At 35.2% G+C, this 72,089-nt stretch overlaps 3 protein-coding genes across 4 annotated transcripts in view; 1 reads left to right on the top strand and 2 right to left on the bottom strand.

Moving 5' to 3' along the window:
• Positions 1-13,879, bottom strand: part of LOC121419184 (L-asparaginase-like) — a 23,684-nt gene extending 9,805 nt beyond the window's left edge. The window contains exons 1-4 of the mRNA XM_041613535.1: positions 13,499-13,879; positions 4,513-4,633; positions 893-1,211; positions 297-423 (exon numbers count right to left, since the gene is read on the bottom strand). Of these exons, the coding sequence (XP_041469469.1) occupies positions 297-423; positions 893-1,211; positions 4,513-4,633; positions 13,499-13,679 (748 nt within the window). The 5' untranslated portion in view covers positions 13,680-13,879. The remainder of the gene's footprint in view (positions 1-296; positions 424-892; positions 1,212-4,512; positions 4,634-13,498) is intronic.
• Positions 13,880-30,603: 16,724 nt separating this feature from the next.
• Positions 30,604-62,368, top strand: LOC121419182 (bifunctional glutamate/proline--tRNA ligase-like). Of its 2 annotated transcripts, XM_041613532.1 has the most exons (33): positions 30,604-30,733; positions 35,348-35,426; positions 35,897-35,996; positions 36,684-36,840; positions 37,439-37,578; positions 38,606-38,617; positions 39,729-39,817; positions 41,604-41,730; positions 42,288-42,480; positions 43,066-43,237; positions 43,699-43,932; positions 44,383-44,467; positions 44,963-45,133; positions 45,574-45,710; positions 46,412-46,466; positions 47,000-47,152; positions 47,726-47,838; positions 48,167-48,269; positions 48,831-48,983; positions 49,427-49,624; positions 50,341-50,601; positions 51,009-51,290; positions 51,662-51,871; positions 52,162-52,234; positions 54,433-54,512; positions 55,364-55,621; positions 56,273-56,344; positions 56,931-57,056; positions 57,441-57,614; positions 58,115-58,275; positions 58,698-58,776; positions 60,106-60,170; positions 60,632-62,368. In XM_041613532.1, exons 1-33 carry the CDS (start codon positions 30,694-30,696, stop codon positions 60,786-60,788), a joined length of 4,509 nt encoding a protein of 1,502 aa, XP_041469466.1. In that variant the 5' UTR covers positions 30,604-30,693; the 3' UTR covers positions 60,789-62,368. The 2 variants fall into 2 exon arrangements, with proteins under 2 accessions (XP_041469466.1, XP_041469467.1); XM_041613533.1 differs by lacking the exon at positions 38,606-38,617.
• Positions 62,369-62,455: 87 nt separating this feature from the next.
• LOC121419183 (organic solute transporter subunit alpha-like) lies at positions 62,456-69,784 on the bottom strand. Its single transcript, XM_041613534.1, has 7 exons — positions 69,449-69,784; positions 68,627-68,790; positions 67,435-67,508; positions 66,042-66,200; positions 65,198-65,309; positions 64,515-64,767; positions 62,456-64,057 (listed from the first exon to the last, which is right to left on the bottom strand). The coding sequence occupies exons 1-7, from the start codon at positions 69,495-69,497 to the stop codon at positions 63,843-63,845; spliced, it is 1,026 nt and encodes a 341-aa protein (XP_041469468.1). The 5' UTR covers positions 69,498-69,784; the 3' UTR covers positions 62,456-63,842.
• Positions 69,785-72,089: the final 2,305 nt, after the last annotated feature.

Genomic DNA, 72,089 nt, shown 5'->3' with positions numbered 1-72,089 from the left:
TTTATGGTCTCATTGGCCCTCTCCTTGGCCAAGATTATATTTCTGTGCCCTTATTTTTTCTAAATGATCTTGTATGCCCTACAAAAAAGTGACCTTCCTCTAAATATTGAAAATTAAAGATTATGGTCTTTGTGTTCGATATAAAAAAAACATGGCAGCATTGCTCAATTACAGCCTGTCTAAAGCTGTTTTAAATGTTACATAATGTCAATTACATTTAATTTTTATCATTTATTTATCATCATCACCAACAATAGTGAAGTTGATCAATGCTAACCTGTACTGATAGGGCTCACCTGTGATATCAACAGCCATAGTAAGAAGGGGAGCTAGATTTGGAGAATCAAAAGCTTTAAAACTTTCACTCGATATCTTCACGCATCTGTTGCCTCGATACAGCTTATTATTGAAGTACAGCGCCACCTTGTGGTCAAAGAGAATCATATGAACCCTGATTACAATAATTAACACTCTAAATGAAATGACATGCTTGGTCGTTTTTGAAAAATCTTTGAACACAGAGAATGTGTGTCAGACCAGGGGCACGTTTCATAAAGAGTTACAACTGTTGTAACTTTGCCATTATGGCAACTACCATGGAAACAGGGCTCAGCAGCCAATCAAAATCAATGATACCATGGTAGTTGCCATAATGGCAAAGTTACAACAGTTTCCACTCTTTATGAAATGGGCCCCAGTTCTACTCCTCAACATGGTCATGATGAAATAGAAATTTTCAAATTAACTTTCATTCCAAGATTGAGTGTAGATCTTCCAGGATATTGGAATCCTCACGATACAATATTTTTTCCAACCTCGGCATTTCAACAAATAGCCGCATAATCATCTCTTGTGTTTTATTAATTTGAAGGTCCAAAACTTGTAATGATACCTCTGGTATGACGTAATGCCCAGCAACATATACAGCACCAAGAAAGTTATCCCTTCCATCACTTCGTAGTTCAGAGAGTGGTACTTGAGATCCTGTCAAAATGACTGGTTTGCCTAGATTCTCCAGCATAAAGGACAATGCTGATGCAGTATACGCCATGGTATCTGTACCATGGATGATCACAAAGCCATCATAGAGACGGTAATTCTCTCGGATGTTCTCCACCATGTCCAACCAATCATTGACAATGACATTGGCCGAGTCTTTTAAGTTTACATACTCCTTCAGATGGTAGAACACTCGGCGGCCTTTGGATACTCTACAGAGAACAGGAAAAAAAGACATGGTTAAAAGTTGACTTTCGACTTAAAGGGATGGTCCAAGCTGAAAATATTTATATCTTGATACATAGACTAGATTTCACTGAGCAAAATACAGAAAATTTCATCAAAATCAGATAGCAAATAATAAAGTTATTGAAATTTAAAGTTTAGCAATATTTTGTGAAAATAGTCATCATGAATATTCATTAGGTGAGCTGATGATGTCACATCCCCACTTTCCGTTTTCTTATGTTATTACATAAAATCATATTTTTTTCATTATTTCATACTTGTGTGAATAATATGTCTCCCTTATAATGAAATAAGTTGCAGCAATAAATATCTAATGCACTAAATCAGTTGTCAATCTAATTTTTGTAGTTCTTGAAGGAAAAATTTTTGAATTAACCTAATTTCATATAATAAAATACAAAAGAACAAGTGGAGATGTGACATCATCAGCCCACCTAATGAATATTCATGACGACTGTTTTGACAAAATATTGCTAAACGTTAAAATTTAATAACTTTGTTATTTGTTATCCAATTTTGATGGAATTTTAGGCATTTTTCTCAGTGAATTCTACCTTTTTTATCAAGCTATAAATGTTTTCAGACCGGACCTCCCTTTAATTTGATATTGTAAAATAGCTTTAATATTAAAGTAATTGTGTTTTCTACTAAGAAATTATGAAATATAGAGATTTATCTGGGCTTCATATAGTAGATGTCTTCTATTTTTTTCTCCCAAATAATGAAGATTGATATTGATAAGCAAACAGTATGAGAAATATATTTACTAGGGGATACATTTTTAAAATAAACAAAACACCAGAATACAATCCTACTCCTGAGTATACATTCCTTATGTACCATGTTGGCATAAAGCTGTATTACATTTTTAACAAATAATGCAGGTGGCTTATAATGCCAGTACCAGTAAAAACTCTGCAACATCTGTTATTTCCCCATAGTAATAGAATAAATAAAACAACTGTGTACATACATATCCACATCATTTTGCAATGTGGTACAGAGAAACACATCTTCTCTTCATTGCCATTAAAATCATACCTTTACTATCAATGTGTATTGAAACATGGAGACAGGATCTAAATCTCTAAATCCATAGGCTAAACCTAAACTACATATCATGTGAAAGCTTAGACACTCAATTTTCCAATTTCTTGACTTTCAAATAAGTATGATCAATGTCAAGGTCAACACAAGTTTATTGGGACATTCGTGTATACTTTATTTTTTTCTCTATAAATAGGTACATGTATGTATATCTGACAATTTTTTCTTTCTTTATGGTAAAAAGGATGTTATATCCAGCTCTAATAAATGTCATGATACCATTTTTGCTTTTAGTTTTAAAGATCCAGACCGGACCCAAAAATGAAACTGATAAATTATATACCAATCGAAAGCTTATAAGCTACTTAATACAGCAAGGTATGTTTTATGCATTTTCACCGCTTCCCAGCTGAGTATTTTGCTTAAGAATATTCCAATTATCGGGCTTCGAACCCTGTTTAGAAAATAGGCTTTATTGTGCTTTTCACCTGCCTCGAGACCGTGACGTCACGTTGTGTAAGAAGCGTCGTGATTCCATAGGTTTGTACACAGAAAAACTGGGTGATTTTTTTGTTTTCCAGATAACGCATTTCATTCTCTTCACTTCTATCACAGAGGGATATCGCATATATTTTTTCCCACAAGCTTGAATTTATGAAATCTACAGTTTTGAACTAGTTTTTGCCATATTTTATTTCCTGCTTATTTGGCGCAGATTTCAATTCTATCTGCATTTAGATTATGTATAACAACTTTTCCTGACATAGCAATTTAGGCCCAATAAGAGCCAAACAAAGAAATCACAAAAAAAGGTAGTGAATAGTTGTAGGTTTACAACAATTTGAACAGTGAATAATTTTGAGTGCCACTTTCATCTGAAAACGAAAAAAAATATGGATTCATAACATGGAAATGGAAGACAATACCCAATGCTTTTGTACACAAACCTATGGAATCACAACCCTCCAGACACAACGTGACGTCATCATTTCCAGGCGACGTGGGGGTGCTCAATCAAAGCGTAATTTGGAGGAGCAGTTTCTTTGATTTTCATTTAACATTTTTAACTATTGGAAGGAGATATATGTAATATTTTTGGTATATTTGTATTGTATGAATCATTACCTTTATTTTGATATATGATTGTTCTTACACCGGTCAGGGTCTTTAATAACTAATTGACTTGTTATTGCATAACATATTATATAGTCATGCACATCCATCACCAAAAAAAAATATTTAACAAATGTTACATCACTCCAAAATAAGCTATAGAGTCTCTATGCACTTGACTCACAATTTTATTTTCATTCCTCTCAATTAATTAACAAGCAGATGAACTTCTCCTGTACGTCCCGATTTCAACCGATTAATACCCCATCTTCTGCCAATATTGATTGGGATGGATCAGGTCTCAGATCATGGTAGTGGAACGGGCCCATATTAAAGACAATTTGATTGAAGGTTATCCAAATTTCTATCTACATGTAGGCATACAAAGAAGTTTGATATTGAAAAACAAGGAAATATAAAGATAAAATAACATAGGCTGATATGTATCTTTTAATCCAATGCCAGCTCATAGCGCTTTGTATCCTCAGGCAAAAACTGCTATATAAATCCAGCTATTATTATCATTTTATTGCAGAGTGTAATAATAAATATTGTAATTCTAGTGCTCAATTCCCGTTAATACATGTACGTCTGTCATGGACAAATTGTCCAATTGTGTACATCCATCATGATAAACCCTGATTTGGGTACTTATCTGCCATTGACATATCTCCTCCTTACACTCATACCTGAATTTGAAGAAATCACACGAATCTTCAATATAAAAAGTTGGAGAAACTTATTTCTTTGTGTACGTCCAACTGGAGGGTGTTATCCCACGGTCACAGGAAGGGTGTAGGCCCAAAATGATGTGAAAATATTTTCTTCTCACAGAAGTACATTGCTTGGTAAGAAACATCTGTGTTAATAATATTCCCTTTTTGGGTCAAATCTCATTAATTGCTGTGAAATGGACCTCAGTATTTGTGGAATTGTGAATATTGTATATTTCATATCATGTTCAAGTACATTTCTAAAACATGGTAATGCATAGACTTTTTTTTCTAGTATAACAAACTGTTTGAAGGACTTTGACCAAATACCTAATACTCGGAATCAGACACTCAAATATTCTAGTCCCAAATTCCAAGTAATTTAACTTACGGAAGGACAAAAGTATTTTTGTCTTCTTTATCGAGACCGACTTCCTTGGCATATTCAGCATCATAAAGCATGGGCATGCTTCGTATCACTTCTCCCATGTAATTCCTTACAGGTATGTATACTGCAAAGAGAGAAAGGAAAATTATAAACTCATGAACTATTTATTTATTTGAAGCCAAAAAAAAGATGAATAGATATAGCAAAAGGATATGGAATAAATCTTTGTTCAAAAAAGATCCATTCCAAGTAGTCAATGAATTTCATTTCAAATATAAAAAGAATTAAGCAACATCATAAACATGACTCACTACGCATTTGAGAACTAGGCCTACATCCACAAAAAAAAAAAATTTTAATGAAAATTTCCTTCATCAATAATACAAATCAACTGATTTGATTTGTTTAAATCTGTGTTTGGGATTTTGGGAAGTTTAAATTCTTCAATTTAGCAGCATAATCAAGCAGTATTATTGTTCTTTCACTGGTACACTATTGAGAATATGTCTTCCTCCTCGGGGGGTGTTTCACAAAGATTTAAGTATGACTTTAAATAGAGTCGCACTTAAAATCCTAAATGCCTAGTTGCACGCATTATAAAAGCCATAACCGCATTGGTCAGATCATGCAAAGAGGACGCACACTATTGCGTATTGATTAGAATGCATGTTGCATTTGAGATACACGTCAACACTTAGTGTGATTTAACATACTTAAATCATTGTGAAACACCCCCAGGTGTACTTTGCATGATATTTAAAAGCTCTGTATCAAAAGTTATTAGGCCAAACCATAAAATGTTGGTAGGATCGCAGAGAGGTCTATCTTTCCCTGTTGAGGCCCCCAACTCACTTCCATACTCTACATTTTTTTAATATCTGTGTTTCAATACTTCAGGGAATTATCTATTCAAAGACAAACAACAGAACATGTCATCTTAAACAAATATGAATCTCTCTCATGAAGAAATTGGCTACAAGCTGTACAGTGTGTTCCCTACTGTCATGCAGCGTCTCTGTGTTGAAACTGCACCCTATGTAAACTTTCATCAACGATAGGTCAATAGTCCTTCACATCATTATATTTCCCAACTCTACAGTATTAATATTAGGCTTGAGATTATTTACAGGTACCATATCAATATATTTCTTTCTGTTTTTTATAATACCTTGGTACATGTAGGACATTAAAATGTAAAATTGGACTTTTGGATATTTTCTTTATAATGTCGAGCTATCTAGAGGTCTCATAAAAAGATAAATGGCATGTAAATGTACATATACATTATGAAAAATCAATTTGTTTAATAGATGCTCTTATCTTATTCTTTTTGAAATGTTGATAATAAATGGTGAGATGCACACTTTATCAAAGAAATCTATCGCAAACATAGTAAATGATATTACGAATGCAGACATGCCAAGTTCAAAGACCAGCAATGCATGAGGTTTTCTGTGATTCGGCATGAGATCACAGTATGGGGATATATCATATTCATGAGAAAGAGATTAAGGGTAATGAGCAAGAGTCTCTAATGCAGGAGATCTCAAGCATTACACGAACGATCATTATTGCCACCACTCTCCTGTATAGAGTCATCTGCTATCATCACATTTAGTAAATGACCCAGAGGGTAGATTTTTAAAAGTAAATGTATATAAATAACAATAAAAGATTTTAAAGTGTATAGTAAAACCTACTTAGTTTACACCTGTATACATGTTTATAAGGACTACATGTACCTGTCTATAATGAACACAAATTTGGACTCCCTCAAATGATTTTCCCGATTCAAACATGTACATGTATGACAGGGACCAATCCACGATAAGAGGACATAAGACCATTTTTTTTCATAACCTTTTCTGGGAGGGGTCTTTCAATAGGTCGAGCTTGATTTTTTTTCACAAATCATTTTCATGATGAATAGTAAAATGCACCTCAAATCTTGTTTTCTCCTTATTCCCTACAACTCTTTCTGAATTTATTCTGCAGAAATCAAGTACTTCTGTGGGTTATGCTGATGAATTTTGACAAGATAAAGTGATAAATCATTTTAAAAAAGTGTTGGTTTGCTTTTCACCTTAATAATATGCATGTTGTATGGAATAGGAAGGAATGTATAGTTATATTGGTCACGGTGGCTCAGTGGTAGAGCACATGCCTCATGGGTTCATTGCTTGTGAGTCATACCAAAGACTACTAGACCAAAAGCTTAAGTCTATGACCTGTTCTGCTTGACTATGCTGGCTACAGTCTGGGATGGTAAAGTAAAATGTCAGACCCAGACTGAACCGAAAATTGAAATTGACAAAGCATATACTAATCAAAAGCTAATAAACTACATGTACCTACATGTAATACAGAAATGCAAGATTTATGCATTTTAACTGCTAATAGCTGAGTATTTTGCCTAGAAATTGCTTCAATAATCGAGCTTCGAAAATAGACTTTCTTGTAAATGCTTTCACCGGCCTCAAGATCGTGACGTCATGTTGTGTTAGAAGCGGTGTAATTCAATAGAGTTGTACACAGAAAAAGTGGATGATTTCCCCCCTTTCAGATTACGCATTCTATTTTCTTCACTTCTATCACACAGATATTCTCAAATTTTCATTATTTGCTGATGATACTGCTGTCATTTCATCTCACAAAGATATAAATATTTTAATTTGTAATATAAATATTGAATTAGAGAAACTAAGTGAATGGTATATTTGTAACAAACTCTTTTTAAATGCTGATAAAACACATTACATAATATTTCATTCCAAACAGAAAAAAGTTTCTTGTCAGGTTTCCCCTGTGTATATTAAAAATGATATTCTTAAGAAATGTAATATTGTAGAATTTTTAGGCATCAAACTTCATGAATCGCTTGATTGGTCTCACCACATTTCTCATGTTTGTTCTAAAATCTCAAGGGGAGTTGGTATTATATCACACTTTAGAAACACACTGCCAAAAAATATTTTATTAACTATTTATAACAGTATTATATTACCACATATCAATTATTGTAATATGATATGGGGCAACTCTTACAAGACACACCTATACAAAATTCATATTCTTCAAAAACGTGCTATCCGTATAATTACTCATTCTAACTACATGACACCAAGTACTCCTCTGTTTTGTGACCTAAAATGTTTGCCTGTTTTTGATCTTGTAACAGTAAACAATCAATAAAAACGCTTGTACAAAGTCCTTTTTTTTGTTCAAGGCATCCAACACCCTATTTATGAAATTTCTACTTTCCCTGTCAAAGATCAAGCATATAGAGTCTGCCGCCGTCTATAAGCATTTAATAGCTTAGCTACTAACAAAAAAAGCAAGATGGCTACATAAACATCTGCAAGTTTTTTCCCCATCTTCGAAAATTATATTTGTTTTTTAATATAAATTTTTAAAAAATGAAATCGATATTCTATAGATCTAAAAGTGTCGGAAATAAAGCTCTAGCCCATTTACACATTTTAGAGCTAGATCTAGATCTTTTACAGGCAAAGTAGATACCGGTATCTCACTCTCAGGGGCAAAAATTGCAATGTTGACCATGGTATACGCACATGAATGGGGCACAATCCCTGGCTCTGTGGAGAGTAAGCATACGTAAGTGAATGATTTTTACCCTCTAGGAGCCTCCTGGCTCTTTCAAGTTTTAAAATGAGACCATTTGAAATGGAGGTCTCTAGCCCCCTGTTATTCATGTTATGTGACTTTCCCATAGACGTTGTGTGTACCTCTTCCCCCCCCCTCGCCATTTTTTTTGTTCTTTCAATCGCGGTGTCAAAAATTTTCGTGCTATTGCACTCATTTTTTCATGATACATTTAGCTTTATAAATATGATACCACTTTCATGACAATATCTTAGGCATGGTGGCTCAGTGGTAGAGCATCCTCCTCATGAATGGAAGGTCGTGTGTACAATCCTCGGCCGAGTCATACCACAGACTTACAAAAATGGGACTTTCAGCCTTCTTGCTAGGAGCCTAGCATTTAGATTGGAGAAGGGTAATGTTATCATTTATTTTATCTCTCTATTCAACCAAGATATAGTAGATCTATGTTAAACCAAATGAAAATTGAAAAAGCATGACAAAACCACCTTTTTGTGGGGCAAGTTCAAGACGCATGGCCATACAGAGACTAAAGCTTTTGGTCTAATGAATCCCCAGCCCCCCCCCCCTCCGTGTTATTTAGGGTACATCTATGCTCGTTCCCTCCCTTTGAAAGCACCCCCCCCCCGGGGGCACCCCCCTATCTGCCAACATTTACGAACCCCCCTTTCACGGGCTTTTCCTGCCTTGGTAACCCCCCTAAATCTAAAGCACTGCTCAATGTACCCCCCCCCCCCTCTCTCAGGTGAGCTCTGACAACCCTTTATCTCAAGACAAAAAACCTCCCACCCCCTTCATCTCAGGTAAGCTGTCATTACAATAGAGGATTCCTGATATCATGAAGGAGGACAAAATAGTAAAACCATGAAAACAATGACTTTTCATAATCTGATGCACCTAGGTATTTATTGTTTGTCTTCCAGTATGGCTGCTTGTGGGGACCCTCTACAGGCCTACCTTAGGAAAGATTTTTTTATGTTAAAAATGAGATCTCAGAACTCAATGCAGTCATAAGTAACAACAAAAAAAATGAAAATCTCATGACATAAATGTTTGTTAATGGTAAGCAGTTTCAAATTTTGTTACTTTCCGTGACCACTTGTAAACAGAATCACGAAAAAGTACCGTTACCTGACATTTTGGGAACACGCCTCCCGTTGGGCCACTTACATTGATGAGTGGATACCATGCGTGACCAAAAAAACATGTTAAAAAGGATGTCTTTTTCAAGATAGGGCATGATATGTACGTAATGTAACAAGGGTGTCAAAAACACTAAAATAATTTTTAAAGGGTGTCTATTTCGCTAGGAAAGCTACATGTTTTAAGAGGGTCAGATTTGCGAGGGTTTCATTTTCATACTCAATCATCATCAATTTACTTTCAAAATTATCTTGAAAATAAAAAAACCTTCAGTTGGACCTGATAGTGGTAAGTTAATAGTTTCTTGATATTCACGAACGATACCACAACATGGTCAACATTAAAGGTAGGGCCCGGGGGGGGGGGGGCAATTTCATTCACGAGTGGATACCATGCGCGACCATGGGGTCTCGAAAAGCACCCTAAACACATAATTTCCATATTCTGAAAATGCACCCCTTAACAAGTATTTGCGTGTGAAACCCTACCCTTAACAAGTATGATGGGGTGTCCAAACTTCGCGCACTTTTCAAAAATATTCATCAGGCTTATTTTTTTTCACAAAATATTCATAATTTATACAAAGCCAATTCAAGAAATAGTTACCACATTGATGGCAAGATCGTATACTATAAAATCATGGACAAAAATGGTCATTTTCAAACAAAAGTGGACATGGGGGTGAAAATTAAAACTTGCTAGCAATCATTAGGCATCAATGTTTTTTGAAACTACACATCTTAAAGTATATTTTTCCATTTCATTTACATAAAAGTATTAATTATGTCTTGAGATACAGTGAATTTCATGCAAGGGAAATCAAATGTTACAAAATGTTGATTTTTGCATTAAAATTCACATATTGCCTATCACAATATAAAATTTGTAATAGAAGCACATTTGTTGGCAAGATACAAGCTGTGTATTGTATCTAACTCCTAAATAGCAAAAAAAAAATTCTGTGAAGTGTTTTTCTGAAAAAAATTGGGTTTCGAAGTTTTCAAAACTGGTTGTCGTGTCACTCACGTTTTAAATGCAAAAAGCTTTCTTGAGCTTTGTATTCTGAAAATTAATTTATCCCAGTACTGGAGCAAATACAGTTTATCTGTACCTTATTGTATATAAAGTAACTTGGTCCAATGTGTTAAGGTAAAGCTAAAATAAACTCTTAAATTTGTGTCGTGTCACTCACAATGTCGTGTCACTCACAAAATGTCGTGTCACTCACGGTATTATATTGTGTATAAAAAAGGACATCCAGTAATTTTTGAAGCGTTTTACCAGGGATACAGTCAAAATGTTGTTCCTGACATCATTTAGGCCTATTTTAGGCTAATAATTTCCTCAATCTTCCTAATTTTACTCCTTTTTATGGAAATATTGAATTTGACATTGAGTTCATCTATTTTCTCTCCTCTCCGTGGTTGCCTTGGTTTAAAAAATCCTGACAATTTTCCATTGGTGTGAAGACTCGGATCCTAATTCATATTTTGGTGAATGTACTGTGATTAAGAATATAACAACATAATCAATCAACACAAAATTATGAATGTATCAAGAGAAAAACCACTATACTTTAGCAATGGACATATTTACAATGCATAAAGGGTTGGTGATGGTGATGTTTCAAGTCATACCTAGGTATTACTCGAACATTCTCTGTATCCATTTACAGAAATGAGCAGAAAGTTCACCTTTCTTTTGAGCAATGTTATTTCTTTGTTATACTCATAGAGCTTTAGAAAAGTCAGGGATCCTTTTTTGAAATTTGCAGAAATTTAGTGGTAAAGTAGTGTACATGAGATATAAGAGATCACCATGAACACCAAACATTTTTTCAAATTCGGAAAAGAAAATATTTTTCTTTTCCTTCTGATTGATTAAATCAACCTTTTCATTTGCCATAAAGCTTGTATTCCAGGACATGAAATAAACAAATTTGCAAGAAAACATAAACATTTCAGGTGAGAATGTACTGAGATTTGATAGAACATTTTGGATATTGCTTGAAGCAGCTACATGCCAAGTTCAAAATCATTATTTGTTCGGCCACCATTCATACCGCTAGTGATTAACTACATGTAGGGTCTGAACAGCAAACTACCGTAAGCGGGCCGATGTGTGTTCAGAGCAGATTTGCATTTACACATATTCATTACAACAAAATGATGCATGTTCATGTAGGTCCCAACAAGTCCCAACCGAGACCGCATTTTGATTTTAGCAACTTTGGATGGGCTGCCATGTACTGGTCAGTAGATCAATTTTTTTTTTTTTTGGGGGGGGTACCCTGATAAGAACAGAGCAGGACCTTGAGGGGAAAAAGTTATTGAGGTATAAAGGGAGCCTGGTTGGGATGCTGAATTGGATTTTAGTGTAACATCCAAGGGCTTTGAAAAGGAAAGGCTAATGACTTGTAGTTGTTATGTAATAGTAGCAGACTGCAAGAATCAGGTACTGACTGCGTCTTTCACCTTGTGGCTTTCTCTGGATTCCCCTGGTATGGTATATGATCAAATAATTAGCAATGAAAAGGTGCTTACAAGATTCCAGCTAAAAGCATAGCTCTGAATTTTGGTACAGTGCCTACATGTACTGCCTTGGGAGGGTCCACATACAAGCAGTGTTCAGGAGAAAACCTATGCTTGTTGAGATGAATTCCCAAGTTTCTCAAGGATTTGCTGATAGTCCATCTGAAGTGTGCAGCAACTTGATTGGGGTTTGGTACCAAAAAAGACATTGAAACTGCCATGTCCTATTTGGACAATGCCTAAAATATTAAAGGAGGATAATATTGTAATCCAATATTTCAAGAAAAAGGAGTCATACTTGACATCATTGGCTACCAGACCATGCCAGATGATGTTAGTGACTATTGAGAATACCTTTCTTACAAGGAAAAATTATTCCATCCGTTGTGGATGCTGAATTGTACGAACCTGTAAACTTTCATATACAGTTAGGGAGACAGAGTTAAAATTTTGAATGATATCAGGCCACAAAAAGAATGTTTGAGTTGATGTCAATGCCAAGACCTCATAACACCTCCTTCAAGTGCCCCCTCCTCCTCTAAAGAGGAGAGTGGTAGAAGCCCTAGTGTGACAATGTGGTATGGTATAGGGAATGTGAGTTGATGGGCAAATATGACCATAAACCAAGAATAAAACGTCAGGATGACATATTATGAACTTTAAAGAAAGCAGTTATTATGTAATTAAGCTTGTTTTTTGGTTAATGGTATTTTACTCTTCTAGATCATGCAAAAAATACTTTCAATGTTGAGATAAATGTTGTATTTTTGCACTTGTCGTGTCACTCACATTTTGGATGTCGTGTCACTCACGGTATATAGGAGGGTACCATTTTCCATAGAGAAGGTTTGATTGATTTTGACTATATGTGTTAGATAGGTACACTATTTATGTCCATTTACTGGCACTCACAGTACTCCATGACAACTACTTGGGCACGAATCCAACCATATGTGTTAGTGGTCAGAAACCCATGTCCAAAATTTGTCGTGTCACTCACGCACCGTTTTTTAATCATATCTACTAAACGAATTGTTGAATTCAAATCAAACTCGCAGTGGCCCATGCCAGTCCTACATTGTAAATAATATAGTAGTCATGATTGATTCATAACCTTTAAGTTTGAAGATATGAGCCCTTAAACCTCTCCGATTGTCGTGTCACTCACGTTTGAAAATGACCAAATGTAAAGTAGGTCAAGGGGTTTCGCCGGTATCGCGATCTCAAAATTCTATTCCGATCGGCGAATGCGGGCTGTGCTGGAAAACCGTTCAGAAAAAGTGTGACCTAACTTCGCGCACCAAAATAAGCTTTTGTGGAGATTAAACAAAAACTCAAGCTCAAAAAGTGAAATATATTAGATTGATGGCAAAATGCTATGGAATCTGTTAGTACCACATTTTTAATGATTTCTGCTTGCAAAATGGTGATATCGTGATGCTTGTTGATTTCTTCAAAACGGGCGCTAGCGGTGACAAATTTGCCGATCTTTTGCCAATATTTTCATAAATACTGAACTCATCCTAAAGAAACTTGAAAAAGACATCCTTTTTACATGTTTTTTGGTCGCGCATGGTATCCACATGTCAATGTAAGTGGCCCCCCCGGGGTCGGGCCTAACGTACGTTAGAGGATTATTCCCGTTATTTATTTATTAACAATGTTTCATCATCATCTCGGCCCTAACTTACCTCCATCCACTTTCTTCATTCCAATTGTTCCACCGACATAAATGACAAGGACTATTGTCTCTGTCACATCTTGGGTTATTAGAGATGATGAACTTGACTTTTTCATTTGAACTAGACTACTAGCAGCTTTTGGTATGAATTTTCCATCTGGAGGAGGAGGAGGAGAAGGTTGAGGAGCCATTCTGTTTTCCACTCCAGTTAACACCACTTAATTAGTCGACCTAGCTCTCGTTGTCTCATCAACCATCATCAAGTCACACTGTCAGCATTGCATTGTTGATTGCACCGCTGTTAATGTTCTGGCATGACTTGTGTTCCATTCAGTACTATACTCCGGCCTACAATATTTACAGACAGATTTCAGCTGTCTATAAAACAGTCTAGCTGACTCGACTCAGCTCGCCCGTGCGCCGGGCCGGATCAGCTCTCAAATACACCCGCGCTAGCACGATCGCTCGGTCGGTCCCGCCAGCGGCTCCAGTATAGTAACATGCCTTTTCCACGTTCAGAAAAATGAAGCAACATCAGTATTGTGACGCGCGGGCTGCAGCTGCAGCTCGCTTTCTCTCGGTGGGGAGGGGAGGGGGGGGGCAGAATCCTTCTTGGAGGAGCTCGATCAGACGATCGCACCCCTTTCTTGGGGGTAAAAGGTTAAATTATTTGCAGTCTGTCAACAATTGTTATGTCCAACAATTTCCTTTGAGATACATAATGGTGCTCGAGCGCATCCCTTTCAAATTCAATGTTTTTTGGGTTTTTTTTTTGGGGGGGGGTTCAATTATTATAGATCTAGGCTAACCTCTAGTTCTATCCTATCTATTCAGTTAAATTCAAGGTAATGTCAAACATATTATATGTTTAAACCAGGGGCGGATCCAGGATCGGGGACGGTCATTTTTTAATTCTCAATTGAATAACAAGAGTAAACACCCGGAACCTACTCCATTTTATACTTTTCCTTTTCAATACCCCCCCCCCCACCTTGCTTTCGCCCATTTTTTAATGAACAACAGTTCAATTTTGTTCAATGGTTATGGGGTGGCTGAGTTTGGGCTGGGATGACAAAAAGATGATGCCTTAATAACAATAATAATATTAAAAAAATAATGTTAATATTATAAATGATAATGATATCGAGAACAATGATAAATGATAATAATAATTTTATATAGCGCTTTTTTATAATGATAATAAGAATTTAAAAATATCTAAAATTAATGATTGAGTTTGTAAAAATCTGTTCTAAAAGGTCATTTTCAATCAAGAAATATATTTTTAAAAAAATAACACACACACAAAAAAGATTTTGCAGGGGCATTAACCACAATTACCTGACCTTACATCAGTGTCTTTTCACATAATCTAAAAATGACACAGAAAATTACTCAAAAGAATTATCTCAATATTAGTAAGAGAACTATAGGCTAAAATTAAATTAAATGTTGAACCACTGATTGGACCCCCGGGTTGGACCCACTGAACTCTATACGGAATTATAATCACTCACACAGCCACGAATATAATGTTTAAACCGCGGATGGCGCTACTTCACTTCTTGGAAAAGAATTGTAATGTAATTGAAGTTGCGTACGCGTAGGTTTCACTATAATGTTTCAAACTAAAGATGGCGCTATACAACTTTTGGTGCAGGGGGTTCCGTGGATATGGCAGATTGCAGACACGAAAGCCTGGGATTCAAATCCCGAAATGGCACAATGGCGTACTGTTGATCTTTGGTGGGGGGGGGCGTAGCCCCCTAGTTTGTTTCGTAAAAGCTGAATGATTTTGTAATTCATTGCATTTTTTAAAAACATTTTCTCATTTTCATCGAATTTTCTTAGTAGTTCCTTACAAAGCAAAACTGCTTTTTAAAATTTTATACAATTATGTTGTTTCTTTACAGTATTTATCTAATACTTTCAACAAACCTGTTCAATTTATTGCAGATTAAGTATTAAATATTAGAATTTGAGGTTTTTAAAAGATTTTATACACTTGTACTTTTTGTACGTTATTGGTGTTTTGAGTAGTTAAACTTTGAATATATGAATTACTCATAATTCTCTCTCTTGCTTTTAATTTATGAAAACCTTATCATGGACTCTATCTATTCCATGTACACATTAAAAAGAAATTTAAATCACAGAAGAAGTGGTTGGATTTTTTTTATAACCCCCCCCCCCCCTTTAGTCCAACTTGTAGACCCTACTAACTGTACAGAAAGAATACTTCCACGTTATTTGCTTGTTTTTGTTTTCTATTCTAATTGAATAAAGTAGACCAAAATGGTCCCGAAAATGGTGCGACCTGGGGTTGGCTTATTTATTTTTAATAGGGAGCATGCTTACTTGAAGGTCTCTTTTTAAGTTGCTGGTTACAATTCTCATTGAAACGTCAATTTCTATAAAATACAGATTTCAATAAAAATGTTTACTTCCAGTTTTACTTTGATTAATTAGGTCACTTCTACATGAATGGGGCACAATCCCTGGCTCTGTGGAGAGTAAACATGTACGTTAGTGATGATTTTTACTCTCTAGGAGCCTCCTGGTTCTTTCAAGTTTTAAAATGAGACCATTTGAAATGGAGGTCTCTTGCCCCCTGTTATTCATGTTATGTGACTTTCCCATAGACTTTGTGTGTACCTCTTTTATTGTTATAATTAGTGTGATTATTACAACTACTACTATTAATGACGTAATTATTACGAAACATCATATCCTTCACTCAGAGCCAGTGTTATAGATACGTGCTTGGCTTTCATTAGTTCTGCATTGCTAACTCAAAACGAAAGAGAGTGCACATGTAGGCAAAGTCGGTATGTCAAAAGTGGTCTAGCGCCATCTCTTGTTTCAAACATTATAATGTAGCTCTGACGCATGGTATTGACATAAGACTGCAAAAAGTGGTGTAGCGCCATCTCTTGTTTGAAACATTACAGCATGACTAATTTCTATTGCATACGACTATACCAATTGCACTCACTGAATACTAATACGCAATCTTTTTTGTGGATAAAGTGTAGGAAGAACACCCAGTTCTATTTATTGAGGCTTCAAATCAAATCTGCATCACCCTGACGAAAATTTTATTGTAAAAATAACAGAAAAATAATCAAAACATTAATGAAGGTTTGAGGAAAATCCACAGATGATTGTAATAAGTTATCATAATAAGGACTTCTGTGGCGTCATATGCGAGCAGCTTCCCTATATATCGTGGATAAAAAAAAACAATATGTCAATTTCTAAAAAAAAAGAAAAAAAAATCATTTTACGCTCGCTCCTGAAAGAAACAAATTTCTATAGTTATCTTGAAATTGATGCATTTTATGGGGCACCTACTCGTATATGATGTCAACTGTTGTTTGATACTTTAAACAAGCATTTTGTTTCAGAATTTAAACACTTTTACGTTTTATACAATAGTAGTTACACTTAAAATATATTGTTTGTCCAATATATTATGTTAGGAATTTCCAGAATATATATCTAAGAGCCAAAAATAAACTTTTTTGTGTTTAGTAGAGAAGACTGAGATATGTATTTAGTATAAGTCTAAAGAATACTTTTTTTCAAAGATTTTGATAAATGAAATAGATATTTATAAGATATTGTGGAAAAAACAAGCAAAATATGAATCGAGATTATTATGGCAAGGATTTGACATTTTTCTTATTTTTTTTCCTTTCTGAAGAATATTTCTCGAAATGCTATTTTGTTACGTTGTGTTTTAATTAGCGTTCAAATTATTTTTTCTTATTAGTATTTTCAATATTCGCAGACACAATTGCAAAACATTATATTATAAACATTTCGTCCACGAAAAAGTTTGACAAGCAAATAAAAAGCAAACAAGTCTTCACTTTCAAAGGGGGGGGGGCACATTTTAAATTAAGCTCTAATTAAGCGCTTTGTAGGAAAATTATGAGGTGGATATGGATCGCACTTTACTTTTTACTAACAAAGAGCTGATGTTTTTCATTATTGTTGCTTTGAATTTCGACATGGGACCGGGACATTCTAAGGACAATGTGTCATCATATGAAAGTTAAACTTGTCGATATTCCATTCTGAATAAAGGACAATAATTATTGAATTAAAATCTTTTTGATTAATTTGATTAGCCTATGAGAAAGCGAAATCTGTTAACGTTATGGCCTGAAAACTGGACTCATTTTAAGCACTTTTGTAATTATAAATAGCTTCATGACTTGATATGATATATTGCACAATATTAATGCTTGCGCAAATTTTTGATAAACTGTCATGAAATGGTGATTTTAGGTTTGTTAAAAAATGATATTGAGATATACATATCCTTACAATCAAAATGCTAATATGCAGCGCTATAGCTGACACTTTTTGACAATCAGACCTGAATAGTGATATTTTGAGAACTTTATACACGAAAATTAGATACCTGACAAATCATATTTTCCGAGCGCGCAAGGCGAGCAGAAAATATTAATATTCAGGCCACAAAACTGACATTTTTACAAAGCACTTTTTAAATTTAAATTGTGAATAAAACAAAATAATGAGAGTTCGATTTCCGAGCTGAAACATGTTAAATATATTGACTTCAAAACTTGATATTTCAAGCTCCATATTGAGCAAGATATGTAAATCACCCATAGGCAATGCGAGCGTTCCTTAGAACCAGGCCAATGATACGTTGACTTTGAACAATGGGGCTATGGGGTTACTTAGGCCACCATGGACCGATTCGCACTAAATTTTGGTAGTGGATCATGTTCTACCAAAATATGGTATAAAAAATTCTTAAATTCAAAATTGAAAAAATGATGAGGTCACACTTCGGTACTCTTTTCAAAATCATATGAACTTACCCCCCCCCCCTGTGTTGGGGTGCAAAGATGGCTACAAAAAAGGGGGGGTCATGGTCGCATCGGCCATTTAGGAAACAACTAGCCCAAACATTCATGAGAAGCAAAAAATTAATAAATAAAAATTTAAAAAATCTATCGAGGGGGGTGCTTATTTTACACACTCCCTCTCTCATGCAGGTACACCAGTGGCCGGAAGCCACAGTTTCTTTCACAGAAACTTCCCTAATAAGTTTAAAATGTGAACTCGTGCTTCATCACAGTGGTATTATGGTTTTGTGTCAACCCAATTTATAAAAGCGCGTTGAAATCCTTGCTAAAAGGGTTATAGGGTTATAATTCAATACAATCATATTTTTTTTACTGGTATACCCAGTTGTTGTGTGTCCGGACAGGTTGTGTATCCGGACGATCAACTTTTAGATTTAGAAAATCATTTCGAAAAAATTACAAGCGAAGTTTCATCAATTTTTGATACCAAAATATAATATAGAGAACAAAAAATACTACTATTGAATTCATATTTCTAGTGTAATCCAAAGACAAAAAAGAAGGCTTCAAAAATATCAAAGTGTCCGGACATATCCGACCCCCCATCCTACTGGGGGTTTTTTTTTCTATTTTAAATAGGTTTTCCCGTCCAATTTCGTCAAAATTTCAACCGATTTAATGATGTAATAATTCAATTTGCAACTAATTTGAATGACCTACGAGATCAGCATTTAAATATCCAAATACTTAATTCAATTTAATTCTATTGGCATGCGATTTCATGGTTATCTCAACTTGTATAAATCACGATCAAATTAAAATAGCTTAAGAAGTGTTTTCAAATTCGCACCGGTACCTTCCTTGCGAACGTTTAGGAATTCAAAATCATTAATATGCAATCACTTATAGGATATGGACAGTGTTTTTCGTTGTTGTTGTTGTTGTTCACTTCTTTTGAATAATATGCATGGAAATGGAATTTTACTCCTAAATTTGATGTTTACAATTTACTGAAATGTATCATCCATCTGACAAACCATCATCGGAACAACAACTCGTTTTTGTGCCGCTTTCAATACCACGTTTCTTATCCCTACCCCAAAACGATATAAATTACAATTATGTAAAATAAAAAAGAACAAGATGATGAAGAGAAAATACCTGCCATTGGCATGGGGGGGCACAGCCGACTCGCCCCCCCCCCCCCTTCGGAACAATATATTATTTTTCTTGGAAGAAATACCCTTATTCTTTTGTTAAAAACATTGTTTTTTGCTCGTCAAATTCCTCGGGAAAATGTGCCCCTGGATCCGCCCCTGCCCCCTACTCATCAATTACTAAAACCATATCCTACAAGTTTTACATGAATAAAGTCTTTATCAAACATAATGGAATAAGATTATTTTAACTGAAAAGGTTAGAAAAAATAAAGTTTAAAAAAATTGTATAACGTAATAAAAAAAATGAACTCAGAAACATGCTATCCAAATTCGGTCGTTTAAAGTGCAATTATGTGTGCCGATAAATGAAATTGAATGGTATTTTAGATCAGTTCGTCGTCGCGAAATTAAGCAACTCTGATGAAATTGGACGGGAAAACCTATATTAGCAAGCATAAATAAGAAAGGTGCATCCTTACAACTGACATTGTTCACTAAATGATGAATGAATAATTTACTTTTAGGTGTCATCCGAAAGAAGAGATATTATAACATCCATCATTTTTTTATATATACATATAGAAATGTTGACAAAAGTTTTTTTCTCCATAACTCGGGCCATAACTACAACTTTTTTTTTCTCGCCGATGAATTATTAGGTTATAGATCGACGTCACAGAGGGCGACCTTTGATAGTCCTCTTTCTCTGTGCGATCCGCCATCATGGGTTTCCAAAATATTTGGTACTCGCATCCAAGGAAATATGGACCCGGTTCTCGCTGTTGGTAATGACTTTACTCGATAAAAATGAGAGATGTTTGAATTGTGATTGTTTTCGATGATGCATTTTCTATGGAAATATTACTATTATGGGAGAAATAGGGGATAATTTGGTTGCATGTTGTTGCCGTGCACTGCGAACGAATGGCTCGCGGGAAAGCGGCGTGTTGAGCTTGAGTGTGCGCATGACATGTGTCTGAATGAAATTCCGAAGGTGTGTGCAATGCATGTGCACAGGAGAGTGAATACATGTCGGCATGTAGCATGTATTGTAGACGAAATAGACAGGGGGATACTGGGTCAGTAGAGGGGTTCTTACGGAAATAAAAATGGTAACAATAATACAGGCATGATTTTTTTTTTTTAACATTGTCAACTTGTATTGTGTGCAGTGGCGTAACTACGGGGAAGGGGGGGGGGGCACGTGCCCCTAATCAGCTGGCAAAAAAAAAACGAGGAAAAGGGGGGAGAGAGGAAGAGAAACGTAGTGGGGAAAGAAGAAATAATTGTTCATTAAAGTTTTATATTACATTGTAAGAACCATTTTTTCATATATTTATGAAACATTTGCTCAGGGCCTATGTGATACTGATATGTCATCATTGTTCCTGGTGCTCGCTTTGACTGTTTAACGAGATATATAACCCTGTTGGCTGTTGTACTAAAACCTCCCGTTTCAAATCAATACACACCAAATATATTTCCTCGCAATTTCAGTTATTGTTTTATGTTGCTTCTTTTTCATGACTACTTACAGTGATTGCCCTATTTTAAGCTCTTAATATTTGATTACCTCAAGTCAAAACTCTTCTTGGAGTATTTCGGAGGAACATATTAAGTACCAAGTACCAATATAAAACATTTACTGTCTGTGCTAACGTTCGCATTAGTTGATTGGTGAGATTCTGCTCTTCATGAATTCCTAAAATCAGTCCTTAAAATGTCAATTTTTCTGATGTGAATACCAACAATTTTCAGTTACGCATCGGGGGGGGGGGGCACTCAGTATATAGTGCATAGTGGGTATGTGCCGCGGAGGAGACCCCAATTTTCACACTCAAATTTCCGTTCCAAGGCATAGCATTTTCTCATTGAGACAAAAGAAGAAAGAAATCCACTCCAAAGCTTCACATGTTTTCCGTTACACCATTCCGTCCACATTGATCTGCTACATAAGCCGCATTTTTGGTGAAAAGCGGCCGCAGAGCTCTGTTCGACCATCGCCTCTACTCTAGCGCAACCGATGCCCGTTCTGATGGGCTAGCTGCATGCACATTCCGTAGGGATGCATACGCAATCACACGCAGGCGACCCCTTCCAGGGACCCCCGTTTTTACAAACATTTGTAGTTCCGAAGCCCGTTCCGGGACCCTCCTTTTTACAATAAGCCCGCTCCAAGGCCTCCGTTTTTTGTCTCGCCCGCGGCACACCCCCACCACTTTTTTGGTCGAGTGTGGCTATTCAAAGTGCACATGGGATCAATCAACAAAGCTGGGCGATCAACAAGATGTCTTAGAAACAAAAGAGATCTTAACACTCACCAATCAAACAGCAAAAGCAACTTATATTTCAAGCAAAACCGTAATTTAAATACCGATCTGCGACTGTTAAAAAAGTGATCGCATTGGAACAAATTCTCGCGATGGATATTATGATTTTGGAGCTCAAGCCCGGGGGGGGGGGCACTTCCATTCACGAGTGGATACCATGCGTGACCAAGGGGGCTCGAAAAGCACCCTAAACACATAATTTCCATATTCTGAAAATGCACCCCTTAACAAGTATTGGTGTGTGAAACCCTACCCTTAACAAGTATTGGAAACAAACGATACTCTTGGCAAATATTCCCTGAAATGAACCCCTAAACAAGTACAGGAATGTTTTATTGTTACGGGTCCTTTGGTCGTCGGCTTTACCCTATTTGGTTGAGTATGACCCCAACTTCTACACCTCGCACAAATTGGACTCTAAACACGAGGTGTTGGGGCAAAAAGGACATGCTTTATAAAACATTTTAATTTCGTTTTCTCATCCCCGCAAATTCGACCCTAAACATGTAATTTTCCTAGCGAAATAGATACCCTTTTTAAATTATTTTTGTGTTTTTGACACCCTTATCAAGTTATGTACGTAACATGTAAAAAGGACGTGAAAAGGACGTCCTTTTTACATGTTTTTTGGTCGCGCATGGTATCCGTTCGTCAATGTAAGTGGCCCCCCAAGCGTGCTTGCTTAAATGTCGCCCTCTATTGGTCAAATTATGCAATCTCTACTCCAAAACGCAATTGAACCGAAATTAGAAACTTGAATTAAAATAGATGCTCATAGATTTGCATGTTTTTTAATTTTTAAAAATTTCCACTTAAAGGGGAAGTTCACCCTGAAGAAAACTTTGTTGTAAAAATAACGGAAAAAATAGTAAAAAATTATTGGTGAAGGTTTGAGGAAAATCCGTTAAAGAGTAAGAAAGTTATTAGAGTTTAAAATTCTGGATTTGTGACGTCATAAACGAGCAGCTGCCCCATGTGTTATGTAATATAAAATGTATGAAATTCAAATTTTGTATGGTTCCTGATGACTTAATTTTATTTTCTTTTCATGATCGGGGTGTGAAAAGATTTGTCTATTGATATACAAAAGTTACAGTGAAAACCATTTTCAATTTTCTGAGAAAGTGACATTTCATTGATTTTTTACCATTCGCTATGTAAGAATGCTGCTCGCATATGACGTCACAAATCAAATAATTGAAATTCTAATAACTTTTTTGATTATTTGATGAATTTTTCTCAAACCTTCGGCAATATTTTTTATTATTTTTTCTGCTATTTTTACAATAAACTTTTTGTCAGGGTGAACTTCCCCTTTAATTACAGTACTCCAGGCTGAAAATGATATGATTTTCACAGATGAAGAAAAATCAGACAAAGAAAACATTGAAAATTTGATCAAAACCATGCAAGAAATAAAGTAATGGCATTTTGAATATTTGTATTATTCCTGTGAAACAGTTCTACGCATGTCTTCATGAATATTCAGTGAGTAAACTGATCTTTCTTGTTTTATCATATGAAATTAGGTTTATTCAATTTTTTTCTTTTAAGGACAAAAAATGGAATGACAACTGAATAAGTGCATTACATGTAGATATTCATTGCTGCAACACATTTCATTACAAGGGATACATATCATTCACACATGTATGTATAAGCTCTGAAAATTAAAGTATGAAATAATTTTTATTGTCTCACCTGCGAAGCAAAGTGAGACTATAGGCGCCGCTTTTCCGACGGCGGCGGCGGCGTCAACATCAAATCTTAACCTGAGGTTAAGTTTTTGAAATGACATCATAACTTAGAAAGTATATGGACCTAGTTAATAAAACTTGGCCATAAGGTTAATCAAGTATTACTGAACATCCTATTAGAGTTTCATGTCACATGACCAAGGTCAAAGGTCATTTAGGGTCAATGAACTTAGACCATGTTGGAGGAATCAACATCGAAATCTTAACCTGAGGTTAAGTTTTTGAAATGTCATCATAACTTAGAAAATATATGGACCTAGTTCATGAAACTTGGACATAAGGTTAATCAAGTATCACTGAACATCCTGCATGAGTTTCACGTCACATGACCAAGGTCAAAGGTCATTTAGGGTCAATGAACTTTGGCCGAATTGGGGATATCTGTTGAATTCCCATCATAACTTTGAAAGTTTATGGATCTGATTTATGAAACTTGGACATAAGGTTAATCAAGTATCACTGAACATCCTGCGTGAGTTTCACGTCACATGACCAAGGTCAAAGGTCATTTAGGGTCAATGAACTTTGGCCGAATCGGGGGTATCTGGGGAATTACCATCATAACTTTGAAAGTTTATTGGTCTAGTTCATTAAACTTGGACATTAGAGTAATCAAGTATCACTGAACATCCTGTGCGCATTTCAGGTCACATACCAAGGTCAAAGGTCAATGAACTTTGGCCGAATTGGGTGTATCTGTTGAATTACCATCCTAACTTTGAAAGTTTATGGATCTGATTCATGAAACTTGTACATAAGAGTAATCAAGTATCACTGAACATCCTGTTCGAGTTTCAGGTCACATGAACAAGGTCAAAGGTCATGTAAGGTCAATGAACTTTGGCCATGTTGGGGTTTTTTGTTGAATAACCTTCATATCTCTGTAAGTTTATTGGTCTAGTTCATAAAAAGTGGACATAAGAGTAACCATGTATCACTGAACATCTTGTGCAAGTTAGAGTAGTATTCAAAGTCAGCACTGCTGCTATATTGAACCGCGTGATGCAGGTGAGACGGCCAGAGGCATTCCACTTGTTTCATGTAGTAACAACATAAGAAAAGGGAAAGTGGGGGTGTGACATTATCAGCCCACCTAATGATTATTCATGATAACGTGTATATTACTCTTTTCACAATATATTGCTAAATTTTGAAATTCAATGACATTGCTATTAGTATTTGTTTATCGGGTTTTGATGAAATTTTCAGCATTTTGCTGTGATATATTTATATTTTCAGCCCGGAGTACCCCTTTTAAGAACTAGTGATTACGGTTAATCAAAGCCTGGTAATGATATTTGATCTATGAAATAAATGTAAAGACTATAGATTGGTGGAAATCATTGAGTTCTGAGTTGTTAGGCAGTTCCGAGCTCAAGCTTCCAGCGAACCAATACAGTGGACTTTTAGACAACCATCAACCTTGTAACATTATGCGAAATGTCTTGATAAAGTGAATTGTACATTGTAGCTTGTGTCGCTCTAAAAAAAAATATTCAGGGGGAAATGCCCGCTAAAATGCAGCAACACCATTTGCAATTGTAATTGTATTAACACACAGCAGTGTTTGACACATGAACATAGGTGCTGCTTTGGATGTTTAGTTGTCTTTGCTCCTTTGTGCATGCACCAGACATGCAGATTGGTGTTTAACATACAATTTTTCCCACAGTAACTTGCATTGAAATATTAGAGTTATTTAAATGATGAATTTGTCAAAACGTTTGTTATTACATAGTTAAAACTTTGATGGAACAATTGGCAACTAGGGAACTGATTTTCTATTTGCTTGAGTGAAATAAAAACAAAGGCTAATGTTCTAGAAAATAAGCTCATACCTTTTTTATGAGCCAAAATCATTCTGTAGATATCGGGTTAAAAGAACTCGTCCATTAGCTATAACCGCTTTGTATTTATGCGCTTTGTATTTTATGTTTTTTATTGACAAGATATTTTTTATTCTTTTGATATTTCAGCCGTGTATGTGGTAACAGGCATGGACTGATCCGCAAATATTTCCTCTACATTTGCAGACAATGCTTCAGGCAGTATGCCAAGGATATTGGATTTGAAAAGGTATTTTTTTGCATTAGATAATAGTCATTTCAGTGAGTTATAATTGTGAGTCCTACTAATAAAACAATGAGTAATGAAGTATTGAGTTTTTAACATTCTCTCAGTCCTTGAAACATTCCTACTTTTCCATTAGAATTCTGTTTATGCTGATTCTACTGAGATAAATATTCAACATATTTTTGATATGTTACAATTTTTCAGTGCTTAGAATCTTTCAAAATTAACTGTTAAAGCCTGTGTATAGCTTTGGTAAAGGGTCAATAATGTGATTGATAATCGAATATCATCTAATACGACAGTTATACTGAAGCGTAGAGACCGTTAGATATTTTTCCAACTGCACTTTGAGAAAATTTCAAATATTCAAATCTTGGATATATAGCGCCCTCTCTGGGTGATGCTTGTTTTAAATTTTAAAAATGGGCATTCAAGCACTTATCTTATAAATTTAGTGATTAGATATCCAAAAGTTACAGACAAAGAACATATCTTGAAAGTTTCAGCCCATTCCATGATTTGGAATAGGATTTAAATGAAAGACAAAAACACACAGATATTTTAATTTGATCGGGTGACCCGATCAAGTTAAATTTCCATGTAAAATCGCAAAATTTATCCTGTAAAACAATCCTGTAAAACACATTTTCATTTCATATCCTCCACATCATAACTGTTATAGGGCATATCCATTCATATTAGCTAGCAATGAATTGGAAAAGTGATAGGTGCATTTTGGTGGATTTACCAAAACTATACACAAGCTTTAAATGGTTCTTCCACAAACTGCACAACCAGCTTACAGGTTATAATGTTATAGTGATTTTAACTTCATGCATATTAACTCATATGGTAGTCTGGTCAGAGTACTGTACTTTACATTTTATTAATCTATTGATATTAAAGTTTATATAATGAGATTCCTTGTTGAAGATGAATTAAATGGTTCCAGTCTTGTAATGATATTTTAACAAAAGTGAAGCGAATATATTGATGGGACCATACTCCCACTGTATCAAGAGAACTCTCTTTAGATTGCTAAATGCATTTATTTTTGCTTATTTTTGCGACAGATGGACTAATTTTGGAAGCAGTCATCAACTCATTGCACCACCTTCATATGGATATGACATTGTTGCTCTGTAATCATCAACAGCATGAGTTCTATCCTGTCAGGGGTTGTGGCATTGCTTTTCATCTATCCTGTATTACCAAACAATGGACGATGGTTGGATCGAGCTCATCAATCCCTGAGGATCATATCAACATGACTAATGGAGATGAAATGTGGTTTATTCACAGGACATTTACAAACTGAACCCAGCTGAATGGAACTTCATGTTTGGCATATCAATTTAAAGATGATGCTTTGAAGATTAAAAAATGAAAACAAAATAAAATTGTTTCTTTTTCCATTTTTACCTTTTGCACATTATGTTTTTCGAAAGGAGCACATTCATCATGGCTTATTCAAGTCTGGCTAGCAAATGTTTCATTGTAGTAATCCATCTCTGGAAGAACTACATGTACCAGAGTGAAATTTTTTTGATAATCAAATATTTCTTTATTTCTTTCATGTTGGCCCATTGTAAAATGAGTTGCATTTAAATGCAATTAAAATAAAAAAGATTTAAATCTAGTCTCCCAAACAATTAATGTTGAAAATCAGGTTGAAATTTGATTTTTAAGTTTCTTTTAATCAAAATACATTATGCATTCTGTTCATACAGTATGTAGGCTTGATATATGTGCTCTTTTTCAATTTTTGTATTTACAGTGTTTAACAGAGCAGAGAAACATTCCAATTTAGAACCTTGTTCAGAAGGATTTAAGTATAGGCAATACCATGAAATTAACATGACACTTCAGTTTCAAAGCCTTACACGTTTGAAATTATGATATTCAAACAGTTCTTGCCAAATGTTTCAGACAGATGGACACCATTAAGTTGCACACAATTTTGTTTAGAAAATTGATTATTTGTAGACAAAATATACATGTACTTATCATACCATGTAATAGACCAGCATTATTGTGCCTGCAACATAATAAATGCATATCTCTTCACATCTCTTCAATAACATGTATGTAAATGAATGTCCAATAAACAAGGCAAGACCCGTTCGAATACTGTAAACTTGAAGTGCGATGCTTTTAAATTGAAAGCCATTTTTACCTGCTGGGATTGCCCATTTAAAGATGAAAGTATGTGGCAAGGTTTGATGGATGGGTATATTTGTTGCTGAATTGGTTATGGGATGGTGTGAAAGATTCAATTGTGAGGGTGATTCTTCGAGTGGTTTGTGAAGATTGCAGCTAAAACTCATTACATAAGTACATGTATGCTTTTCGTCTTGTGAATGGTTGTGCCCCTTTTCTGCCATTTGATAAAAGAAAAAAATCTTGATTTCAAGGAAAACAAATTGATTTGATAACTTGATAAATTTTTTTTCCATAAAGCTAAAGCTATGCCAAATGAAACAAAATCACATTAGAAAATAAAATAATGTGGCAGGATTGACAACTTTGTCACTCAACATTTTGAGAAAAGGACCTTTTTTTTTTAAATTTCTAATGCTTGGTGGTGTGAATATGTATTGTGTGTGTGTGATAATGTTTGTGTTCCATTGCAGGGGAAGTTCACCCAGAGTACAATCCATCGTTATGTTGAATATTTTGTGAAACTATCAAAGAATAAGAGTAAAGAAATTTAAGTTTAGGATTTTTTACATTTTCTGCAAGCAGCTTCCTCATGTCAAGAAAAAGCAATTCTAAAAAATTTAACCTTTTTTTCACATGCATGATCAATATAATCATAACGGATGCACATTTTAAACCAGTTTATTTTTTTAGTGACATCACTTTGTATCTGACAAAGCTGCTCACGTGCGACAACACAAATTTAAAAACTATTGTCAAATCTGTATCTTGATTATTCTTTGATGGATATTCGTCAAACCACCACTATTGTATGTTTTTGTTTTTCCTGCTTGTATTAACAAAAACTATGTATCTGGATGAACTTCCATTTTAAGGTCAAAAGTCTTTAAAGCTTTTGTGTCATTTCAAGTATTCTTGGACATTCATGGTACATTGATCCTTCAATCAAAAAGGGAAATTTGCCCTGATAATAAGATTGTTTTAGTAAATGCAGATAAGAAAAAATAATGGTGAAGGTTTGATGAAAATCCGTATTAATATAAGAGTGTTATGAATTGCTATATTTCCTGAAGGAGGATGAAAAAACCCTTGAAACAAGAGGCATTCATATAAAAAAAATCAAAAGAAACTAACATTTCTGGAAGACTGAATTTATAATAAGAAAGTTTATTAGAATTTGCGATCATTAATGCTATTTGCATTGGCACGTGACCAAGATCAGGATGTCACACATTACAACTTCCCATTACTTCATTGTATATTTTCTTTAATCAAGTCTTTCTCAGCATTGGGTGTTCTTTCATTAAAGGACATGTAATAAAGGTTTCACAACATGATATCATGGATGAATAATGTTTGTCATACCATTGGAATAAGCAAAAAAGAGATGTTATGGTTTTTTTTTTCAGTGCCAAAAGGGGAGTTTTACAAGTATGACAAAACGACGTTTCATCAATATTTTCATCCGACAAGTCAGATCTGACATCTTTCCATGATTTTGATTGGCTTAGAGGCACTGTTCCTATGGTAACTGTCGGATACAATGGGACTTGTCGGATAAAACGTCTGACAAGTCCTTTCATGAAACGCCTCCCAGATCTTGATTGCATTGCCAATGGAGGATTTCCATAGCATTAGTGATCTTGACATTCAAATGCTCATAACTTTCTTATTGTCCAAGTTTACTCAAAAATTTTGGTTGACCTTATTCTTTGATGTTTCTTTCACACAAGCTAACTCGAAATTATCATCCTTTAATTTGTGATGCCTGAGAACAAAAATAGCTCAAAGGTCTACATCATTTCCAGAACCTCATGCACCATGAATATTGAAGAGATATGACCCATTATTTGAACCTGTGCATTACTTTGAAGATTTGAATACAAGTGCAGGCCACAACATACACTGTCTTTTGTATTCAAGTGTTGAGTTCTTTCACAGATTAGGCCGGAGTTTAGGGAAGTGAGGGATGTTTCAGTTTGATTTTTTTCAAATAAAATATAAATTGACATTCATAATTCCAGAAAAATTGCTAAAAAGGTTTTGGGGAAAAAATGTGTCATCATTCCCTCCCATCAAAACGTGTCTATCACAATCCAGTCAACATTCTTCAGGATTTTGATTTCTGTTAAAAATAGATTCCTCATAATCAAGATGCTCTTTTCATTGTCCATGCAGCCAGTCAAATCTGATGCAATCATTTGAAAATTAGAATATTAGAATTTCACAAAGTGAAAAAAAAAGGATTTGATAAGGGTAGGGAGGGGGTGGTGATGGTGGATCATGGGATGGGGGGAGTGATGAGTGGTTGTAACTATACCATCCCAAGGGGCAAGGTTCCACATTGACAGGCAGAATTCTAATGAATTGTCTGAATGTTTTTCTGATAACAAATATAACTGCAGATTCTGGCAGGCCATGTCAGGGGCAGGGGGCGGCCATCCTATGATTTTTCAAGTAGTGAAGATGAATAAGGGAGAAAATGAGGAAAAGGAAAGAAAAAAATGAGAAACGGCTAAATATTAAAAAGGGAAGAAGAGATTTTAATGAGTAAATTACAACCCCGTCCCCTATAATTAAATTTCAAAAACATCACATTTCAGCCCCCCATCCATCTATAGGGCTTATTGATACACTGGCGCCGCCCCCTGAGCTACATTACACCCCCCCCCCCAAAAAAAAAAAGGTTTTTCTTCCAGTTTGCTGTAACTCGGGAGTAGGATTGCGTAAGCCAAATCTTCAGCTATTTAATCAAGAGAGGGCGTCTACATTTCAGTGTTTACAACGTTGCGATTCCGGTACACGTGAAGGACGTAGGACCGAGCCTATTTGTTATTGCCTTTTCAAAGTAATCAGACCTGCACTACCTTTGAAAATGCTACCACTAGTTTCAAACACTTCGAATCCACCTATTGGTAAGTTTTTGTGCTGTAAATTGTAATTAAGTTTGTGTTTTTTTACATGAAAATAAGTGCACTGCGCAGGCTGCTCCCGGTATCTGGCACGGTACCAACTACCATATCCGCTTCCCCACACGGCCCGCGCCAATGACCGAGGCGAGAGCAAGTGAACCAGCGACATGCAACTATATTACTACTTAAGGAAAGAAAAATGTTTCCTTCATTCTTTGAAAGAAACAAAGAAAAACGGAAGAAGGAAGGGAAAAGAAATAGAAGGAAAAATTAAAATAAAGAATGAAAGAGAGGGAGGGAAGAATGAAGGGAGAAGAAAATGAAAAAAATAAAATAATGGAAGGAGAGAAAGAAGGAAAGAAAAAGGAGAGGAAGGAAGTAGAGAAAAGTTTTAAGGAAAGAAAGAATGAAGGAAATGAATGAATAAGAAAATTTAATAAAGAAGGAAAGTAAGAAAAAATTAACAGAGAGACAAAGGTTCGGGAAAGAAAGATAGGAAATAAAGAAAGATGGAACAAAAAAGGGCAAGCAGGAAGGATAGAAAATAAAGAGGAAAAATGTTTAAATGTCAAGCAAAAAAAAATCAATCATCTAACCAAAATCATGATATTTGATGTTTTTTTACATATTTTGAAAATGTAAAGAACTAAAATGTTTTAGAAATGAATAAAATTTAATTGTGAAACATTGTCAACCTTAAAAATTAGATGAAACATCGTGGCATCATAATATAATTGTAAACATATCCTGATGATTTTGTAATTATTTTGGTAGAAAAAACGTTTATCATGTGAGATTGTTTGCACCGTTGAGAATCTGCTCGGATCCTACATGCCTAGATAGTAGCCTGCCACATCCAGGCATGAGGCCAGTTCATTTGCAATGTATTGGATTAGCAAGAAAATCACCGCAGAACTTGCAAAAGTTTACAGTTAACGATTTTATTGTTGTCTCTGCTTCGTCATCTGTTGGTTATTTGATGAAAATTCGTCACTTTTTAATGCGTTAATTACCTTTTGTTCAATATTCTGAAATACGGGACAAAAAGGCGTCCCGGGAAGGGTTTGTTGGGACAAAGGGGCAAAATACGGGACAATCCCAGGAAATACGGGACGTCTGGTCACCCTGACTCATTGATAAGAGATATGCAAATGAAAGAGTCAATAGTGTGTCCCTCAGTTAGGCCCAGGTGGTCAGGCCTCGCTCAATTTCTCTTTTTTTTTTTTATTTGAATTAGGGTCTAGAATTTAGTCTAAGACTAATGTTAGACTGAGTCACTGATGCTGTTTCGGAGGAGTTTGTCTACATTTTCTGATTTTTGTTTGCCCTCTAACTCAGGCGAGGGTTCGGATAGGCTCCACTTCACTACCGCTACCCTCTGCTCCACCTATATAAACCATCGGGGGACAACCATGAATAATGCTCACTCACCAAAAAAAAGACAAACTGGCAATTTGTGTTGGGAGAGTCACAATATGAAAACTATGCTTTTTCGATATACCAGTATTAGTAATACCAATCAGTATAAACTTCATACCGGTATACTTTCAATTTTTTTCAATTTTTCAATTTTTTTTTCAATACTGAAATACCGTCATACCAAAAGTTGAAAATATACCGGTATTTTCTTCTGTATTGTTGTCTATGGGTATTTTTTTACAATAAAATTAATTCAAAACAATAAGTTCTTTGGCTCTCTCAGGCCTTCACGTTTATAATTTTGTGGAGCTCAATAAATCGCTCTCCGTGAGGAGCTCAAATCAATTCATTACAATACATGTATGATAAATTGTAGATTTTTCTTAACATTGTATATATGCAATAGCTGTGTTAGCTATTAATTAATCTGTGGTAAAACTAGGCCTTGGTCACGTTAATATGATTACAAGATGTCGTACGCGCTCCTGCTAAAAAAAAAAAAAATTGCTAAAATTTCACATTTTACATCTTTAAATCCATGAAATGGCCTTCTTTTTTCCATAATTCCTTGAAATTACTTTGATTTAGTTGAAAACTATCAGAAAAATGAAAAATATTCACCACTTTCCCGACTCTGATTTGAACTTACCTCGGTAAATATTGTAGTCCCACATGTAGACTTCCATGGTGTTGCCATGAAAATCTACATATGGGACTGCAATATTTACCGAGATTAAATTAAAATCAGAGTCGGGAAAGAGATGAATATTCTTCATTTTTCTGATAGATTTCAACTACATCAAAGTAATTTCAAGGAATTATGGATAAAAGAAGGCTATTTCATGGATTTAAAGATGTGAAATGTGAAATTTTAGGATTTTTTTTTGAGGAGCGCGATTTTTTGCTCTCCTTATTTTCTTTAAGGAGCGCCGGCGTGATCGCGCTTCTCAAAAAGGAAGGTCTACTCAACGTATTTGATGAAATCAGAATCCAATAATCTAACCTCGAAAAGAATACATCGCCCCTGAAGTACTGTCTGAGCTCCACTAGCCGCTGCATAAGGCCTCGGCCCACCACTACGTGCATGTCGGCTCCATACACTTGTATACACAGCTACAGTAAACAAACGAAGCTGATCGAGACGGGGAGCATTTCATGAAGAGTTTTTCAGTGGTTTCAACAACAGATTTGCTTTCCGCCAATCACATGCGAGGTTTTGCCATAACTTGTAACATCCCTCTATACAAACAAAATATGATTCACTGACGAAACTCTTTTTGAATTACTCCCTTGCCTGTCTTTTGAGCACGTGGTGTAATGCACTTCAACAAAGTATCAACATTGGGGCGTTGACAGACAAACCACAGGGATTAACACTTGTTTTTTCTTTATGCAAATTTTTTTTCTCGGACTTCTCTTAACTTGTATCAATGGGAATTCCACTGAGTTTTTTTTTTTGGGGGGGGTGCTGTGCATTGACAGACAAACTACAGGGATTAACACTTTTTTTTCTTTATGCAAGTTTTTTTTTCTGGACTGCTCTTGACTTGTTTCAGTTATGACAAGTTTACTTTATATACTATAGATAAGCCTGCTACAAAACTCGTCTAACCCCCCCCAAAAAAAAAAAAAATACACAAATAAATTTTGAAAAAACCCAGAAAATGTTGATAACATTTACAGGAAAAAATGTTACGCCATCCCTCTTGGTTTATTTTGAAAATGATCTGTGAAGTGATCGTGAATGGAAGAAAATGGCTTGGAATATTTGTGTGATTTGTGATGGGTGCTGTATCCATTTTATGTATGTGCGGTCATGAATTAAATAAAATAAACTATTGGATTGATTGTAATTTAGATTTACATGTATGATGGTCTGGTGGTGTGATAAGATGAAGATCAACTCAATTTTGGCATGTGTGAAAGATGGAATTGACATTATTAAAATGAAAGAGTATTAATGACCAGGATGGGGGGGAGAGAAGAGAGAAGTAGAAAAAAAATTGAAGCTCAAGATTCGGAGAAGAGGAGGGATTGTGACAGGGAGAGGATGGGCTGATGGGAAAGAGAGAGTGAGGAATTAAGGGGCTGGAGAGATAAAGAAAAACAAAATCAAGAAAAAAAGGATTGAGAAAGAGGCGGCTGGGGGATAGAAGTTTAGGGGGGATTTTAGACAACGTGGAGATTCACAAGAGGAAGAAAACATGGCCTGAAGTGACGTTAGCTAAAAGAGGGGGGGTCAACACAATGGACTTAAGAAAAGTTTTTACGAGACGTCAAAATTTGAGGTCAACAAATTTTGAACCTTCGATGAACATGTGTTGATGTGAGTGGTAAACAAAAGGGGCGAATCTGAATGTGAATGAGTGGGGCCAAATCGGTGAAGGGAAAATCACGCATATCTCCTTGACTGTTATAGCAAGGAATTTTGGTGCTTGGAACTTGGGGCATGTACACACGTTTAGCAAAGAGTAGCAGTGAGTTGGTGCGGTATGGCATTTGGCAACTTGACTTATTGATTTCAGCATGGAGATAGGATTACGGTAATCGTACCACATGCTTGCTGAGATAATTTTGCACACATGCACAGGTAATTCACAGCTCTCGGTGGGGAGAGAGCATGATCGTATAACTTGGTAAGAAAGAGAAAGTTTCTATCAATGAGAACAGACCATGCTGAGCATTCCTAAGCTGACCACAAGCATCCCCTCTTTATCCAAAGCCATATCAGGGCTAAACAAACATTGGACACTGTTTGCACAATAAATTGGGAATTTACTCCGTATTAGTCGGTATACCAGTATTGAAGCAATTAGTAATACCGGTATTGAAAATATCAAAACCAAAAAAGCTTAAATTGAAAACCTTAAATTACATTCAGCTAACTCCACAGTTACTAAACTGCGGAAACTCACTCCTTGCCCTTTTTATCAAAACGTCTCAAAATCAATGATTTGAAGCTGAAAGGCATTACCCCACACGCAATAAATTCTCAGCCGAATCGAAGGTTGAATGATATAATGTCACCTCTACTCTTTTTTAAAGTCTTTGTGCAACTTGCTCTTATTTCTTAATTTCTGCATCAATTTTAATCACACTTGGCTACTGTATGTGTATCACTGTTATTTTTGTAAATAAACAAACTATGAAAATGTCATGGTGATCATTCTAACAAGGAGTTCATTTTTTTCTCCTCAGCGGCACTGCTCACAGCTGAGTATGTGACAGGAAAGGTCAAAGTTGAATGGGGGACTTCTAATACCCTCAAGCTCTCTGAGTAAGTTATGTCCTTAATTTTTCTATTCTGTAATTATTGTTTATTTGAGGAATTGTGAAGATTTATCTGCCATGAGAATGAAGCCCCCCCCCCCCCCCCCCCCGACTGCCTTGAACCTTAAAGACATCTCATTCAGCAGCTCCTAAACTAGCCAAAGATGAAGACAGTGTGAGATGCAATGATGAAGTAAATTGTAGCTTTACATGTATGTTCACATCAGATTGATACTTTGATCCGAGATGATTTATTTTGGGGAAAAAAAGGTTGTGAATGTTTTCACTCTTCAGACATCACATGCATTATGCATAAAATTCATATGAAATATGACAGCCTTTTCCAAATTACTAGAACTTTCTCCATCACTCTTAATCATCCAATGACCAAAAATTTTAAGCCTTTTTATAGAGGAATTTTTTCTTAAACCATGTTAAAAAAACTGAGCTTTTAAGTGATTTGATGATTTATTTCAGTGCTGTGACCTTGACAACATCTACTGCCATCAGTCGTTACTTGGCCAGGACTTCTCCAGGTAGTGGTCTTTATGGTAAGACTAGCCTGGAAGCAGCTGAGGTGAGTGTTCCAATGATGAAGAGTCTGATGATCAAATTCATCAAATTTGTGGAAATAGACAATTTGCTTTAATGTTTAGATGAAACTTTTTACAGTGTGGAAATAGTGTTTAAATGCTGCATGTAGCAGATTTGTAAAAAAAAATTACTTTAGGTTGCTGTCACACCTAGATGTTTTAGCCACTGTTCATGTATGCCAACACATTGTAGGCATGGTCAACTTTTTTCTCCTCAGATCAAATTTCAATTTGATACAACACAAAATATTAAGAATTCAAGATCTTTATGAAGAATTAAGTTTTGTTTTGTCTACAGGCAATTCTTGATATCAAGTAAAAATGGGATTCAGAAAAACAGCTTTCAATAGCATTTGTATGTCATCATGCGCTGGCTAAAATGTTCAGGTGTGATATCCCCTGTTCAGTCCTTCATTATTCATAAAAATCTAAAAACTATACTGGTGTGTGACCTTAAGTTCATAGGCTAGATATTTGTACATTCCCATCATTGAAAAATGTAAGATACTTTTCATCAGATAATCGTCTCTCAAACAACTTCTAAATATACATGAAGCTAATATGTAGGTATTTCAGTCCGAATCATACACACAGTTTTTTTTAGGGGGAGCAGTGCTATTCTGATTTTTTTTTTTTCCTACCTTTGTTTATTTTTCTTACAATGACATTAGGTTGACCACTGGTTGGACTTTGCTAACATCCGTGTGGGGTCATCCTCGGACTTCAACCAAGCTGTGGTCTACCTGGATAAGATCCTTGGCCCTAGAACGTTTCTGGTCGGACATGAGTTGACCATTGCTGATCTTGCTGTTTGGGGTGCCCTTAAAGGTAATTCAAGTGACTTTTTGTTTTAAATTATATCAGTTAAACCATTATTCAATGAGAGTGATTAATTTTTGGTATTTGAAACATCTCTGTATGCAGTTTTTTGTGCAATTGTTTCTCTGTTTGGTTGCTGGATATTGTTTTGTGGGGTGTTGCAAATAAAAATTGCAATCAATTATAAGTCAAATTAACGTTCTAAAATCATTCATAAAGTTCGAAATTAATTCAACAATCCCTCATTATTTGTTTTAGCAAAGGTACTTTACCTCCATGGTACATTTACATGGCTCAATGCAGCATCTATAACTGTGGAATTAATTGTTATTCCAACATTGACAACAACCTGGCACCATCAAGAAATTCAGAAGTTATGAATGATATTTTTCATGAATGATTGACAATTTTTAGTTTCAAGCTTGTTCATTTTTGGCTAATGTTAATGAAACAACATAACCTCAGAACATTGAAAATAAAATTTATCAAATATGGTCCAAACAATCAAATTAAGTAAAAAAAAGTGCAAAATGGTGAATGATGTTCCGGATAAATTTGAGTTAATACCAAAATGTAATGTGTTTTTTGTATATTCTATTTTAAAAAGGGAGTAATCCATTCAGTAAGATGATGTCCCAAGGGAAAGCTCCTACCAATGTGATGCGATGGTTTAGCTTTTTAGCATCTCAGGATGAGTTTCAGAAGGTCATCAATGCCCTACCAGAGTCTGCTAAACAAGAGCTAAGTGTATGTATCTCTATCAAAGGGTGTGTATCACAAAGGTTTAAAGTGGAGTTAACCATACTGTTAAGTACCATTGCATACTCTCAAAGTGATTGGTATAAATTCACATTATTGGGTTATGTGTATATAATTATAGCAGGGGCCACGGAACTTTTTTCCAAAATCGTGTACAAAAACGCAAAAATGACCATACAATTGTGATTTTTAGCATGTTCAGCCCCCCCCCCCCCCCCACTTTGAAAACCGTTCCACGGCCCCTGTATAGCATTTGACTTAACATATGATGGTAACTCCAACTGAACTTAATCTGAAGCAAGCCTGTTCCCCCCTAGGTTTTGATATAAAAAATTGAAATAATTGATCATAAAACATGCATATGTGTGTAGATTGTTGGTGATTAGTTAAAAATAATTAGTAAACAATATGAAAAAACAGGAATTGTGGTTAATTCTTTGATGGTGCAGTAATTTTGGATGTGTAAATAAGGCTTTTGTATGAAATTTGTATTTTGAAATTCAACACAGAGAGTCTATTTATTACAGTGGAAGGATCAAACACCTGTTATTTGCCGTCTTATAGGATCCATTACTGGGTTGGGTAGGAAACCTGATTATCATAGATCTTGTTTACATAGAAATCCTTTCATCAGAATGGATTACTGCACCTATTTTGTATTGTCCTTGAACTACAGTCAAATATCGGGGGGGGGGGTGCCTTTTACTTTACTATCATTACTGAACATATGGAAGTTCTAGAGAATTATAATGGAAGCATACATATATCATGATGTAAAAAAGAAAAACTCAAATCTATTAAGTAAGGTCACTGAAATTTTCTAGCTTGTTATTCTGGCAAAATTTAGAGTATATTTCATACAGGAATGTATGAAGAAGTGATCTGAAGAGAGTTTTGGCATGTTAGGTTTCAAGATCAAGGTTAAAAATGTTCAAAGATAGTTCCCTATCTGAATAGTGTATGAGATCTGATACTGATAACTACATGTTCATCAATACTTTGTTTATTTTAACAGAAATCACATGATGTGAGTAAAACAGACTGATATGATTTTGCCACTTGTGCTTCATCATTGGAATGAAATTTATATGCTTTCACTTAAAGCAAGTCCATTGCCATGCATTTGTACAGTTTTAAAAAGATTTTGCAGTGTTCGAAGTTTTGATGAATATTTTGTTGTTTGCAGGAACCCAGTATTTTTACCTTTGGCTAAACCATCACATTTTCTTTTCATATTTGCTCTTATATTGTGACAAATTAGTTTCAGCAGGTCTGTGTGATATAGTAAATACAAACTCCCATGCCTTTTTTCCATTCTTTTTTTCTGAATTCCATCCAAAAATATTTTTATTTATTTTTAGGAAATCTTTGCTTCCTGGTTGTAATGAATCATCTACCTGAAATTCAGTGATATTCCCCTCCCCCTTTTTTCTTGTTCCATTATCTTTTTTTTTCTTCAAAAGTTATGTTCATTGTTAATATCATTATCACATTTTGATGAAAAATTTTCCTGAATTTTTACTGTTTGAAAATTGCAATTGTTTTGTTCCTTTTTCACCGAACATTGCTTCCATTTCATATCCTCATTAGTAATATAGCAAATAATAAGTTAATGTATAGTATGCACTACAGTTCATTGTTATGTTGTCTGTTCATTGTTCATCTTTTATTTTGCTTCAAATTCCTATTCATCTTTTAGCTTCAATGACATGTTGTCCATCATATTTTGAGCTTTTAAAGTATTGTATGAGATTGGCTAGCTGATATACAGTTTAAACATAAATAACAGTGTTTGTGTAGAGGACTTGGAATACACACTATATCAATGATCATTTACCCTTGATTAAAAAACATCCAGAAATTTATTTTAATGTGCTAGTTTCATTGTTCAAATTAAAATCATGATTGAAGAAAACAGTCTTTGAATAATTCTTTGAAAATTGTACTAAGATTTCTATTCTTCAATATTTTTCCAATACTACAACCGAGTCATAGGTCCTTTACCAAGATTTTTTCATTTATTAACATAATTATGTAAAATAGATTAAACACAATAAGCCAAGCAGTTATTAAAATAGTATCATTTAGAAAGTTTTTTTGTATAATACATGTGATATGAATATTTATTTTGATTTCAGAGCAAGAAGAAGGATGTAGGAGGGTATGTAGAACTACCAGGAGCTGAGATGGGCAAGGTTGTAGTCAGGTTTCCACCAGAGGCTAGTGGGTGAGTACATTACACCCTTGAGGTGTTATCAATCCATATTAGAGATGTATATGACTCAAGAAGATATTGACATTTTTTAGAGGTAAATGTCAGCACCAAATTAGAATAAATAACACTGTGCATCTTATGTAGTTCATTCAGTGAAGTCTTGTAAGTAAACTTCAGCTTCAGTAAATTATTAACATGTTTTATGTTACCTATTAACAATGTTATAAGATCAAATAAAGACTGCTACCGACACTCCCTGTATCCCAAGACCATCCCAGAATGGAACCTTCTCTCTGAGGATGTCAGAAATTCTAAAGACGTAGGAGTATTCAAACTCAAACTTGAAAGTAGGCCCGTTTCGGGTACACGTGTACACGCACGGTCAAGTCAGTGCACGTGTACTAAATTCCATCACCGTGTTCACGGTAGCATCTGCATAAAGCTTGCGTGGGACTGTAAAGTCAGTGAACAAGCTCACAGCCTCACATTAATTCTTAGTTCTAAGATACTGCACATGTTTTAATCACTAATATGTCATATATTTCAATTAATCTAGAGTGAGTTTACTTCCAAAATCGCCGATTTAATCCACATTTATTCTGGAGACTCAAGTTTTTGTACCACACGAAAAGGGTATGCTCCGGTCAGTGCAGGACCCTAGTTAGCGCCGACGTTCGTTGGATGCGCAATTTGCATACTGTACCGTACATACATGCACAGATCGCTGCAGAATTGAGTTATAGATTGATTTTCATTATTTTAATGCCAATTTGAGGAGCGTGTGTTTGTAGGCTTGTAGTACATGTGTATGAGCGTGTAACACGTAACAAGACTCTCGAAAGCGCTCTTCAATCACTTTTAGAGCCAATTTGATAATCACCAATTGCAACAGCGATCATTGCTCCAGTTACGTGTTATACGCTCATAAACATATGCTACAAGCCTCCAAACACACGCTCCTCAAATTGGCAATAAAATAATGAAAATCAATCGATAACTTCAGTTACACTTATTTCTGCAGCGATCTGCGCATGCATGTACGGTACAGTATGGAAAATGCGCATCCAATGAATGTCGGCGCTAACTAGGGCCCTGCACTGATTTACTTTTGCATTCTTTATTAATTTAATGCGCTGCTAAGCTGAGTAAACTTTTTAATTGCACCAATTTTTGTGGATTGATACTTCTAACTTCTCAGGTAAGCTTTAAAACCGTGACTTAGGCTACATGTAGGAACATACCGTAACTCACTCTCACTCTGTGTTTACAACGTGTACACGACCGAAAAACACGCCGTGTACACGTGCATCAAAAATGGACTTTCAAACCGGGCCTACTTGAAAGTTTGGACATTAACACCCAATGGTATCCAAAGCACACTACCAAAATTAACCGTGTTTAGCGCTTGACCCCCTAAACCAAAACGTACGCGACAACCAGATGCTGGTGATTGTACGTCAACGGACAGATACATATGCAATGTTTATGTGACAAGGGGGTTTGTACAGCATTTGTGTCCTTGTCTAATATGATAAAACACAGTGTGTTTACAGCAAACATGAATATTGTTGCACTTCCATGAACATATATTGAAAATAAAAAAGAGCTAACTAACAAACTGTAATTTGGTAAAGTACATTTCAATCAGGAGTGCTTTGCTAATTAGTCTTTTACTAGATCGTAGCTTATTTTATATTTATCTTGGTCTGTATCATTATTTTAACCAGAAAGACCTATTTCTCTTTACCTAGATCTCCTTGAAAATTTCATATTTATTATCCATATTTCTCCTATATAGATATCTGCATATAGGGCATGCTAAGGCAGCCCTCTTGAATCAGTATTATCAGTTGGCCTTTGAAGGAAAGTTAATCATGAGGTTTGATGATACCAACCCTGCTAAGGAAAATGCTGAGTTTGAAAAGGTCAGTTTTGTTTCATTTTTTTTTTATTTTCCTGCTGAGCTTGTGACAATCTCATAAAGTAGAAGAATACTAATTTTCATCTTGTAATGGAACACATTTAAAGGTTTCTTTCAAATACCCGTAGATAAGGGGAAGTTCACCTAGATTTGATTAAAGCAGGAAAAACAGAAGAAATATATAGTGATGAAGGTTTGGAAGTAAACCATTAAAAAAATACAGATATTGATTTTAACAGTTTTAATCAATGAACATTTATTTATGATCTAGTAATTCATAAGAAGTTATTTTATCTCTGTTATGTTACCTTGAAGAAGTTGTCATCATGCTTGTACATCTGATTCCTTTGATCTAACCAGTCTAAATTGTTAACAGCATACTCTGTACAATTCCAAGGTGATGGCCAAAGTATGATTGTCAAGGATCATCACTCTATCAAACCATATGCCCCTCATTATTTCTTCTTATAATCTAATTTGTCAGGTTAACTTTCAGAATTTAGAAGTAATAACCGTCAGTTCTGACCTGATTATTCTTACATTTCTTTTTTTTCCCTTCAGGTTATCCTACAAGATGTAGCCATGCTTGGGATCAAGCCAGACATCTTCACCCATACATCTGATTCCTTTGATCTTATCCAATCCTACGCTGAGAAGTTGATCAAAGAAGGCAAAGCCTATTGTGACGACACCGACCCTGAGCTTATGAAGAAGGAGAGGGAGCAGAGGACATACTCAAAGAACTATGATAACTGTAAGTATCATCTCTATGTTGCTATGATGGGAAGAATGCATTGAGGAGTCTGTGTTTTACCTGATTCTGGGCAACAGGCATTTCTAGCTCTCCCTCTAACTAAATGATGAATATTGAGAATTGTATACAAGTTTATTTACTATGAAGAAGTATGATGTGATAGAACTTAAGTACAACACCGATCTTATGTATACCCACAAGATAATGTATGACCAAATTCATTGTGTTCATGATAGTATGGAATAATAAGTATCAAGATTGTATGGTACACTTATTTTTATTTCATTATTAGTTATATAACAATTTCTATAATTCTCAAGATTATACTGCTATTTTTGTTTCATTATTAGTTATATAACAAGTTTTGTAAGTATCAAGACTATACAATGCACTATTTTTCATTTCATTATTAGCTATAAAATAGAAAATTCAAGCTTATTTGAAAAAAAAGAGTTTCCATAATGCTTTATATGATTTATGAATATATTTTCCAGCCAATGAAACATTAAACATACATATATCACAATAATTTATATTAAAAAAAAAGTATGATCATATAAGGGAATGCTTCATGTTTATTTCCAGCTGTGGAAAAGAATTTTGAGATGTGGAAAGAGATGGTGAAGGGAAGTGATGTAGGTCAGAAATGCTGTCTTCGACTTAAGATTGACATGAAGTCAGACAATGGCTGTCTCAGGGATCCAACTATCTACCGTTGTAAGAATGAGGTCCATGTACGCACCGGTACCAAGTACAAGTAAGTCGTCCAACAATCAGAATATTTGAAAAGAAATATGTGAGGCACAGACTTTAGTAAGTTAACACTCATGAATAATTCTTATGCTTACTACTGGTCAGAAGTTTCTTATTGTACATAGTATGAAGGGAATTGCTCACATATAAAATGTACATATAATAAGCCAATCATATATCCTCACCTCAGATATTGTCTTTTTGCTCATCCCTATACTCAAAATATTTGTAACCACAACTTGTTCATAACCCTAACCCTTAATAAATCTATTTGATGAGCACAGAAGCCTTTGTAACTGAAGCAGATTAATCATAAAAAGTACTTTATACAGTTTGTGGTAGAAAACTCCCTTGTTAATCACAACAGATGTCATGAATTTCAAATTGAGGTACACCTGAAGCAGAGTTTTTCTGAATCATATCTGATTTGTGATACTCTCTCATTAAATATGTTCATTCTTTCAGGGTGTATCCAACTTATGACTTTGCTTGTCCGATCGTCGATAGCGTCGAGGGAGTAACTCATGCGTTGCGTACAACCGAATACCATGACAGAGATCCACAGTTTGATTTCATCATCGATGTCTTAGGTTTGCGTAAACCTCATGTATGGGAGTATAGTAGACTCAACCTACAGCATACCCTACTCTCCAAGCGAAAGCTCACTTGGTTTGTTGACAATGGATTGGTAGATGGATGGTAAGTGAAATCATTATTTGCACGCCAGGTAAATTTTAGTATAATAGTCAGTGAACCTAAATTGATTTTTTTTAATCCAAAATAATTCAATGAAATACCAATGCTGTAAGGCTAATTTTCTTGAGTTGAGGAATTCAACTGAAATTCCCAATTCCTTTGGATAAGTATGTCTTCAAACATGCTACAGGACACTCTTCTCTTTTCCGAATGTTGAGTTATTTGTGCCAGAATGATATGATCTGATGGGTTATTACTGGATACATTGGTTATCTGTTTAAAAAACTAACAATTTTATCTCTATTTTTGGAAAGACAACATCCTGAGTATATAACTACAGAATTATAAAGCTGCCAGAAAGGTTCCTGATCAACAGAAGAATATAAACAGTATTGCATTGTTTAATTATTTTTTTTTTTACTATTTGTCTGATTTAATGTTTTTTTCACTCAGGGATGACCCTCGATTCCCAACAGTACGTGGTATCTTAAGAAGAGGTATGACTGTAGAAGGGCTGAAGCTGTTCATCAACGCTCAGGTATTTACAGAGTTGAGTTTTCTTTAGAGAGACGGGGGTGTGAAGTAGGGAGTGATGGGGAATGGAGTTGTTGAAATCTACACAGAAATATTTTAGGAAGTTCATGTACATGTTTCTTTGACAGCTTGCCTATGAGAGAGGAAGAGATGAGTAAAGGGTTTTTTTTTCAGGTTGAAAGAGGAATAATTAATAGAAAGATTTTAGAATTGGATATGAGCAAAAGGATGTATGAATGACAGAGAGAGGAGAGAGAGTATGTTATGGAAATTGAATTTAAGATTGTAAGCATCTTATAATCACTTCATTCATGGCAACATATTTGTGTGTGAATGTTGGAAAGAGTAACATAGAAATTTGTTATCATTTTTGGGACAAGTACTTTAAGACTGCACATTCAAAATGTTGATAATGCTCTCAAGATTTGTTAATCAGATTAACAAATTCTTATGATATCATTGACTGTAACTTGAGTGATTTTTGTATTTCAATACAAAGGGTTCTTCAAGATCTGTTGTGATGATGGAATGGGATAAGTTATGGAGCTTCAATCGTAAGGTCATCGACCCCATTGCCCCAAGGTATACAGGTGTAGTTCAAGATGGAGCTGTACCGGTCATCGTTTCCAATGCTCCGGAGGAATGTAAAGAGGTGGCAAAACATCCAAAGGTAGGAATTATTTGAAACTCATAGTAAGACTCCTCTGTTAACTAACCTCATCTTTCTGTTGGTTCCCCTATGCAGAGCTGCCAAGTAGTACTGATTTTCAGTATTTAGAACTGAAAAGTGAGAAAAATACTGATAGTTTAATGTAAAATACTGATTTCTAAAGTTTCAGCTTTATGTGTTGCCCTATGGTATTTTTTAAAATACTGATTTCCTCACTGAAATACTTATTTTCAACTTTAAAAATACTGAAATGTTCTTTTTCAGGTTGGCAGCTCTGCCTATGTTATCTTTCATTCATTTTAATTGTTGTGAGAATTTTTCAATTTATTTTCATCTCATACATACAGAAAGATAATAATGATTATTTGCTTGCATCCATAACACAAATGAAATAATTAAATAATTGATTTAATGGATGATACTAATTTGATTACTTTCAGAATGCTGATATTGGCCTGAAGAAGATGTGGATTAGTAAGAAGGTCTTCATTGATCAGGAGGATGCCGCCACCTTCTCAGAAGGTCAGACTGTGACCTTCATCAATTGGGGTAACCTCAACATCAAGAAAATTGTCAAGTAAGTATTACATGGATACAAAATTATCCAATGCATCTCTATTGTAACACCTCCACTGAGTATTTCTAGGTCATTGATCCATACGTCAGTCAAACCGCCTGTCTGTTTATCATCCTTTTCTTCAGTATTGCAATCCACGAAGCATTGTGATGGCTGCAAAATTTACCAATTTTCAGGTCTCCCGTATTTGACCTTATTGCAATGTTTCATGTGAATGGTTTATTGAATAAATATAACATGAGGTCTGGGTGTGTTTCGCGGACATATGTCAACTGAAACATTGTCAGATCTGACAACTATCCCAAGTTATATTGGCTGAGAAGCACAAATTTCTTACTGTTAATATGGTAATTGTTGAATATTGAAAATTTGTCATTTCTGACAATTTTCATAAAACTTCTTCTGAAATCAGTAGCAAGCAGTTCAAAGGTTATTATCTGGTGAGGACAAATGTATAAATTTTGACTTTTGACTGAGCTTTGTAAAGAATCCCTCTTGTGAGATATGTTCTGTGAGACTTAATTCCTGACTACTTTCAAAGAAGACCTTGGAATTATATTTGTCAGATTTTCAGTGTGTTCCCAATTACAATGCTGTATTTTGTTCAGAAGGAAATTGATTACTACATTTTGCAGTGTAAATTTGAATACCCTTGAATAAATTCACATCATTGATACTAAATTGTGATGTTTAATTTTCAGGGCATCAGACGGTAAAGTTCAGTCAGTTGAGGCAGAGTTTGATGCAGATAATAAGGTATGTCTATACTGAAAACTATGTACATTCCTTGTAACAATATTATCTATAAAAAGAATCTTAATGACTCATTATTTTAATGAATATGCTATCCAGCCATTAAATGATATTTTTAGGTTTGTGCTATATGATCAGGGATATAACATAGAGAGATATGCTACAATTTATTAGAAATGTTTGCATGTGGTTTGTCATGAACTCATAAATTTTATGTAACAGGACTTGAAAAGATTGATGGTGCCATGTTAATTAAAAAAAAAATCATTTTGGCTTGACAGGCCATTTTATAAGACTGTGATCCTTTGTATCATAGCTTGAAGAATGTTGTTCATTTCCAGAAGTTCCGAATTTCATATTATGAATGATTATTTGTTTACCATTGAACAAAAAAAATTAAATATTAGATGATCATAGAAAGACCCCTCTTAAAAAAGCAGTCATGAGCGACTTCAATGGCACCATATGTTATTAACTTTCTTATTAAACAGTGAATTTATTTTTATTTATCTGCACTGTGCGTTTCTACCAAACAGAACTTCAAGAATACAATCAAGGTCACATGGTTGGGTGAAACCGAGAAGGCTCCATTCATAGAAGCTGTCATGATCCATTACGATTACATTATCACCAAGGGAATTCTGGGTAAAGATGAAGATTTCAAGGACTATGTCAACAAGAAATCAAGGGTAAGAAATAGTTACGAAGTTTGTAAGAAGCTGTTCATTCGCAGATGTATTGTGAGTCCTTGATTAATGTATCTTTACTCTATCCAATAGTTCCCCAGTTTTCCATGACAGAAACATTTTTAAAAATCACATAATTCTTAAAGAACACTAAATTTCACAGGAATCGTAAATCATAATAACATAATACAATGATATTCATAATATAACTAGTGTGTTGCCTCAGTTGATAGAGCAAATGTCTCACAACCAGGTGTTTGAACCCTGGCCACGTCAGACCAAAAGATGTTTAAAGATGGGGGTGCTGCTACCCTGTTTGGCGTTCAATGGTTAAAGGGATAGAGCCTCGTCAATCTGGTGCTGCCAGGCCCATGATCAATTGGGCAAAGCAAATTTTCAGATTTTGTCATTTCATGTCTATTTCAAACAATGAATTATAGATTTTCATCTTTCATAACAACGATGATTATAATTGTTATAATATCTGTCAATTTCATTTTTACACATTGGTCAAGTCAAGAATTGATTGCTTCCTTTATCATAATTGTGATTCCATGGATTTTTTTTATCATTTAGGAGGATACAAGTATCCTTGGTGACCCTGAGTTAACATCTGTAAAGAAAGGTGATATCATCCAGATCCAGAGGAAAGGTTTCTTCATTTGTGATCAGGCTTATGAACCAACAAGGTAAAGATCTAACCAAGACGAGCATTCTTCTTTACCATGATGTGAAAAATATACAAATTTCCTTTTTTGTCATCGTAATTTCCTCTCATTCATAACTTAAATTTTTGTCAAAAAAGTTATTTGAATTCTTTTCAGATCTTTACATGTAAGATTTGGACTTGATATCTTCTACCATAAACAGCCATCGTAATAAGTTTTTTGTTTGTATTGTTAAATTGTACCTTGTGTATGCCAGTAAAAAATGCATCTTGTCAAAGGGTTATTTATAAAACCTTTGAAAGTTGTCTTCTGTACATTTGAAGACGTGTTTTATGATTGAACCTTTCAGTAGGCACACAAGTCGTGCTACACCGTGTATCCTGATCAACATCCCTGATGGTCACACTAAGAACCAACCTGCATCAGCTACACCAAGTGCTCCAGCTGATAAGGTAAGAATGCAAAGTTTAGAGACATCACTGTCTTTGATGAGAACTGCCTTTTTTTCAGTCTGTCTATGTTTTATATTACTCTCTGTTTCTATTCTTCATACTGTGCATTATGCAACCCTTATCTCATTGACAGAGTCTCTCTTTTTTTTAAATCATCCAATATACTATATTGGAAATTAGATAGTAGTAGACTTCATATTAGATATTTCACCACATGAAAGACTGATTCATTTGATGTCATTATCTTGAGACTTACATTCAGAATGTAGATATTGGTGGTGATTAGATCTGCATTAACACATGCCTTTCTGAAAATTGAGACTTTTATTATTCATTAATAATTTGTGTAAAAAAAATTGAATAGACATCCTTCATTTTGTTTAAATAGTTGTGAGAGAAGCAAGTATCAAATGATATTATTCATTACTACTGTTGCTCCTCTGCCTATATCATTTTGCTATCTTTGGGTAGTGTTCTTTCCAAAAATCACACAAATTTGGTGTATTAAGTCAAACTTATGAAACGATTCTCTCTTTTTTTTCTCTCACTCCTCTCTGTTAGAGTAAGAAGCAGCCCAAAGAGACCAAGAAGGAATCAGTTAAGAGTGCCCCAGCTACCCCTGTGCAATCTACTGGAGATGTAGGTGACTTAGTGGCTAAGATCACTGCTCAAGGTGATGCTGTCAGAACCCTGAAGAATAACAAAGCTCAAAAGGTAAAAACAAAAAGCTAGAAATCTGCTATATTGAACTCATATTCATATCTATATTAAACCATAAAGTGGCATCTGGTATCTTACTTCAATTTCAAACAACTACTTTTATTCATTGCCTCATATATCATTCAGTCAAAGAAATAGTTATAGATCGTAATAAACAATACTTAAAATGTTATTATATGTTTTGCTAATATTTATTAATTTTGTTTACATCATTCAAATGAAAAGGAGGTATTTAATGCTCAGTTTCCATGCAGTAATTAATGCCAGTTAGCTAGGTATAAAACATAGAACATCTGAAAATGTTATAAACTCAGGTTTAAGACCCATTTGATGTCAGTTCACTGAGAATGATGTAGAGTCTATTTGGTCTGTATGAATTAGACCTGAATGCGCACAATACATGTATATTACATTTCCAATGTTATACTATTGTTTAGGCTGAAATAGATGCTGCAGTTAAGATCCTTCTTGCGTTGAAGGCCGATTACAAGAACCAGACTGGACAGGACTACAAGCCAGGAGCAGCAGCACCTAAAGCCAAAGCTACAGAGACTGGTGATGTAGATAACTTAGTGGCAACGATCACTGAACAAGGAGACAAAGTCAGGACTATCAAGGCCAATAAATCTCCAAAGGTAGATACCTTCTGTGATCTTTCTTCATCTTGTGTCTCACCTATCCTGCTCCTGTTGATAGATTCCAGTTAAACTATGATGAAATTCAAGTATGAGAGTACTGTGTCCACAGACTGCAAAATTTCAAACTATTTTCTTTAAAGAGCATGAAGAATTAATGTCGTATAAGATTTTTTTTTTTAAATTGAGCGAACACTTCCATGTTGTAAAGTAGGGAAATAAGAAGCTTCTTTATTGACCTTGTTTGATATTGACTTTGGAATCTCACATGAAATTAGTTTTATTGCCTTCAAAGCTTTTGGAAGGATATTTTAGAAACTGTTTCATTCATGTTTGAGGAATGAATTTAAGAGTGGAAGGATATCTTTCCATTCATTCCCTGCCTTTTTTATTTGTCTTTTCTTACCCATAAGCTGTAAAGGCTGTTGTGTGTGTGGTAATTGATGATTTCAAGTCTGGTGTTGGTGTTGGAAGCACAATTTGGATTACAATTTCCCACCTCCAACACCTATTCTGAATTTACACAAATAATCCAGATCACAATATTGACAGCTTAACACCTAGTGAGAAACTTTTGAGGACCATCTGTAGTTTATGTTTGGTGTTATACTCATGTCAAAATTGACCTTACACCAACACCAAAAGGTCAATACTGAACTTTAGATCTCCCAGTGAGTGATCTTCCATGGTGAACATTATCACACTCTTCCTTGTAGGAGGAAATTGATGCAGCGGTCAAGGTTCTTCTGGCTCTCAAGGCGGACTACAAGAAACTGACTGGCAAAGACTACAAACCAGGAGCAGCTCCTGCCAGTAACAAGGAGAGTGCTCCTGCTGTAAAGAAGGAGAATGCTCCTGCTGTCAAGAAGGAGGCCGCTCCAGCTGCACCAGGAGGACCGGAGGTAGAGGCCATTGTTGCAAAGATCACAGCCCAGGGAGATCAAGTCCGTAAACTAAAGTCGGATAAAGCTGACAAGGTAAGCCAATCCAAGATCAATTATCAAGATATCGGTTAATACTAAGAAGATTAGGGACATTGAATGCCCTGTACATCATGCAGATATACAGTGTTATTACAACTTTCTTGAGACAATTTGTTTTGTTATCTGGGATGCAACTTAGTAGAATCATGTGCTAAGTAAATGTGTAACAGGTGATCATAATATTCATCTGAGTATGAATTATGGCTTATAAATTGAAAAATGTGGCCTAACAGGTCTTCTATTTTCATTATGATGAAAATTAGTCTTGTATACAGAACCATTATTTAAAAAATATATACATTATTTGATCCTATGTACTCTATATAATTATGTATGTAACTATCTAATCTAATTGAAACAGATTTTCATGTAGTCATATTATATTCTTATGAAACATTCAGGGAGACATAGATGCTGCAGTGAAAGTTCTACTCGCATTGAAAGCTGACTACAAAGGTGTGACTGGTATAGACTACAAGCCACCAGGCTCCTCTAGTGATAAAGGGAAGAGCAAGGAGAAGAAAGAGAAGCAGAATAAAGCAGCAGGAGGTGGAGCCAAGCAGAAAGGAGCTGGAGCAGAGAGTAAGGAGAGTGCTGGAGCAGCTGAAGGAGATACCAAGAAGCAGACTAGACTAGGACTAGAAGCAAAGAAAGGGGAAGATCTCAGTGAATGGTATTCACAGGTACATTTTCAAGTGGATATTTTCTTGTACCCCAATTTTATCATGAAAGCCCCGGTTAACAGAAATTGAAATAAACCTTAGCCATTTACAACGTGGGCACTTCCATATGATAATCAGCTTTTTTTAATATATCAGATCCCTTTTTTATCACTTCAAGAACTGCTCAGGCCATGATTATTTGAGGGAGCATTACAACTTTTCATATTAATTAGAGAATAGAGACTAGTCGTTACAGGAAGGTCCCACATATTGGTCGTCAGACTAGCCTCCTTTTGGAATTACCCATGAGAGTCTTAGTACATGTGACATTTCGAGTGATGCGAAGTTCAATAAAACACACTTTTGCATTTATCTTTTATTTTGTTTATAAGGTGATCACCAAGGCTGAGATGATAGAATACTACGATGTGAGTGGTTGCTATGTGCTTCGTCCATGGTCTTATTCCATCTGGGAGAAGATTGTTGCCTTCTTTGATGCTGAGATTAAGAAGCTTGGTGTAGAGAATACCTACTTCCCCATCTTTGTATCCCAGGGTGCATTGGAACGTGAGAAGGAACATATTGCTGACTTTTCACCAGAGGTGAGTTCACATCAGTCAAGTTCCATTATTTTTTTTATTTAATGTAAAGAGCTTTTAAAAATCCTGAGTCTTAAATATTTATTGTTCCATTATGTATCTAAAGACGTTTACAATGTCTCTACTTAGTGAATAAAAATCGAATGAAAAAAAATAATGGTTTGGGTGACACAAACCAACCTTACAAAAATCAGTTACTGTAGAGCATTGTGTATTCACCACCAGTATGTTATTTTGGTCATGATATCGGGTCATTGTTGCAATTATCAATACGTGTATGATGTTAATTGCAGGTTGCCTGGGTAACAAGAAGTGGCCAGTCTGAGCTTGCTGAGCCTATTGCCATCCGACCAACCAGTGAAACCGGTAAGATTATCGATTAATAATTCCAACTTTGAAGAATGCCACAAAGATGTATGATATTGACACTAGAGCAACTGCTCGCATTGACTCACATGCAATGTGGCTGTGACGAATTAAACATGCAGCCCCCCCTTGAGATCTCGGCCGTTGACCGCGCGATCACGCCAAAAAATTGGCGCGCAGGTTGTCTGGGATATAATCTACAAAATTGTATAGTAATTTTTTTCATGCGAATTGTTATTAAGTAATTATGCTAATTTATGCCTAATTAGTATGCAAAATCATACTTTTTCCCTCTAACTCCATAAACAAAGCTCCAAATGTTCTCATTTTTGGCATAGAAACTCTTTGTGATGTTATTAGCAGGTGTACATGAAAAAAAATTGTGATATCAGATCAATTTCTTATGTATTATATTGTTTTTTGCAATATCTTATGTATTTCCTTGTTTTTGGGACCTTTCGTTTTTCATTGTTTTTTCAATGAAATTAGTTGGGAGCTCTTCTAAGACCATAAACAGCATAAAAAACATACATTTAGGCCAGCAAAACTAAAAATAATCATACATTTATGATTTTTGGTTGAAAACACAATTTACGTTGACTTTGTACACAAAATCATGTTTTTGAGCAATTTTTGGTCTGACATGCATTTACATAACATTGCGTAACTTCGAAACCACGTACCCGGGTGATGCAAACTTGGTCTCAAAAGTTGCGTCCATCGATCTCTTCTTGTAGAAGAGATGCAACCTCGCCCCTGAACAAGTGTTTGTTCGATTGGGGGACGCCAGGGAGGAACTCGAGCAAGTCCTTGGACGCAATGCCCAGTCTACTAAGGACGCGAGCTCTACGCGAGTTGGATGCAGTAGTAGCTGCAGAGGCTAGTTGCATCCATAACTCGCCTACCAAGGACAAGAGTGCCTCGTCAAGAAGGGCACCGTCATTGGCAGCGAAAATATCGCGCGACTCGTTCAGGGGGGCCTCCGAGGGCCCCCCCCCCCCCCCCCCCTCTGGCCTAGATAGAGTTAAAGAGAGAAAAAGAGCAGATTTATAACACAGGACTCTACAGGAGAAAATCAGATTTTTTACTGTTTTACACTGTATACTTCACTTTAATGCTGTTTGCAACATGAAAATCACAAGACCAAATATTTCAATATTATAGTATATGATAACCATGTGTATTTCTTAAAGGAGATGGGCTGAACTTCCAAAATAACGGGAAAATGGCAAGATGACACACTGTGAAGGACATTCCTCAGTTAGGTTTGTGTGCATTCTTATCTGGCTGGCATCATGTCATCTAATGAAGTATTTATGAAGTGCCAAGCAGCAGTAACCTGCCATGTAATGCAAGACATGGTCATGATACACATATGGTTTTTTAAGCAGTTTTGCAAACTCTTCTTATTAGAATATCTCACTGAAGGAGATGTTACAATGGGGAAGAGCCTGTTTAAAAGGATCTTCAGTGCTGACATTATTTTATTGATGGGAGGATGCTGGTCTCAAGGAAAATAAAATGAAGAGCCCACTTGAACAGACAATCGAGAATGTTATTCCGTCCTCTGTGACGGATACAACTGAACAGCATCTCTAGGTGATCCTGCGATATCTTGTATATACAGACATACTGGAACAGTGATTCCATCTTGACTAGTAGGCTATGATGTATTTCAAGCACCAAGTCTATCGTTACGTGGAATTCCATCCAAGCAGTCTTCTTTCGAGTACCAGAGCTTGTCCATTTGCATCCTTGAGGGCTTGAATGTAATTCTAAGTGTTTTGTAGCCATTCATTTCTCACTCAAAGATTTGAGAGGGTCATAGGCCATTTGTACCCTTTTCCTTTGGGTGTTCTGGAATTCATTAGGTGGAAAAATGTTCATCTTGCGTATGAATTTGATGGTTTTGCCACTGCAAGCAAACTCAGGAATGCAAAGGTCCTAACAGAAAAAATCATTGTACCTGCAACGGTTGGGCTGAGTGCTCATATAACAACTTTCACATTCATTTTGTGATGCTTCCATTGAATATGCTTAATCTTCAGCTGGTTTGCAATTTCTTGAACACTCACTGTAAAAATGGAGTTAACAACCTTTACATAGAATAAGATAGTACAAAATGTAATATGTTTGATCAAACCTGATACCAAATGTAATATGTTTGATCAAACCTATGTTTGTAATTATTTTTTCAGTAATGTACCAGTCATATGCCAAGTGGGTTCAGTCTCACAGAGATCTACCAATCAAACTCAACCAATGGTGTAACGTTGTGGTGAGTTACTTAGCATGTTACTCAAAAATACAAGTTTGGTGAGATGCTGCTTCAATAGTTCCTTTCAGATTTACTTGAATCTTAGAGCTGTTTGGTGCATATTTGATGGTTAATTGGATGTTACCCATTGAATACTGAATTGTCTGATTTCTTTCTACTTTGTACAAGGACCAAACCTATGGGTTAAAAGCCTTGGACCTTGTTCATAGAAATTAATATTGATTCTTATTTATTTAAGAATAAAAAATAATGTTTGCATATGGGAATTCCAAGTGATTATTATGTTTCAAAATTATATTACTGATATCAACATTAGTAAGTTATCAGTATATAGGATACCTCCAAATTTATATTGCATGAAATATTGAGAAATATGAAAGAGGGAGTATCCATTGTTGTTGAATTTTCCTGCCACTTTAAAGCTTCAGTGCTTCATACATGTAGTCAAGTCAAATTAAACCCTACCAGTTTAACTTGCCCATTTACTATGTTAGGGTTGGTTTAATGAGTTTGTGTATAATAGGGGAGTTCACTTATTGCTAAAATTAATTTTAAGAATATATGGACAAATTGAATGTCAACAAAACAATTTTCAGCTCACTTAACATTGATTATAGTAGTAAGCAAATCACCCCCTTCCTCCTTTGAAAGGGACTGCAGATATTAACAGCCTTGATACTTGACATTCATCATCAAAGGAGTAAAGGGAAGCATTTCAAGAAACCATCATTGATAAGTGTCAAAAGATACTGAAAACCTTGCATCTTGGTTGCTGAGAGCAAATTTGTCCATTGCCAACGCCCTCCTTGAAACACTTCCAAGGTTATAATGATGAATACCTCTATTTACAGAGATGGGAGTTCAAGCATCCCCAGCCTTTCCTGCGAACCCGTGAGTTCCTGTGGCAGGAAGGTCATACAGCATGGGCCAACAAGGAAGAAGCCGTAGATGAAGTCTACACCATCCTTGAACTCTATGCTCAGGTGTATGAATACCTTCTAGCTATCCCAGTGGTGAGAGGACAGAAGACTCTTAAAGAGAAGTTTGCTGGAGGTGATTTCACTACCACAGTGGAGGCCTTTGTCAAGGCTAGCGGTAGAGCTATTCAGGTATGGTAGCTATATATATTTAGTTTTACTCTTGGTTCTGGCTGAACTTAAATCATGTTTTACATCTGTGGTTAAATAATGGGTAACATTAACTCTAGATGTTTACCTTGTTAGCATTTTTGGTACTCAAATTTGTCAGAAAGGTCAAACGTCCTAGAGTTTATTATACCAGAAAATATCTTGTCCACATAAGCAATCTTTTTAGAGATCTGCAAAACAGTTATGCATGTGAAAGTGACATTGTGATCTGCTATTCCAAAATCAGCAATAAGTCATCACAATTGTCTCTGTAAATAGCAACTTGGTCTTCATAAAGTGAAAATTAGAAAAATAGCTTAATAGAAAAAGCAATACTTCTGCTTTATGCTGTATGTATTTGAAGTTGAAAAATTTAAAATTGATCCATGTTTTATTGTTTGAAATAGCATTTAAATGAAATACTCTGAGTTCAGCGACAGATCGACGAGGCTATATCCCCTTAATCGTTGAATGCCAAACAGAGTAGCAGCAACTCTCATCTTTTAATGTCTTTTGGTCTGATGTAGACACTCTACCAACTGAGCCAACACACTGGTCAAAGAAAAGATAAGATACAAAAGTTTCTTTGACACCATTTGTGATGTTTTGATGTTCAATTTATTTTATTTTCAGGGTGCAACATCTCACCATCTTGGCCAGAACTTTGCTAAGATGTTTGAAATCAAGTTTGAGGATCCAAATGTGGTAAGTAATTAGTTAATGACCTATTTTTACCACTCCATACGGGGTCAATGGCAGAATTCTAAAACAGTGTCATGAAGACATCAGAATACTACTGACTTCATATGAATAGAAGCAATATTCCTTTAGCAGGATTTGTTTGCTATATTATGTTCAAAGCCATTTTCTCCATCTTCTTTTAAAGCGAATATGTATGACTTTTTCTTTACTTGCTATGGATTTCCAGCTTATGGCCAAATATTTTGATAATAGTAATAATAATAACATTTCATGTAGCGTATTTCAGACCTATAAGGACTCTCGGTGTGCTTTACAGACATGACTTAATAGAATAATATAGTATACATTATAAATAACAACATTGAACATAGCTTTATTAAGAAATAGGTTGATTCTACACTAACACAATAACCATCTTTATTGTTGTAAAAAAAGGGGGAAATTGGAGCTTATACATATCCAAGTTTAATGCACCAAAATTAAATTGGGTTTGACCACAAGAAACTGTAAGTGTGAATGATGTTTATATGATCAAGAAATTATAATACATGATTCAGTTACATTGTAATAATTTATTTTGTTTATACAGCCCAACACCCACAAGTATGTTTACCAGAACTCTTGGGGTCTGACCACAAGAACTATTGGTGTGATGTGTATGGTGCATGGAGATGATAAGGGGTTGGTACTACCACCAAGAGTCGCTGCTGTTCAGGTAAGTTACTCAAGCAAGCTTCTGTTAAAAGCTACTGAATTCCTTCAATCGGATTGGCCAAGAGCAATTAAGTAATTCACCTTTTATAATGTTACTGATATTGGTGTGTTTGAAAAGTTAAGTTATAAATTTTATTCCACAGATTAAAATTTGCATGCTAACAAAGTTTTTGCTACAATGAGGAGGATTTGGGTTATTCTAGTCTATATCTACCATTAGAAGTCAAGCCATTGTAGACTGTATGTGCTGTCTTTGACTGCTGATTCTTCATTCAAGAAGTGATTTCTGACTTGATATTCCAACAATACTGCAGCCTTTACACTGCCAAATGCAGTAATTATATAGTAGTTATCAAATGTTTACTCTTCTAATTCACATTACTAGGCTATTGTCATACCATGTGGTATCACAGCCAAGACCACAGATGAGCAGAGGAATAAACTCCTAGACAAGTGCCATGACTATGTGAAGATCCTGAAAGCTGGTGGACTAAGAGCTCAGAGTGATCTTAGAGATAACTACTCTCCTGGATGGAAGTTCAACCATTGGGAACTCAAGGTTGGTCAACAAGATTTCTTTGTAATCACATTATTTTCTTTTACATCCAAATCTCAAAAGACCTAGGAGGTTCCCAGAGATGGGAGTAGTGTCAAAGGTGGTATTGTCTTGTTTTTCTTACAGAAACTAGGATTACCAGCATACTGATTGAAGATTAATTGGGGAGAGGGTCCTATCTGGGAAAGTTTCCATGTAGGAAAGGGAGGAGATTTTTTTTTTTGGGGGGGGTAAAATTTGGTGTAGGTTGCATCCCTTATAATATTTGGCTCAAAGTTTTTTTTTGCTGATGAGTTCACCCCTGTCATTTTCCACTCTAGATATATCCATAAAATCAACCTTTCTTTCTGGCTGTAACGTTTCACAATACTCCAGATGCTCTAACCTTTTGATTGTTTCAATATTTAATGTATGAGGATTCAAAGATTTCATTGTAACAGTGATTTATTGTCCTTTGCATACACATGTTAATTTTGATATTTTGTTGCCCTGTTTGAACACAGGGGGTGCCAGTTCGTATTGAGGTGGGGCCACGTGACATGAGCAAGCAGGAGTTCATCGCTTGCAGACGAGACACCGGAGCCAAGGCCACATTCCCTGAGGCTGAATCGGTTGCCAAGGTTACTCAGCTCCTTGATCAGATCCAGACTGACATGTATGCAAAGTAAGTCATAGATAGTCATGTATGAACTTGATTTTATTTGATGTGGAGAAGGAAATGTTGACCTGAAGATATACCCTGGCCATAGTCTAGTGCCAAGTAGACACATAAAATTCTGAGGGTCCACTGATTCCTGGTACTCTCTGTGCCCTTGAGCTCAGTATTATTTCTTCATTCATTTTGTATCATACCCTGAACAAATGAAATGCTTTAGACATTATTGGTACCAGTCTGTATAATATTTTATAAAAATGATTATAAGTTGAAGATACTGATACTACATTATCCTCTAATCTCCCTCTTTATCTCTCTCCCTTTCTTTTTCTCTGTCCCCTATATTCATAATTTCATGAAATCTTTTAATTTATCAAATAAATAATTGATTGTTAAAAATGATTTTCTTCCACTCCTTTTTATTTGTGTAGTGCCAAGAAGGACCTTGATGATCACATTGTAGTGACAAGCTCCTGGAACGATTTCTGTAACAAACTAGATGAAAAGAAGGTAACTACATCTAACATGGATTTAGTAACTATTAAAAATATGAGACATGTGACAATGTATGGATGAACCAGTTTCGAAAACTCAAAAGTTAATATTTGTATATCTGTATGTGCCATTCATTTCAAATTCATATTTTGCATTTCAATGGCATTTCCAGTTGATAAAAATGTTATTTTAAATGAGATTAGCTCCCCCCCCCCTGAATCTTATTACAGAGCTGCCAAGTAGTACCATTTTTCCGTATTTCATACGGAAATCAATTTAAAATATGGCAGTACGCTTTTTCATGATAAAATATGGAAAAACAAATTAGAGAAGAAAAGGTATTGTTCGCCCCACTAAGCATCCGGGAGCTTTCGGGCGGAGATGAAAAAATGGCAGCCGTGTGTTGCTGCCCTCTACGTTCAATGAGTTGTGCTTTCATCAAGGCTTTCCGATTAGAATTCTCGATATCATAGCGAATCAATGCGGGTGACAAGTTACGAGCGCACGCACGTAGATTACATGCGCAAAGCAGCGGCTCAAATCGCGATATATAGCGACTGGTAAATACGTCTGTAAGGATGATGACGTCATCCAAGATGGCAACTTACGTTGACCAACGAAAGGATTGAAGATGACGATTTTCGATCATCATTTGAAAGGAATTAGCGGTAACTGCGGTCTTAGGTACGATGTTTCTGAATTTCATACATTTTCCTGTAAATACGGAAGCAATTTCTCTTTCATAATGTGACATTTTATGTACAAAAAAACGATCGAAAAATCAGGTTTCCGTCGAATGTTAGATCTAACGTTACCGCTAATACGTTGTCTGTACGTACGGGCCTCTAAGCTCTTTAGTCTGTGTATTAGTGAGTGAGCCAACGCAGTTCAGCAGAACAACCAAAACACAGAGACTGAAGCTTTTGGTCTCGTGTGGGGCGCAAATGTAAGAAGTGATCGAACTTTGCCATTATGCATGCATATTTATCTCACACGGTAAAAATACAGATTTTTTGGTCAAAATACTGATTTTGGGGGATAAGAATACTGAAAATGCAAAATACAACTTGGCAGCTCTGTTATTAAGGTTAACCTATTGAACCATTAGCATTAGGATGGATGATGGGCCCTTTTGAGATTGTTGGCTGACAAGTGCACTTTTACACCCTGTCAAATTAAATTGTGTTGTAACTGTTAACTTGTAACACCTGTTTATTGAGATTTAGAGGAATGCATAATGAGGTCTGCTCAGCTTCAATTCTTGCAAAACCAGATATTCCTGCCAACAGAGTGATGAATAGAGAATTCATCCCACTGTTTTGTGATGATTTTCTTTCTTTGCAGCTCCTTCTTGTTCCATACTGTGGGGAGATATCTTGTGAGGATAAGGTCAAAAAAGAGAGTGCAAGGTAAGATCTATTCTCTCTATTACTTTCTATCAACACTATGTGGGAATAGCAATATTTATTCTCCGGAATGAAGTCTAGATTTAATCATGATTGATGTATATGCTAATGCAATGCAATTAAATCTGAAGTAACATGTTGATCATTTTAAAGTTCAAAATATGAATGTTTTGAGATACTAGTTCCATTTTATAAGGAACTATTATGATATGTATCTGAGATGTGCCGGTATCTTCTAACATGAACAGCAACAAGGTATTTTGATATAGGACAACATTTTACTTTCCCAATTGATATACTACATTAGATATGCACAACTCCCCCCCCCCTTAATAACCTTTCTTATTTTTTTCAGTAACTGAAAAATCATAAAGGGCAGTCATCCCCCCATAGCTCTGACTTATAATGCTAACCCAAAGTCTGGTTCTAAAACATATTCGTTTTCTTTTTTTGACCATTGACAGAGACCGAGATGTTGTAGTTGGGGCTCCCTCTATGGGTGCGAAGGGATTGTGCATTCCTTTCAAACAACCGAAAGATATTGCTCCAGGTACACATTGTATACTCCCAGACTGCACAAATGATGCCAAGAAGTATACTCTCTTTGGACGCAGCTACTAAGATGATCCCTACATAGGATCACACCTTGCCTGGATCACCCTGCCCCATCCCCACCACACCCAGATTGTAAGAATGATGCCAAGACGTATACTCTCTTTGGATGTAGCTACTAAGATGATCCCTGTGTAGGATTACACCTTGCCTGAATCCCCCTTCCCCACCCCAACCTGATTCCATCCTTATCCAGACTGCAAAACTGCAGAGATATAGTTACTAAGATGATCCTTGTATAGTGGTACACTCTCTAGACCCCTCCCCCATAAAATGTAGTAACCAAGACTTTATGTTGTCAACATATTTTAGAAGGCAAACCATTACCATATGAGAACCATCCTATGATATTTCTATATGTTAAATGTCATAAGGAGTGCAATACTCATTCTCCACACAAATGCTTAGTTCTAATCAACTCCTACACAAAATAGAAGAGTGATAGCTTTTCAATGATATTTGTAAAATTGTTAGGTATTAATATCCATTTCCAATGTATTCATATGATTAATGCTTATTCTACTTAGTCCCCCTCCTTCCACCCCTTCCTCTATTGATGTGTTGTCATATAACTGAAATTACCAACGGGTGATGAACTAAGGCATTAATTGGTTAACCATGTACTTGAATTGATTTAGTTTTTATTTTAGCAAAGTGCCTCACACAGCAATGTTTTCTGTAATGAATGTTCCATCTTCATATGATTGAACCAGACACATCTCTCCCCCCCCCCCCCCCTCTCTCTCTCTCTCTTTCTGCTCCATTACCTGACAGACAAAATGTTATTTCTTTGAAAAAGAGATATATGATACCATTTCAACAGAGAGAAAATATATATTGAACAATTTATTTCAGGTATAACACATATTTGGATGATATCAGACTTATGATATCAGATATCATATTAGATATATTTCATTGAAAAAAAAGTTATTCATATATGATTCTCAAGGCTTTACCAAAAGTCATCTTGAATACTCACAGTGAGACCTTTTCCTTTTCACAAGTTCCCTTTCTAAAGATGTTTTTATTTCTGTTCATATTTTCTAGGAAAGAAATTATTTGTTCCTTAAATAAAACCTAATAATTAGATGAGCTAAACTGGTTGGTCATGATATACCGACAACAGTATATTATATGGTACAAACATCAATACCTGTCCAATCTCTGCACAGCTCTGAACTATTATACAAGCATATAGATTTCAATGAAAATTAGTCTTTTGCTTCATCAATACTATACATAAAAGTTTATTATATTACTATACTGAAGTAACATGAAGCAGTGGGGTCACAAAGCTCATATCTCACAAAAGGATAAATATTCAGGCAGTTAGTGAAAAAGAAATGACTGTAATCACATATCATTGCTTTTACTCAGTTTACTTCATTGTCTTGGTCCTGTGCACAAAGCAATGGTGCTTTATTATAGAAGTTATACCACTACTTTCACTGGTTATTATGTACATTAAAGTGTTCAAATCAACTTTGTGATCAATCACTGAGCTTGATGTCACAGCCCCCTGATAGTAAGCTGTGATATGGACTGACAAATGTTTGACTGATTTTGGCGAGATTAAAGATGATATCTAGTTGATTGAAAACAATTGTAACAGAATAACTACCCAAGTGTTGTATGTATGAATCAAAATCATGTGCTTAACGATTTTGCGATTTTTTTAGGGTTAGGGTTACTAGATGATAATGATGTGAACTAAATTTTCGTTCACTATAACTACTTCAGTGCCACACAAACAAATGATTTTCTCTGAAATTTGATTTACAAAGATTTTATCACATTTCTGGTTATTCATCCTGCAGTTATATCATGGTAAAAATGGTTCTAACCATGTCCCTTTGTTTGAATGAGTCATATACATTTACTGTCATATGATGTGGTTTGTAATTCCCGCTCTTTGAAAAAGTAACATGTAACATGATTGTATTCAAAATATTGCCTTTGGAGATTCCTAGTTTTGGGTAACAAACTATTTATGAGAATACAATTGTTGCATTTGCAAGGAACAAGTTTTGAGATTTCAAAATCAATAGCATCACATGGGATACAAGAGTTAAACATGATATTGATATATTTCATGTAAAAAGTTCATATTTGTTTTCATTTTGAAACATACACAATCACGTATATTGCATTTACAAAAGGAACATTGTCAATGAATTAAATGTAGATCTATCAAAACTTAACAATGAAAAGTTGTTGATATTTTAGCTGAAAATAAATCCAATTTTGTATCCTTATGTCTATACACTTCTAGTCATATTGTTTAATTTAATTCTTTTCTTAAATCAAGATTGTGTGAGTGATGTTCTGATTGTATCAATCATATTATGGCGGATTGATAGATTTAATGATTGGCTAATTGACTTTGTAAAGTATTGAGTGAATGATTGATTGATTCATTTATTCATTCATTGAGTGATTGATTGATTGATTGATTGATGATCAAATGTTTGATTTTTTCCGATTGTTTATTATGTTAGGTTGAGTGCATGCGAAGTTACTATTGATGAACTATTTATATCTCACTTTAATGTAATAAAGAATAAGTCAAGGTAGTAGATAAAATAACCAATTAAACAACCTTATGATATCACATTTATGTATGAGATCAATAAACATTCTCTGTACATATAAATGTTAGTTACAATAATTAATCCAATATTTCAGAACAAATTGTCACAATACATGTCAGTCTACAGTAACATATTCAAAGGTACTATACTATAAAACTTTAATTCTGGTTTTTATGTACATGAAAGAATAACGAATTAAAAAATATGTACAATTTTTGTAGAAATTAAGAATACTTTTTTACTGAAAATTCTCCAAACAAGGTTACTTCATAATGTACTTCTGGCAGAATGTTTGATGTAGATTTCAACAAATCCATATTGTTTATGTAAGAAACGCTATTGCTAAATACATGTGCATATATTAATGATTCTGTTCCAAACAAATGTCATACGTCTGTCATCATATATCTCCATAGAAATAGATTCCCTTCTTCCCCATCCGTCTGATTTTCTCTTTATTCTTTTGTCGTCATAATTCTTTGACAGCACCGAACGATTTTGAACGATCTTTAGGATGAATTAAAGGTTCTTGTTCATTTGGTTTGCCGTCACTTGGCATCATTCCTGAGAATGTACTTGGACGGACTCTCATTCTTGTCACATTCCCATTGGTTGTACGGAAGATGATGAGAGTAGGAATAAACATGATACCAGATTCTAATGTCAAAAGGAAGCAATGCCATTCTGTTGAAAAGGAAACATCAAAATAACGTTTAATAAGGAATGCTGCAAAAAGAGAAATGATAACAAAAATAATCCATTAAATCATGGTCCCCAGAGTTACGATTGATTCAAGCCAATCTCCCAACCCTCACCCCTTTCATCATTACCTCATTTTCATTCTTTTTTCTATTATATATTCACCGGTATATTCATTCTATTTGTTTTCTTCTGTTAATTCTCCTTTTCATTTTCCTTAGATACATTTTGTCTTTTTCATTCATTTTTTTTCTTCATTACATTTTTTCTCCTTTTCTTCAACTTCTTTTCCCTCCCTTCGTTTTTTTTCGTCAGAGACCTAGAGATCACTTTTCTTGTTGGTCAACTAGTCTTTTGGTCTATTGGTCTCTTACAAAACTGTGAAACTTGCTATCATTAAATTCTCCATGAACAATGATACATTTGGTGAATGTTGACTTACGATATCCCCTGTCGGGTGTATTGAATGGTTTGTTGCACTGAACGACGTCGAATCGAGTAAGGATGACAAGGAGAACGGACTGGACGTTGCTGAGTATGAGAGCTGTTTGCACACAGAGAAACTTTATCCGTATTCTGTATGGTTTCAGAAAGTTTTTACTCGCTGAGAAGAGCACGATTAGAGCTGAGACAGCAAAGATGGCGGACACGAGAGTGATGCAGTTTAATGTGAGCATGATGGTCGAGGCAATGCTCTAGGAGATAAAAAGAATAAAATCCTTAAATCGGTGCCTCATGAATGAATGCTACATATTATTATTGTTGTTGTTGTTATTATTACTTAACATTGATAGGCATTATATAGGCCTACATATTTCCATTGGTTGTTTATCTAGAAATGCTTCTTGACTTATATTTCATGGATAACAATATGTCGAAAAAGAATCTCCATTTCTCTCCACCCTTCTTCCCAAATAACTCTTGTTTACCTTTGTGCTACAGGGTTCGACTCTCATGTCAGCCTCTAGATGATAATTTGTTTAAGTCAAATATTTTCCTCTCTGCATTACTAGAATGGGACAAAAAGCAAGCAATTTGACCACGAAGTAAAAGTCATCCCATGGAGCTAGATGGTCATACAATAAGAGGATATCAACCCTACTAATTCAATAAACTAATATTTACCGGGTTTTCATCGATCGAGCCATCTATGTTAAGTACTTCTGTGATGAACAGCATAACGGGTCTAATGATAGCAGTCTGTAAAACACATGCCTCTAGTATGCGATAGTTTCTCCTTTATAATAAAAGCAAACATACCACGTCGATAAAGATTTAAGATGCCGCCACAGAAAAAATACATATATGTATATTTTCTGTGGCGGCGTTATAGTATAGTTTGTTTCTTGTTTTAAGCGCTTCGGTCAGTTTAGGAAAAGCTCAGTATACCAATAATTATGATAACAATAAATGGATACATATTTCTTTTAAATTCTTTGTGTATTTTAATGAAAATTATTTCAGCAAGTTGGATAAGTCGACTTGGATCTATTTGTTCTTTTTAGTGATTTTTTTTGTTCTTAAATTGATCATTATTACTTTTTATTGTTTAGTTATAAGATGATCATGATTTCAGGCAAAGAGTTATCCTCAAGATATGTTAATATGTGATGAATGGGAATGTTTTTTGAACGGTTATAAGTGGTACTCAAATTAAAATGGAAGTTTAAAACCAAACAAGATCAATGTTTTGGTATGATTTCCAAACAGAGCATACAAAAGCTAAGTGACACAGTGACGTTTTCAATATAAAAACTTATTCAGGGCTCGTAACGTAAAGCTTATTCCTACGAGGAATTCATTTATTATAACATCATCAATCGTACAAATCTGCACATGATTAATAAAAAAAAACTGTATGTTCCAGAGTTCTGGTAATTTTGCACACATTTTAAATGAATATTATGACCGAATGGGTTGACATTAATTTCCTATTTTGTATATAGACATCTTAAGAATAAATACTAACCTAGTCATTTTGACTTTTGGTAAGCATTGAAACAAACACATGAGTGGTGGTCTGGCGATAGAGAACTTAGTCCCATCCATCCTTGTGATCATTGCATCAAGACCTCCGAAATAGTCAACGATCAATGTGATGAACTCGTATAGACAAACAGCGAAAAATCTAGGGGAAATAGACATGGAACTAGCGTGAATTATCCTCAAGTCAAACTTTGATTTATTGCAGCGTTGATCCGTACGTCACTTATTTCATATTCCTTCAACCACTTAATTTTTTTTTTATATTTTTAAATAGCCCCTCCCCCATCCCCCGAAAAAGAAATTGATTCATCATAATTACATATACTGATGTAGTTTGTTTCAAATTTGTGACAGGAATTCCGTTTTCTTGCTCAGAGAAACCATATACTGATAAAGTATCTCCGCCATTGGAATCGAGATATTAAATTGCTCATTAGACCTAATCTTTGGTCAAGTATGCTGGGAAATCAAACAAATTACTATCAGCACTTCTCCCTTTATCTAAAGATTGTTTATTTTATCAAACATTAATATATTTCTTTTAATTCACAGATATACATGGAATCTGCCCTTTATATGAGGTGTTTGTCTTATAACTATTTGCTTATCTTAGTGTTTGTATTATAGTTACTGAACTTCTGAGTTCTGACGATCAGTGATAATAATTTTTACAAATCATTGGGGAATATGCCTGGCTCTCGTTCATATTTTACATACAAAATATATTGCGTGTAGGTCAATCAAATACTCATTTATATATTATACAGGTTGTATTGTATTATAGCATGGAACTCTATCTTGAGTATTATTGATTCTTTTCTAGATACATGTATTATATTGATCAAATCTTAATATCGAGGGGGGTATTATCTCCTCACTACCTGACAGTAAAATCGGTGACGGATATATTGATACTTGATAGGGGCAAGACGACCGATAATTATGGCGTCATATTTTTTCTAATTGAATTATAGGGATATTATAGAGTTGCACAGGACAGACACCTCCTTTTTTATATATATTTTCCCCCTTTCTCCCTTTTTGCTTCTTATTTCTCCTTTATTTTCGCTACTTAAAAAAATCCTAGGGGCGGTTGCTGCCCCTATACATGATAGTGACAGATTGTTTTCACAATGAACAGAAAGTCGATGGTCAGTGCCGCCCCCTCCCCCCCCAAAAAAAAAAAATAATAATAATAATAAATAAATAAAATAAAATAAAATGAAAAATAAATAAAATAATATTACTTAAAGTCTATTCTAAGCTTAACAACATTAAGTAGGTAGTGCAAGTCAGTAATAAATGATTATTCATTATGTATATATTTTTTAAGATTAGATGATATAGGTGAACAAAAAAAAAGAAAAAAAACTCACGCTGTTCCAGTGAGAGTACACAATCCAGCAGCCCTTGGAATGTAGAGACCAAGTAGACATGTTGCACAAAATACCTAGAATATGATCAAACATTACAAAATTATTTTGATTACCAATGATTTCATAAATTTCTCTGAATTGTAAGCATGAAGTGCACACTACGAATTCTTGTTTTCTTCTTTTTTTCTTCCTCTTCTTCTTCTGCTTATGATGTAAGCAAAAATTATTGCTTACATCATAAGCAGAAGAAGAAGAAGAAGAAGGAGGAGGAGAAGGAAAAGAAGGAGGAGGAGAGAGAGGAAGAAGAATAGAAAGGAGAAAAGGAGGAAGAAGAATAAAAAGAAGAAGATGAAGAAGAAGAGGAGAAGGAATGAAATAATTACAATATTTTACAAACAAAAGTTTCTCTTATTCATTATACATTTGTCATATAAATATCACAATGACAATCAGACAGATAAACTGTACCGTTTGTATTTCTCTTCACATCCAGAAGTGTCAGGTCAATTATTCAATGTCAAAATATGTAGTAGGCAAATTTACATTAAAAATTTACACTCAGCTCATACACTCTGGCGGACTGCCAGACTTGCATTGGTTAATGAGATGAACAATTACGAAGAGGAGAATCTGTCCATTACATAAAGCTTTTGATGAGTTTATACCACTTTATTTCATTTGAGAAAATTATATGTACAGATCGAAACTTTATTACCGGTATATCAGATATCACTTATCAAGGCTTTCGTTATTTAGAAGGAGGGGTAGTGGTAAAATGAATTTACGATATAATACTTCACATGCACTAGATCTGTCAAAACCAAATGTTCGTTGATTTTGGTAAAGTATTTGTATTTTATTATTTTTCAGATAATCTATTTCCCTTTTTGGGGTGGTCTTATTATACTACTGTATTAGCATACACATGCGGGCTTAGGGGGCCATGGCCCCTTCATAGGTTTTACGACCAAGAAAAAAAAGAGAAAAGGAAAGAGAGGAAAAGGAAAACCGGAATATGAATCATTTTCTTAATATGTTATGTCAAAATCTTTCATAAAATTACATTTGTATTTTGAGAAAGTCAAAATATTCGCTCGATCGGAATTTTTAGGAAATTTTGTTACAGACGCCATATGTTCTGCCCCCTCAATTTTGGGGCTCACGACGCCACTGCACCATTAGATATACATACCGGATATATACCAATGATCCATACAATAGATGTTCGTCGATCACTGTAGGGGATATGTTGTAGCACCCACATCCAAGCTTCAAAGAATAATATAGCTTCTATCGCGGTGATTAAAGTACATGTTATCAAGATTGGCAGCATCTTAGGATTCTCCTCCAGGAGATCTTGAAATTAAAATAAGAGAAAAAAAAATTGAAAACCAAATTTAGAACTATAATGACAATAATCTAATGATAATGAAAATAATTGTGATATAAATCATTGAACAAAGAATAATAACAAACGGTTTCTCGATGCCTATATAGTAAAGTTACTGTTTTTCAGAATAATCTCAATTTCGATGAAATATCAATGAAAATCCATAAAATTGTTCAATTTCCCTACGAATTTAAATATGATATGAATTGAGTAGGCCTGCATCACAAAAAATATTTCTTCGTAAATTGATGGCATAAAAGGCAAGATTGGATAACAAAATTTGTACAGATCACGATGTTTTACTATGATAACCTTAATATTCTGAATATTAGACTGGTATTGTTTCACAGCATCAAACTAATATGATTCGGCTATGAAATGAGGTTGTTTGAAATTACAATTTTATTGAACTTGAAAATGATCCCGCGAGGTAATGACCATTAAAATCACCATGCATTCAAACCAAATATCATTCTAAGATATATGATTGCCGATCTGAAGAGAAGATCCGATGACAGATCGGCAATTCGCCAAGAAATTTTTTCCCCTTTTACGCTATCAGAAAAATAATAACCATAAATCCTGGTATGAAAGTGGTAAAAATTAATAAAAAGATAATCATACTATCCAGCATTTCTTTCGCAAGCGGTGTATAGGAGCAGTTGTCGGCCATGATGTGTCATGAATCTCACTCGGTCAATAAAACATATGAATTAATCCTAGAAATCCAATATAAATGTCACTGATAGTTCAAGACTCCGGTTATATGCGTGCAAACGTTAATGCAAATCGGAGATCAATAATCCCTTAACATGATGATGAGTTGAATTTTTAAATTTTATGGAAGAAACAATGTTGTGAAGAGCCTATATTCGAAGACCACTTTACTAGTGAAGTTCGAAAATGCACTTTGGCATTTGCTTGTTGTAGGTATGCATGTTTTGACTCTATAGGACTCGACAAGACTGAAAAGACTGTGTTTGTAAAAGAACTTCTATATATTTATTTAACAGATTCAGATCAGAAGTGGGACCATCGTTATGTCAACGGAGAGGAAGTCCTTTATGTATATAGTTAAGGGACCCATTTCATAAAGAGTTCAACTGCTGTAACTTTCCCATTATGGCAATCACTATGGTAACAGGGCTCAGGAGCCAATCAGAATCAAGATTTCTTGGGAATTCACGACGATCGCAAAATTACAATAAAAACTTTTTGATAAAACAGGACCTTTTTTACAAGATCATTCCAATCGGCGGTGGCGATGTCATGGACTATAAGCGCAAACGTTTAAATCATTAGCGTACCCAAGGGGGGGGGGGCAGACTGCTCCTCCCCCCTGACGAGTCACAACCCATGAAAGAGACGTATCCCTGCCCCCCCCCTCCCCTGACGAGTCACAGCTGATCCCTGACTAGCCACAAATGGCCCGCTCCTTTGAACTTGAAACTTGAAGACCTTTTTTTTTGCTTGTCAATTTTTTTCAGGTACGAAATCCTTTTTTTGTGGTTGAAGACCTTTTTTTTTGCTTGTCAAATTTTTGGCGGACGAATTCACACCCCCCTTGGAAAATCCTAGGTACGCCACTGTTTTTCATAAAACATGAAAATTACAGTTGAATTCATATTTCATCAGTCCCTATGTAGTTTCCCCCATCTTACTACACCCCTTCTCAATTTGGTTGTTCCTACCAGAATAAACACCAGGATAACAACATCGTCGAGGACGTCGTGTTAATGGGTATACAGTGATGTAATAGTTGGAACTTGTCCTGTGTCTTTATCACCGCCACAAAGCTAAAGCTCAATAGATTAATAAATAAACTAGTTAATCAAAAACTATAGACTTAATTGGCCATGTTAATGGACTTTGAACGATTCCCTATTGCACTTAAAAACGTCCCAGAAAATTAAGCTTCCGAAAAAATAATGATGCACAACGAAAACCCACATCCATTGGCTCACTTCATTACATATAATTGTTTTGCTGTGCGCACGATCGAAATGTCTGCGTTCACTGTAAATTATTAAAACTATCATTGATCATAATTCAAAGGTTATTGTACTTAGAAATTCATTATACCCAATCTTTGACTAAACATTTTGAAGGTTATCGACAGAGCTGGTATTTTCATAAATTACATTCGCATATATTAATCAATCATTGTCATTTTGGAAATCAATGGTTATTTATATTGTATGGCATAAACGATTTGTAATGAAAACATAACCTTTTGGCTCATAATGCGAAAAGAATCTGACATATTGTAAGTTTATGTTTGCGACTTTCACGTTCAGAAATTGGTTTACTGGTAAATGCTGTAATGCACATGCAGGGATTCGGTTCGTCTAGCCTTTTTTCCAAGGAGGGGTTTGACCGAGAAATTTGACAAGCAAGCAAGCAAAAAAGCTTCACTACAGAATGATGGTTATTTTGGTACCGAGACATTTGACGAGCAAAAAACAAGGGGGAGAGGGTTCAATACCAATGAGCAAATGAAGGTCAATTGGTAACGAGAATTTCAATTTGGGATTGGCTCCAAAATGTATATAGATCATTACTTTTTTTTTAAACTTGGGAGCCCAAGGGGTGGGGTTAAACCCGGTCCTACACTTACACTTTTTAACACTATCTATATATTTTTATATATATCATCATTCGGGGCTGGCGCTACAAGGGGCAGGGTGATCGCCCCTATGATTTGTCAAGTAGAGGAAACAAATGGGAGAGGAGGGTGGGGGAGGAAGATAAAGGAGTATCTCTATCCCTGTAATTCAATTAAGAAAAGTATGACTTCACATTTAAGCCGTCTTGCCTCCCCCCCCCATATCAAAATCCCCTGACGTCGCCCCTGCCATTACTGCAATCGTCACCATCGTCATTTTAGTTTTAAATGACGTGTAAACATCACTATCCCGAAGATAATTATATGGGGATTCAAACTTTAAAACCTGAATCAGTTTGTAATGTAAAGCTGTATTTGATGGCGTGCGCTACAGTACTCAATTTTTTTTTACCTTGAATGTTTGCCTCTCGTATAATGAAGAATTATGGATTCCGATCTTCATTTACAGAACGGAACACCCCTAATTTCTGCGAATAAGAGCAGTATAAGTTATGCAGGGTTTTAAAAAATCTATCCCAGGCATGAAAAACTAAACTGGCGCCTATGCCAGTTTGACTACTTTCTATTATTTATTTGTTTGTTTTGCTAATATATTGAAGTCAACAGAGTGTGAAAATACAAGGGCGTAGGCTGGTTTGA

This window comes from Lytechinus variegatus, chromosome 7, assembly GCF_018143015.1.
Source record: "Lytechinus variegatus isolate NC3 chromosome 7, Lvar_3.0, whole genome shotgun sequence".
Classification (NCBI taxonomy): Eukaryota; Metazoa; Echinodermata; class Echinoidea; order Temnopleuroida; family Toxopneustidae; genus Lytechinus; species Lytechinus variegatus.
The sequence above is the reverse complement of the archived record's forward strand: the minus strand, read 5'-3'. Positions and strand labels throughout refer to the sequence as shown.

Coding starts and splice junctions, on each gene's coding strand:
- LOC121419183 (XM_041613534.1), bottom strand. CDS start 69,497: ATGGCCGACAACTGCTCCTATACACCGCTTGCGAAAGAAATGCTGGAT. Junction 65,310..66,041: donor CCAAAAGTCAAAATGACTAG/GTTAGTATTTAT, acceptor TTTATTATAAAG/GAGAAACTATCGCATACTAG. Junction 64,058..64,514: donor TACACCCGACAGGGGATATC/GTAAGTCAACAT, acceptor CCTTTTCAACAG/AATGGCATTGCTTCCTTTTG.
- LOC121419182 (XM_041613532.1), top strand. CDS start 30,694: ATGCTACCACTAGTTTCAAACACTTCGAATCCACCTATTG. Junction 50,602..51,008: donor AGTCGGATAAAGCTGACAAG/GTAAGCCAATCC, acceptor TGAAACATTCAG/GGAGACATAGATGCTGCAGT. Junction 58,777..60,105: donor ACAAACTAGATGAAAAGAAG/GTAACTACATCT, acceptor CTTTCTTTGCAG/CTCCTTCTTGTTCCATACTG.